General features: G+C 44.7%; 2 protein-coding genes across 3 annotated transcripts in view; both read right to left on the bottom strand.

The window, feature by feature from the left end:
* Positions 1-11870, bottom strand: part of itpr1b (inositol 1,4,5-trisphosphate receptor, type 1b) — a 275465-nt gene extending 263595 nt beyond the window's left edge. For both annotated transcript variants that reach the window (XM_063215285.1, XM_063215286.1), the window contains exons 1-2: positions 11702-11870; positions 8193-8308 (exon numbers count right to left, since the gene is read on the bottom strand). In XM_063215285.1, coding sequence (XP_063071355.1) covers positions 8193-8284 — 92 coding nt within the window. In that variant the 5' untranslated portion in view covers positions 8285-8308; positions 11702-11870. The remainder of the gene's footprint in view (positions 1-8192; positions 8309-11701) is intronic.
* Positions 11871-42748: 30878 nt separating this feature from the next.
* On the bottom strand, positions 42749-45460 carry setmar (SET domain and mariner transposase fusion gene). Its single transcript, XM_063216445.1, has 2 exons — positions 45199-45460; positions 42749-44869 (listed from the first exon to the last, which is right to left on the bottom strand). Exons 1-2 carry the CDS (start codon positions 45325-45327, stop codon positions 44030-44032), a joined length of 969 nt encoding a protein of 322 aa, XP_063072515.1. The 5' UTR covers positions 45328-45460; the 3' UTR covers positions 42749-44029.
* Between the last annotated feature and the right edge of the window lie 26629 nt (positions 45461-72089).

Below are 72089 nucleotides of genomic sequence, written 5' to 3'. Positions count from 1 at the left end.
TTTTCTAGTATGGTCCAATTACAGTAATTTTTGCAGCTAAAAATGGCTATTTTTGGAAATTCAAAATGCCGGACCATGGAGAAGATCCCCCTTTTCATGTATGAAAAGTGCAAATTTTCCAGTCATAATGAATACTTAGAATTTGATGCTGGTGGTAAGTATTCATGAAAAAGGTAACATTAGTGAATGGGCAGCATGAATTCTGGATATAAACAACAAAAAAATTCACACAGTGTCCCTTTAAGTAAGCTTAAACTCTACTGAAGAAGTTCTGAAAACTAGAGAAGTTGCTTGCAGATGTATGATATGTTAAATGTGTATTGGTCATGCACACAAGGGTGACATTGGTTTCCCTCACGGTGAAAAAAGTTGCACACTGTGCGTCCACTATTCACCTTGGTTAACCCCCAGTTGCAGGAGCTGGGCAGTTGCAGATTAGCGATAGCCTAGCCTACATTAAACGCTACTCAAACTCAAGCACTGCCTGTTTGAAAGGTTGAACGTCGTTGGCCATGTTTTTGAGTCAAACAATCTGCTGTAGTGAGCAACATGATGTACATGCACCATGCAACATTGTGCAGTGCATGTCCACACACACGCACGCACGCACACACATCCTGGGAATGGTGGTAGTGGGGACACCATTATGGATGGAAAAGAAAACACACACACACCAAAACACATACACGTACACACGCGCAAACACACACACACACACACGCACACGCACACGCACACGCACACGCACACACACACACACACACACACACACACACACACACACACACACACACACACACACACACACACACACACACACACACACACACACACACACACACACACACACACACACACACACACACACACAGTGGATATACAGTAGAGGTAGTATGACCAACAAGATAGATACAACACACACACAGACATGTACGCGTACAGGATTTTGTCATTTCTTGCATGAGCTTTTTTTGGGGGGGAGGGGTCATATCATAGCATGCTTTACATGAAGCTTCACAACAAGGGCTTCTCCATCAGGATACTTAGATGCCTCTTATACCGGCCATTCACACCCATAAACAGCAACTGAAGCGCGCGCGCACGCACGCACGCACACGCACATGCGCACGCACACGTACGCACACAGCACTGAAGCATGCAGCCACGCACACACGCTCACACACTCACACACGCACACAGGCACGCACAACAGCAACAACTGAAACACAATGGTGCAGTGGGACAAACAACAGTAGCTAGCAGAGTCAAAATAACACCTTTGGACTAGATCTGTGCGGACTGGAGCAGACATAATTGATATCCTGAGGTTTCCTGACAAAACCCAACAAACACAGGGCCCACTGAAGTAGATCAGTGGCACGGGATATATATAGAAAGAGGTGCACGCTGCTCTTTAAGCACATTTAGACAGTGTGTAGGCTCAGGGCCCAGCAGGCTCGCTGAGCGTCAGCAATTTCTAATGTTTTCTAGTACGAGGACAGAGTCTCCCGTGTATTCTCTTGCTGGTACTGTAACGATCGCCTGCGAGGAAAAACCTATAAATTGTATTTATCTTGCACTGGATGCTATGACACATTGGCAACGGCAAATATGTGCAGAGCTGTGTGCAGGGCTGGCTTTGTTTGCTGTACAGAGTAGACCACACGTAGCAATATCCAAAACACACACAATAACATTGTTGCAGAGGCTTTTTTTTTCAGAGTCTGTCTGCCTGTCTGCCTGTCTGTCTGTCTGTCTGTCTGTCTGTCTGTCTGTCTGTCTGTCTGTCTGTCTGTCTGTCTGTCTGTCTGTCTGTCTGTCTGCCTGTCTGCCTGCCTGTCTGCCTGCCTGCCTGCCTGCCTGCCTGCCTGCCTGCCTGGGGTGTATTTTTGTTTATGGGGGGTCGTGATGGTGGCTTTAGATGTGAAGCTTCAATATCCAGAGGCCATATTTGCACCTCTCAGCTGGGTGACCACTGAACTGGGCTGCGTTTCCCAAAAGCCCTTCAGTAGTGCTAAAGCCTAGGTACTAGTACTTAAGTATGATGTCTCCCTTTGGCAATATATAAAGGTATGAAGGTCTGACATCATCACTAAAAGTTTATTTAAACACCATTTTACCTCACACATGCATTTTGTGCAAGCATTTCATTTGTACAATATGTGCAAGAAAATATATTGTATGTAGGCATATAAAAATATTGTATAAACTTTTAGTGATGTGATACCAATGATTGCAAAGAGTCCACCTCTATTTAGGCTTCAGTACTTAAACGTTTTTGGGAAACGCAGTCCTGAACTGCAGTCAGCCAGTCCAGCCCAGTAGAGACTGTGTACTCTGTCTATGCGCAAATGCACTCCAGTGTACCCGTTGCATGTCTTTGCGTACCTTGCGTGTATCTCTTTCAGTGTCTCTTTTGTGTATAATTTATGCATCCCAGCATGAAATTCTTACCATTGTGTGTGTGTGTGTGCGCGTGTGCGTGTGTGTGTGTGTGTGTGTGTGTGTGTGTGTGTGTGTGTGTGTGTGTGTGTGTGTGTGTGTGTGTGTGTGTGTGTGTGTGTGTGTGTGTGCGTGTGTGCGCGTGTGTGCGCGTGTGTGTGCGTGTGTGTGTGTGTGTCTTCAGGACCGTCTGCCAAGCAGGTGGCACATTATGCGTGAGCTCGTCCCTCAGAGGTCAGTGTGTGTTCCAGCGCAGCGCAGCGCAGCACACGTCACACACACAGCCACCAAGTGTTTCCAGAAATAGACGCCTCTTCTTGCCCTAGCGCTACCCGTCCCTGATCACCATCCACCACCGCACCAGGCTCCCCCAAACCATCTAATCAATGGCAACCAGCAGCAGCTCACCATCAGGAGGAGAGGGGAGAGAGGGAAGAGGGGGAAGAGGGAAGAGATGGGAGAGAGGAAAGAGAGGAGAGAGCGAAGAAAGAGGGAAGAGAGAGGAGACAGGGAAGAGAGGGGAGAGAGGGAAAAGGGAGCAGAGGGAAGAGAGAGGGAAGAGAGAGGGGAGAGAGAGGGAAGAGAGAGGGGAGAGAGAGAGGGGAGAGAGGAAAGAGGAAAGGAGAGGGAAGAGAGAGGGAAGAGAGAGGGGAGAGAGAGGGGAGAGAGAGGGGAAAGGGAAGAGAGAGGGGAGAGAGGGAAGACGGGGGAGAGAGGGAAGAGGGAGGGAAGAAAGAGGGAAGAGGGAGATACAGTAGCGAGAGGGGTGACGGAGGTAAGCAAAGGGGAGGCCGAGAGACACGGCGGTAAGGAGGTGGCGATGGGCCTCGAAGGAGAGGAGAGACGGGAAAGGGTGATTACAAGAAAACAGGAGGAGGAAGGAAAGAAGAGAGTGATTTTTTGATGAGAGGAGGGGCAGCGGAGGAAATCAGAGGGGTGACAAAGAGAGAGAGACGGTGGAGGAGGTAGGGAGGAGGGCTGTGACAATATTGAATCAAATTGCAATTAATCGTGATAAGCAGTCACATTATACTGATGCAAGGGCGCAGTATCGTGATGTGTCCTTTCAAAGTTCTGTTACCCAGTCCAGAAAACAATCACATGATATGATGTGATGGTGCTCCCAAGCTTCAAATCATCATCATTATTATTTTGAAACTTTATTATTAGTCTTTTCGCAACCTATTCTACGTATAAACTATGAACGATCACAGTTTTTCTATTTATATGTTATTGTATAATGTTGTTATAATAAGGTGAAAAAAGAAAATTAATGAAGTAAATATCGCAATGCATCGCAATAATACATGTATCGCAATGCATCGTGATAGTATCACATCGTGGCATGTGTACAGTGATGCGCATCGAATCGTGAACCCCTTGCCAATACCCACCCCTAGTAGGGAGAGTGGTACGGGTGTGGTGGTCAGGGGGCGTGGTGGTTGTGGTCAAGGGTGTGTGTAGTGGTGTCAAGTGGTGTAGACAGGCCGTGGTGGATTACTGAAGGGGGAAACAGTGGCAGGCGTTTGGTTTGGCATGACAAATAAACAGTGTCAAGGTGGCGTTCTTCAAAGAGACACGGGCCGGCCCCGTTGCTATGGACGGCTGGTGACATGACGTCGCCACGGATGTAAAGGAGAAACAGACAGTAGGCTGGGGGGGAGAGAGAGAGAGAGAGAGCGAGAGATGGAGGGAGAGGGCCAGAGGAAGGGATATAAGGATGGAGGCAGAAAGGGAAAATGAGGAGAGAGGAGGAGCGATAAGATGAGGAGGAGAGACAGAGAGACAGAGAGAGACAGAGAGAGAGAGAGAGAGAGAGAGAGAGAGAGACAGAGAGAGACAGAGAGAGAGAGAGAGAGAGAGAGGGAGAGAGAGAGACAGAGAGAGAAAGAGAGAGAAAGAGAGAGAGAGAGAAAGAGAGAGAAAGAGAGAGAGAGAGAGAGAGAGAGAGAGAGAGAGAGAGAGAGAGAGAGATGGCGCAGGGTGCCAGCCAGGAAGTGGCAGCGTGTGATTAAGAGTTCTGAGAAAAGAGCAAGAGAAGAGAACAAGGGATGCATGATGGACAAACAGAGAGGCAGATGGATGGATGGATGGATGGATGGATGGATGGATGGATGGATGGATGGATGGATGGATGGATGGATGGATGGATGGAAGGCTATGAAGACAGTGACAGATAAAGAAAAAAGAAAAGAAAAGAAAAGAAAAGAAAAGAAAGGAACAACAAAAGGAAGACACAAAGAAAGGAACAAAGAAAGAAAGAAAGAAAGAAAGAAAGAAAGAAAGAAAGAAAGAAAGAAAGAAAGAAAGAATTAAAGAAAGAATTAAAGAAAGAAAGAAAGAAAATAAAATAAAATAGGAATAACCAAAGAATTCACAGAAATAAGTCATGCACCTCACAGAAAGCATTTGATTGACACAGTGTACAGTTAATATGATTTGGATTATTTTAGCACCAATTTTGGTGACTGGATGACTTGACCAACCCCCCCCACCCCCCATTTAAATTACTAAACCAGCTTGGCAGGAGATGGTTGTGTTGCACTGTTCACATGCTTTTATGCAACCTCTCCAGTGATGGATCCAATCAAAGGCATGGGGAGATAAGAGTCTAATAGCAACACAGGAACACTGTGCCCTCGCTGACACTAGTGATCACCTACTGAGTGCAGAGTGACAGACCAATGATGGCTGATTGCAGGGAGGAATTACAGTTTGAGAGGGAGAGAGAGAGAGAGAGAGAGAGAGAGAGAGAGAGAGAGAGAGAGAGAGAGAGAGAGAGAGAGAGAGAGAAGAGAGAGGGAGCTCTGTGTCAGGGAAACAACAGTGGGTGACTGACAGGCAAACTTAGACACAATCAAGCACACACACACACACATATACTGATACTCATAGTATATCAAGCTCTCTGTAATGTGAGCACAGCTGTGGCTGAGGACAGTACACTACGTGCAAGAGAGCTGTGTGTGTGTGTGTTTACGTGTGCGTGTGTGTGTGTGTATGCGTGTGCGCACACACACACACACACACACACACACACACACACACACACACACACACACACACACACACACACACACACACACACACACACACACACACACACACACACACACACACACACACTTCCCCTTCAGGGGGGCTGCCTGTCAGTGCACTTTGCATGGAGGAACAAGAGAGGGGCCTAGTAGTAGAAGGAGTAGTCCAGCCAGCCTGCAAAAGCATCCAAACGTGACCAACCTGTTTCTCATCCTCTGTCACACCTCCATTGACGCCCACCACACATACTCACACACACACACACCAAACACGCACGCACGCGCGCACATACAACACACACAGCACACACACCAAACATGCACGCACATGCACGTGCACGCACGCGCACAAGAAAGAACCCCCAGTTCTCTTCCCCTTTGCATACGAAACATGAACTCCCCTTCCTCTCAGAACTCGCTCTTTTAAAAAAAAAACTTTATCCTGTTCTCTGTTTTTTTTTTTTCTGGTGCAACTGCTCGCGCTGCATTCCTCTCTCTCTCTCTCTCTCTCTCTCTCTCTCTCTCTCTCTCTCTCTCTCTCTCTCTCTCTCTCTCTCTCTCTCTCTCTCTCTCTCTCTCTCTCTCTCTCTCTCTCTCTCTCTCTCTCCTCTCTCTCTCTCTCTCTCTCTCTCTCTCTCTCTCTCTCTCTCTCTCTCTCTCTCTCTCTCTCTCTCTCTCTCTCTCTCTCTCTCTCTCTCTCTGCAGTGGGGGTGCTCAGTTCCTGTTCTTCATGTGCCATTGACCTATATCAGGGTTCAGCCATCACAAAAACTCTGATGACACTTTGTAACAAAAACATCAACTAGCTTCACTTGATGATGGAATAAAGGGACGGATAGTAATGGATGTTTGGTGAAAGAAAGGTTTTCATGTTGTCATTTTACACTTTAGAGGAAATAACGTGCATGTCAGCAATTCAATTATTTGAAGCATGAGATGCATCTGGTGTAACATTTTGCTGACAGAAAGGGCTCAAGATTGTCACTGTAGAGTAGACCTTAGAGGATATAAAGATCAAGTTATAGAAAGAAAATAAAATAAATCAAGTATTGGAATCATATGCAATATGAACATCTGCCTCAACACAGATACATAATAAGCCGCATTGAAGGCACATAGAAACACTTGCACGCAAGACACTTAGACAGACATTCCCTTAATCCACTTCCATGAATGTTAATCATGCTGTAGCGTTTGTGTGGTAACAGTGGGTGTCTAATAAAGTTTGTTTGTCTCCCAAATCACCATACTACAGTAAACCTGGATCATAGTGTGCCTTTTAGCACGACATCTCTTAAAATGGCACACTGTATACTTATTGGAGAGTCAGCAAAAGTACATTTTCAACACTTCATGGTTAAATATGTAATTTTAAAACGGAGAGGGATGTGTGTGTGTGTGTGTGTGTGTGTGTGTGTGTGTGTGTGTGTGTGTGTGTGTGTGTGTGTGTGTGTGTGTGTGTGTGTGTGTGTGTGTGTGTGTGTGTGTATTGCAGCTGTAGGATAAAGTGGGTTAGTGGGTGTGTTCACCTCTGTCGATGTGCATGTATGGGTGCATGTGCATGTGCATGTGCACGTCCATGTCTGGCAATTGTGCGTGCGTGCGTGCGTGCGTGCGTGCGTGCGCACGTCCATTTCCGGTGTGATGGGTGGTGTCTGGAGTATTTGGTTAGGGTCAATGACCAGGTCATATGGGGACTGGAGGCTTCCCAGCACTACACACTCAGTGTGCTTTGTGCTCTGTGCGTGTGTGTGTGTGCGCGCTGACACGTGTGTGTGTGTGTGTGTGTGTGTGTGTGTGTGTGTGTTCCCACTACTCACCCCAGTGTGCTCTGTGTGAGTGTGTGTGTGTAGTGTGTGTGTGTGTGTGTGTGTAGTGTGTGTTTGTGCGTGTGCTCTGTGTGTGTGCGTGCCTGCGTGCGTGTTCCCCACTACTCACCCCAGTGTGCTCTGTGTGAGTGTGTGTGTGTAGTGTGTGTGTGTGTGTGTGTGTAGTGTGTGTTTGTGCGTGTGCTCTGTGTGTGTGCGTGCCTGCGTGCGTGTTCCCCACTACTCACCCCAGTGTGCTCTGTGTGAGTGTGTGTGTGTAGTGTGTGTGTGTGTGTGTGTAGTGTGTGTGCTCTGTGTGTGTGCTCTGTGTGTGTGCGTGCCTGCGTGCGTGTTCCCCACTACTCACCCCAGTGTGCTCTGTGTGAGTGTGTGTGTGTAGTGTGTGTGTGTGTGTGTGTGTGTAGTGTGTGTGTGTGTGCGTGTGCTCTGTGTGTGTGCGTGCCTGCGTGCGTGTTCCCACTACTCACCCCAGTGTGCTCTGTGTGAGTGTGTGTGTGTGTGTGTGTGTGTGTGTGTGTGTGTGTGTGTGTAGTGTGTGTGTGTGCGCTTGTGTACTGTGTGTGTGTGTGTGTGTGTGTGTTCCCACTACTCACCCCAGTGTGCTCTGTGTGAGTGTGTGTGTGTAGTGTGTGTGTGTGTGTGTGTGTAGTGTGTGTTTGTGCGTGTGCTCTGTGTGTGTGCGTGCCTGCGTGCGTGTTCCCCACTACTCACCCCAGTGTGCTCTGTGTGAGTGTGTGTGTGTAGTGTGTGTGTGTGTGTGTGTAGTGTGTGTGCTCTGTGTGTGTGCTCTGTGTGTGTGCGTGCCTGCGTGCGTGTTCCCCACTACTCACCCCAGTGTGCTCTGTGTGTGTGCGTGCCTGCGTGCGTGTTCCCCACTACTCACCCCAGTGTGCTGATAAATCCATTAGTGGAGCCCTCCGCGTACAGGGAACAGATGTCCCCGATGTGGAGGAAGCTGGACATCTTATCCGACATCTTGCTTTTTTAGTTGGACTGCACCTTTAAAAAAAGTACATCGCACTTGTGATTAAAAGGTGAATACATTAAATAAAATGTAAGCATCTAAACAAAATGTACATCCTCATTGGAAGTTTAACCCATTGGAACCTGGAAAGCATTACAGTAATATAAACTTCAACATCTTCAACATACCCACATTTTCTCAAGAGCCTGAATGCAGCATATGTCGCTCCAGGCGCCAAAGGTCAAACAATGTATACGCAGCATCATCAGGCTAAAATGGGTTGATGGGACAGCTGTGGCCTAAGGGCTAAGGAGATGGTCTATGGATCAGAGGGTTGTAGGTTCAAATCCCAACATTCCACTCCCTATCTCACTCCATGGCTGATGCGGGGACCGCGCGCTATTCTGAAATACCGTTATTCCAACATCCAACTGTACCGACATGCCGAGGGAATATGCATGAAAACAGTGTGTCCACACCAACACGGCTGTTTCCCGACGGCAACTGTGCCGGAGATGGCTTACTGGCACGCAGCTATTTATTTTTGAAATATAATTTAAGCGGATTTTCATGATAGTCGGTGGGAAACATGCCGGTATTTCGATGTACACCTCTACCTAAAACAACTTAAAGTCACTTTGGATAAAATCAGCTAAGTAAAATACAATGTAATGTAATGGGGTTGGCACCATCAGTTTGTGTTTTGCAGAAGTCAGGTTGATTCACAGCTGACAGCCCTATTTTAGTGAGGTACATAATGCCATATGGGTTCATTAAAGTGTTGATGCCATCAGTTAGAATCTACAATGTGCATATAAAGCGACAACATATTGAATGAGAAGGTGTGTCCTCCAGACTTTTGTCCTGTAGTGTAAGTGAACAAACATTTCGCTTCAAAAGCTGAACTCAATCTGCCAGGACAAAAAAACAGTAGGCCTAATATGCATGTAATATGGTACAGTGGCCGTGAGTGTTTAGAAAGGTGCTACCATATAAACTATTACTATTGATGTTGTTGTTGTTGTTGTTGTTGTTGTTGTTGTTGTGTACATGGGGACTTTCTGTACAATACAGACCACAGTCTCAATCTCACAGCCTCAATGCTCGTCAAGTATTGAGACAGAGGTGGCACTAAGTGGCTCAATCAGTAGCATATTAGTTTGAGGTATACAGAGAGAGGGCCACTAACATACTACAACAAGTTGCGGTACCAGGAATGTGTCACATTAAGTCAGAAATTAATACTCATCACACATAGGACATTGAGGACCAGTGATGGGCTTGCCCTATCTGATTACTGACAGGTAAAATCATGCAGTTTGGAATATGTGGTAGCAGTAGATTGTATAGGTTCTAAATTCAGGTTGCTCATCACTGATGAGGACATAAGATGTGCCATCATCATGGCACAGGATATCATGTCGTTTGGTTGTTTCATGAAAATAGTTGTCGTCAGTCGTACACTCAGACCTTAATATAATGTGATTTTATTTGACCAACGTCTTAGCTTACACCTTCATCAGGGTCATTATTCACAGAGAGACAGACAGAGACAGAGAGAATGTTGAATAGACATCACACAAACACAAACACGCATGCACACGCCCACGCATGCACGCACGCACACGCACGCACGCACGCACGCACACGCACACACACACACACACACACACACACACACACACACACACACACACACACACACACACACACACACACACCTGATGTTCCATGAGTTTGGTTCAGAGTTTCATCTTTCTATTCTTCATCAATTTCCCAATAAGCAGATCATAAACAGTCTGTTAGAATACTCTTTAATCTGGGCCATGGCATATGTGCTGTGTTGACAAACTGTCTTGGTCTACTGAGGGGAATGATTTATTGTCTTTGCCTCCCTGTTCCTTAGGGAAAGTAAACAGGACTTAGACAGACATGGATAACAGCATGGTGTTGTGTCAATACCAAGAACAAGTTTTAAACGCTGGATAGAATTTCGGAAGTGTGCAACTGATTGAAAAGTGTGACAGAGAGTAGTCAAAAAGAGTTCTTTGTTTTGCCATCAAGCAGCAGACGGGGGATTAAATAAGATTGTATTTAATACTCATAGAAAAGTAAATTAAGTCATTTTCTGCTTCTAATGCATGGGCGACTTAAAGGCAGTATAATACTTGTGGGTTATATTTTATTGGAGTTATTAACGCAGTAATTAACCAATAAAACCAAATTACCAAATTAAATAAACATAAAGAAGAAATATTCTAGGCCTACCACATATAATTATAAAATAAAATGATAGAAATATAATAAAGTTGGCTGCTAAAATGTTCACTAAGAGACCAACCGTATACAATAATGATGTAATCTAATAAGAATGGTTGATATGCAAAGGTTGCGATAGGAGAGCGAGGTAAGCTACGTTACCAGTACGCAGCCTGTCAGCGCCTGCAAGTTTGACAACACGCTCAAGAGCAGCGCGTCACTTTCAAGCACCGAGATGCTGCGCGACGCGACCACTTCCCTTTCAAACGGCAAAACTGTGTACGTCAGGTGTGTGGGTAGCTTCAGTAGTAGTTTCTGACACGACTGCAACGCTGATTTTACATGGCCATTCAGAACAGCAACGTACACTTGCCTTGCGTGTATTCATGCCCCACTATACCTTAAATATAACAATGATGTACTAAAGATTACATAGCTAATGTTGCATCACGTATATAGGAGGCCTCAAAAGGGGCTTATCGGTTGACTTGCTGACTGACTGAAGCCTATACGAGCGTTTGCGCTCCTGTCGAAGTACCTCGATTAGCTGCTGCCTCCTTGTAAACCCCTTGACTAACAACAGTCAGACATAACTGTCATTACATTACGTCTTGCTGCCATTCACAGAACAAAAACCCCACGACATTTAGATAGTTATCCAAAGAGACAGGAGGAGATTACATCGGAGCGTAACATTCCACCTGATCCCTCTTGCGCCCGGGTGGAACTTGCCGAATGTTTGGCTGAAATTGATTTTACAGTCTAGGCTTGGCTGACAACCGTCTCATAATATCACAGAAATAATGAGTTTACATGTAATCTTGGTAGACCTAGATGTGCTGAGGATCAACTCCAGCTAGGGGGGTAAGTTAGCTTAACTAAATTGTCCTCCTTGCTTGGACGTCTATCCACTTCCAGTGCTCTGTTGTCTTCTTCACTGTCTGTATCGCCCCAAAGCGCAACCTGCCATTTTCATCTCCTGTACATGTCTCAGTCAAGCAAATAGTGCATGGAGCTAAACACGATCTTAGTACACCCCATGGAATTGTAACACTTCATGTCTTAATGAGAGTGTAGAGTTATTGACTAGCCAGGTAAGCTTGAGGAGGAAGATGCTCGCTTTCCATTCAGTCACACCTCAAGACGACTTGAGTTACGGCGAACTTTACCTTCCCAAGATGAAGAGATGGCAACGGGTGACAGCAGAAGAAAGTCGTTCAGCGACGCGAAATGTCCACAAAACAGTCCACGTTTAATTCCATGATATCGAAACTCCAGTCCCTCAGAAGCGGTGTCTCGTTTACAGTTAAATTGCACTTCAGTACTCCTCTCCTTACCGCCTCCACATGAGCTGTATTAGGTCCGCCTACTTTTTCTGCTGCATATAAATCGGTGGTGCTTTGTGGGAAATGTAGGCTTGTGGATCAATTTTAATGTCAAAACGCAAAACCGATAGGTATGCTTAATCTGCTATGCATGAACACAACTTCAATGCTTCTCATCTGTATTTTGTGACACAGCGTCACGTAGCTTTGGCCATCATGCTCAAGCGATTCGTTTCCTTTTACGCACTACGTGAAGCTAAATGAATTTGCGTCAATTGCTCTTGGATAACCTATCAGACTTTGGATACACAATTCAAAGAAAACCGATAGCCTCTGTGTAATGTCAAACGATGCGCAAAGAGCCACTGAGGTATCAGAGTGTGGAGTCTTGGACACATTTGAGAGACGCGCACGCACGCACACACACACACACACACCACACACACACACACACACACACACACACACACACACACACACACAGGGGGGGGGTGTACCAAGGTCTCGACAAGAATAAATTTAGGCCCCATGATCTAATAGCCTATACAATACCTTTTCTTAAAGCTGTCAAAGGCAGAGGGGGTCCAGGTCCACCGTAATTGTATTTGGAGATGAGAGTATTCACCATTATAGCCAGCAGTGATGGCTGCTATGGACCACCCAGCATCACAAATATCAACATGGGTAGCTATACCCCAGGGGTGGGGAACCTATGTCTCGATGGCCATTTACGGCCCTTGAGGCCGTTTTATCCGACCCCCGACATAATATTAATGTTATGCTGCTTCACATGACATATGATATATTTTGTAAAGGAATCTTATTATTATTAAATTATTATTATTGGTATTATTAAAAAGAACACAAAGAGGATTTAAGTGTGCAGACATTTTTCTTTCTATTTTACACAGTTTTTGTTTATGTTTTGGCACCTTTTAATCGAGAGTGCGCTGTGATCCGGTTGAATACGTAAAGGAATCAGGTTATAGGTATTAGGTTATATTCAGGGGAACCTAGAGAAGGTGGGGTCTGTTTTAAAGTTGATTGCCCTCAATGAAGGCCTGAAGTGCAGGTGGAAATCCTGGTGTTCATAATGCGGCCCTCGGAGGACTTTTACAGCCCTTGGAGGAATTTAAAGTGGTCCTTCGAAGGAAAATGGTTCCCCACCCCTGCTATAGCCAAACCCCATTATGACCACACTCACTGGCAGTATGTTACCCACAGATAGGAAGGAGGACATGAAGAACGGATGCCATTCTGAATACGAACAGACCCACCCTTACATGAAAAAATTACCAACCGATCTTGTGGGTTTGTTAATGATGTTACAGTCCATTGATTGGTTCAAAATCCAATCACATAATCCATTTCCTGTGAGCTGACCGTGCCCAGTAATAGTGCAGAGCAGTTTTGAGAAACTTTCAGCACTTAAGGCAATGTACACTTTGACAACAGTATAGATGGGGGATCTGATTCAGACAGAGCTTCAGTATGGATTCTGTAAATCTGTAATGAGAGATATTTTTATCGTCAAGAAATATAAATAATTTGGTAGAATCAGAAGTCAACAGGGGATGGATACGCATGCACACATATATTCCAACTTTGTACAACTTTGACCCATAAACCAACTGGGTGATCTACTTTATTAAGCATTTGGCCCAGTAAAAGCTGTAACTCATGTGGCTTTTCAATCATTAGAAATGGAACACATTCAGTGATGGCTTTGGCGAGAACATGAATAGGAATATGTAGACCATGTTGAGCTCCGACGGCTCCCTGATGGGATGGCCAATCTAGTTTGTGCCCACAGCCACTGCTAGGCCTTAATTGAAACGTTATTCACCTGTTTCCCATGCTCCGCAGGGTCAGCACCGAAGCTGAGATTTGGTTCAGAATTGGGTTGCATTACCTATATGTATTGAGAGGGGGGGGGGCTCTCAGATGATTTTGTCTTGGGCCCAGCCCAAGCTGTCAGCAGCTGTGCATCAGAGAGAGGGAAGGATGCAATGCATCAGACCATAAGGGGTGTCTCTGCCTTTTGACAGTAACTGTTTCCATGCAAAATACAAATGGTGATGTCTGTTTATTCATTTGCATGTAAAATGGGATATGGTTAGGCCTATGTTGTGGAGAATTACAGAATGTGGCCAATGCATGATTTATGGGAAGGCCTACTGTATCATTTGTGAGTTGACAGCAGCAGACATGTAGGCCAGGCACTGTGGTTTTGTTATGAGCCCTCAGCGTCAGCGTACCAGCTGTTGCTGCTTGTTGACTCCTCGGTCGCTTACAAGTGGCTGCACTTGGTGAAACCGTCCGATAAGGTGAGTGGGTAACACTTTATGATAATGTCTGCTTATAAAGTAGTGGTAACACTTATTAAATAATGAACAAATGATGAACAAAACATTAACAAATGTTTGTAAATGACTGAGAAATGTTATGTTAATATTTTATATTTGCCAACATTTACAAATTGTTTGAAAATGTATAAAAAATACTCTGTTAAAAGGTTTGTATAGTTGTGAACATATTATTTGTAGATGTTTTATAAAGCATGAATAAAATGTAGTTAATGATAAAAAAAACATTTGTTAATGTTTTGTTCATCATTAGTTTATTATTTACTACGTTTTTTATAAGCATTATTATTAAGTTTCCGGACATTATTAAGTGTTTCCGGTGAGTGTACTACATGTCACTCCATATGTGCTTTACCCGATGTCCTAATGCACTCAATTCAATTCAATTTAATTTAATTCAATTATTTATTTACCTCAGACACAAGTGCATGGTCAAAGTGTACAAAAGAGTAAGAATAAATAGCAACACAAACTAGGAAAGTAAAAATTAAAAAGGAACTATACCGTGACTGAGAGAATAGGATCAGTTAAATTTACTGTAGGCCTACATTTACAAACACTGTCTCTTCTTATTTGGCTAGTATGGCTATAGTGTATTTATAATAATGATGGAGAACCTCCATTCACCATACATCAGGTAGGCGTGTTTTTTTTTTTTTTTTTTGGAGGGGGGGGTAAATATATTTTTTGGTCTTTTAGACTTCATTATTATGGACAGGACAGTATGAGAGGTGGACAGGAAGCGAATGGGGAGAGAGTCGGGGAGGGGTCGCCAAAGGACCCGGGCCGGAAATCGAACCCCGGGCCAGGCATGTGTTTTTGTATTGTAATTTCTAAATACTTTCATCACCATCAGCCACTCTCCAGTGAGGCGAATCAGCCTTCATTGTTTCAGATGACAAGGCCTGCCCCTCTCCGTGATGGTCCCCTAAATGGATCCTGAGTACATTGTTGTGATGTAAAATACACATATGGTACCCCACCATTCCCCACCACCCTCCCTCTCCATCCTCTCATTCAGGACTGGACTATGTTTGAAAAATAGCCCAGGCATTTTTGGCATGGATCAGCTCCCTGCTTTTCAATGATACTATGATTACCTCAGTCCACTGTTTGTAGTCTTATCGAAGATAAATCAGTGGGCAGCCCCACCTAAATTGAGGGCTGGTCTCAGAAGGAAAAAACAACAACAAGTAAACAAAAAACAACAGCATCTGCACCCGAGGATTGTTGCCCAATGCACCAGGACAATGCCCTGTATGCCTGATGACCGGTTCAGCACTGCGCTCCTCCCATCTGGTTCTCCATTGCAGCTGATTTGCACAAAAGGGCCATGCAGGTGGGTGCTCCACTTTGATCAGCAAGGCATCAGAGGGCTCTGATAAACAGAGGCAACGGCGTTCGCCATCTTGGCAGACCTCCCAGTGTCCAATCCCAACGATGCAATGTGTGTGAGTGCTGCTGGTTTGTTTTTGTGCGGACACATCGTATAATAATGAATTGTCCAGAAGCATTCAACTGGTTTGCACTGCCAATGTAAATGTTAGCTACAGGTTGGATAGAATACGGGCTACAGGTTGAATTGAAAAAAGCTGAGTGGAAACGTAATCCAGCCATGAAATAGTAAAAGACAACAAAAAGGATTTTAAGTGTGTGGACCCTTCACTCCAAAAAACTACAGTCAGCCTTTGTCCTGCTCCTTTTCCTAGGATGTTTACAATCTTCTCCTTCAACTGAATAGAAAATGGCACAATGACGTGAAGATTTGAAACAGAGGAAGTGTGTGTTTTTTTTTGTTTTTTTTAACTTTTGCCTTTATTAGATAGGACAGTTGAGGTGGTGACAGGAAGCACATGACTGAAAGAGATAGGGGTAGGGAAATGACCCAGGCCGCACCTGACTCCCCATGGGTAACCTGCCTTTATGCAGTGGCATGGGCTGGACTGGCCATCTGGCATAGCTTGCATTTCCCGGTGGGCCCCACACCCTTGTGGGCCCCTATTTTCAGAAATCTAAAAAACATTTTAAAACATTTCTGAAAATAGGGGCCCACAAGATTGCAGGGTCCACCGGTGAGTCAGTTCTGCACAGCTAATTATGAGGGCCCCCTTTAAGCCAAAAGTGCCCGGGCCCTATTTCTCCCCCAGCACAGCCCTGGCTATGGCACATTGGTGCCCTGCATCACAGCACCCCAGGAAGTATACACAGCTTTTGTTTTCTGTTTATAAAGAAAGCTACAAAAGGTGTAAAACCCATATATGCATTTTATGTGGAACTTCCGGCTGCCTTACTAGGCTATCGACTATAGAGGCTACATATTATTTTGGGGCATTATTATCACACACTTTTAATCACCAAGCATTTCTAGATGATAATGTCAACATGCACCATATCATATTGTGACAAAAAAGTTAAAAAAAAGTAACTTTCAAAAAGGTGTTCATTTTAGGGCAAAGGGGCAGGTGCTAAAGCATCATTTAGTCCCTATCTGTGCATGCATATGCAGCCTGGCCATCAAAAAATCCCCCAGGCAACTGTGAGAGTATGTGCCCTATACTAGCGAAAGCTCTTAACAACCCCTCCATTGTCACTAGTCCCATGCAGCAGGCGGGATGTACTCTGCTCTGGAAGCCAGCCCACGCTGCCACACTGACTAATGAAGAGCAATCTGCCACAGCAACGGCCACTGCTGCCCATTGTCCAGGGTTGCCAGATGTGGCTGATGATTTCCAGTTTTTAACTGAGGAGTCAGCCCTTGAAACCATTTTTTGTCTTTTATTCCGTGGCAGAACTCTATTTCGGTCATTGAGGTCTTTTTCAGATTCTTTCCTGCACCACCCTAACCTGGGATGTGCACAATCTTCCTTCTCAATGGACAATTGAGACAATGTAAATCTTTATATATTATTTTGGGGGGATTTTATTATTTTTCAGACAGGATATTGGAGAAGAGATAGGAAGCGAGATGGGAGAGAGAGACGGGGAAGGATCGGGAAATGACCCAGACTAGGAATCGAACCCGAGTCGCCCGCACAGCAGTCCAAAGGCCAGAGCCACGCCTGGGCCGCCATATGTAAATTTAAATCTAAATCCAACCCCTATTTGAACAAAACCCCATAGCTTCTATGGTCTGCAAAAAATACCCTACCAATAAGTCATGTTTTACCCACAGAGTATCATCCTAAACAGCCCAATTTGGAGGGAAACCGCCCAATCTGGCAACCATACTGCTTCCACAGAAGGAAGGAATGCACCCTGCCTGTGACCTGCCTGTATGGAACTCCGCCTCACTCAGCACTTTACAGCACAACCACACAGAGGGGTAGTGTACTACTCTACTCCCACACAGAGGGGTAGTGTACTACTCTACTCCCACACAGAGGGGAACTTTAGTATACTACTTTACTCCCACACAGAGGGGAACTTTAGTGTACTACTCTACTCGAGTGCTGGAGCAGTAACGACAGAGTAGGGGGGAGCGAGGGAGTGTCATGTTGGTGGCACTGAGTGCTGGCTTCGGTTTGGATTAGCACAGTGGTTCCCAAACTTCTGCTGGGTCTCCCTTTTGGAACCAAGCATATTTTCTACAAACCCCGCTACTGCCCCTTATTCCGAAAGCCAGACATTTTTTTTGTCCCTTAATATTGCTAATTTCAATGTGAACAGTCATGGGTGAGCGGTTAGGGCGTCGGACTTGTAGCCTAAAGGTTGCCGGTTCGACTCCCGACACGCCAGGTTGGTGGGGGGAGTAGTTAACCAGTGCTCTCCCCATCCTCCTCCATGACTGAGGTACCCTGAGCATGGTACCGTCCCACCGCACTGCTCCCCATGGGGCGCCACTGAGGGCTGCCCCCTTGCACGGGTGAGGCATAAATGCAATTTCGTTGTGTGCAGTGTGCAGTGTTCACTTGTGTGCTGTGGAGTGCTGTGTCACAATGACAATGGGAGTTGGAGTTTCCCAATGGGCTTTCACTTAAATTCTCAGGAAGTCAACACATTTATTAACCGTATAACCACTTAATGGAATGGTTATATTATATGAAAGCATGCGTATCCAAGGTTTTATGCAACCAGCCTCTTCTGTCCTGGACCCACTGCAGTACCTCTGCGACCCCACCCTAGGGGTCTTGGCCCCCAGTTTAGGAGCCACTGGTGTAGCCAATGGACAGTGGTGGTACTGGAGGGTGGGCGAACGCTGGTGGGAAGCTGGAGATAATGGGCTTCTTGTTTGAGTCAGACTCATGTTGGGGCAGCTGTAGTGAGATCTGCTGATGATGCGGCTGATTGTACTCGTGCAGCCTGTTCTTGTTCCTGTCAAACTGAATGCAGAAGGAGTTAGCTACACCTTCACTTACAGTAGTCTGTCTTAGGGACGTACTGTACTCTACCTGCATAGACCAACCACTCACACAGTCCTTGGGTGCGTTTCTCAACAGTATTGTTACTAAGTTAGCAACTTGCTTGGTTGCAATGCAATTTCCCATTGGCAACCTACTAAGTTGGTGGCTAGCTTCGACACTTTCAAGAAACGGGCTCCAGGTCGCTAATGGGAAAAAATACAAACAAACAAACAAGCGCGTAAACAAAAAAAAACCCAACAAAACAACAGAAAAGCACCAGCCCCTGAGGACTGTCCGGTCACTGGGAAAATGCATGCCAGATGACCTGTCCAGACAAAACAATCGTCATCCACTATTTTATGTTATAAGGTCAGTGGGAACAAATGAAGATTAAAAAAAGATTTTTAAAAAATTGGTTGACATAGGTGGAATGTCATTAAAATAATTCTTTCTCTAAAGTTTCTACTTATGAGTCATTGTGCACTGCTTCTACAGCATTGTAGCATTATTAGTCTGAACATGTTTGAGGTGTGTTTAGTTAATTTATGAATTCCATACTGCTTCCTGGTATGGCATTCGGTATGCAAAGCCAGACACCTGCTCCATGCCATGACAAAAACCAGACACCTTCACCATGCCATTACAAAAACCAGCCTTACTGATTTACTGCTGTCTTGAGCATAATTTCCGCAAAGTATTCAGTTTCATTCTGTCCTCAGAAAATGTTCTGTAACATAGTATGACTCTCTCTCTCTCTCTCTCTCTCTCTCTCTCTCTCTCTCTCTCTCTCTCTCTCTCTCTCTCTCTCTCTCTCTGTGGGGGCAGACAGACAGACAGACAGACAGACAGACAGACAGACAGAGTGACAGAGAGAGACAGAGAGAGACAGAGAGAGACAGAGAGAGGGAGAGAGAGAGAGAGAGAGAGAGAGAGAGAGAGACAGAGAGAGACAGAGAGAGACAGAGACTATAGCTTGTGAAAAAAGAACAAAAAAAACAGAGATGCTTCCTGGTGGCTGTTGTCCAACATTGTGTCATTGGCACTGCAGTGGTGTGATATCTCCATAAACCACCTGCTCCTCTTTCCACTGGAGGTAAAGCCATCAACGCTGTCAAGGTAGACCAGTTACTCAATGGCTACATTTACATGACGTTTTTAATTCCGAATTGATCATTCAAAATTAAATAATTATGTTGAGTTTACTTTGATGTTTCCTTTATTTGGGAAGTGTTTACATGACGGTTTCAAAGCGGAATCAAGCTTTATTCAGAATTAAAGTGAGTTGTAGCCAGTGTAGTCTCGTGTGTTGGATAGAAATCAGGGTTTCTACTTTCTACAACCTGAATTGATACGTTTGGTAACATGTGACCTCTGTACACCCTGTTCTTTTTTTTTAGGGGATTTTATGCCTTTATTTGATAGGACAGTCTGAGATGGTGACAGGAAGCGAGTGGGACAGAGAGAGATGGGGTGGGATCGGGAAATGACCCCGGCCGGACTCGAACCGGGGTCCCCGTGGGCATGCAAGCCCAAATGTGGGGGGCTTAGCGCGCTGCGCCACAGCGCCCCCCTGTACACCCTGTTCTGTTGCACATCATGGAACAAAGCCAGGGAGTCTTCCTCCCTCAAACTCACGTCAAGCTCACTTGGTTTCAACCTGTAAGAGAGCGTGTACAGTGAAATACCAAGGAATGGAAAGTCCAGTCTCCCATCCCTCAGAAAATGGGTTCAACCAAGACAGTACATATGAGAAACAGAAAAAAGAAAGTAGTGCAACTCTCAATAAATAAATAAATAAATAAAACATTGACCATAAGACATTGTTATCACCATATGTTAGTGGTTACAGTTTTGACTTTTTTAAAGTGCCGTACAGTACTACACTACTACTACAGTAAACATGTCCCTCAATCTCTTGAACCCTAACCCAAAACTTACTTGGACTCATATTTGAATGGGTGTCCAAACAAATAAAAAATGGAATGGAGATGATTAGCCAAATCCACTACATCACAAAATGTATCCACCCCTCGGAAGAGTTGGAGAGTTTATGAATTCTAAGGACGGTGCAATTGATAGATCCAGTACCCACATTATAAGATAAGATTCTTCTGCTGATATAGGAGCTGTTGCCAATGGCCACATACTTTCAATGCAAGCCTGATCACGTTACTGAGATGTGAGTGTAACGGAGGCCAACTAGCACAGTGTGGCATGGAAAGTTAGTAAACCTCCCTCCCGAAGCCTCAATACAGTGTGGTAGCGATGGGCTACCGGACTGGCCCTTTAGCTCAGTGGTCTCGTACTGTGCCTCCCATTCCCGAACTGATGTAGTTGATGAGGTGGCAGGTTTGCGGCCCCGAGGGGGCGAACTGTGCAGGAACAGCTCCATCACAGTGGTGCCGTGACACAAGATGGGAGTGAGGTTTAGGGGGGAGAGTGTAGCAGAGGCCAACTAGCAGAGTGTGGTGTGGAACGTTGGTAAACTTCCCTCCCGAAGCCTCAATACATTGCGGTAGCGATGGGCTATCGGACTGGCCCTTTAGCTCAGCGGTCTCGTACTGTGTCTCCCATGTCTGAACTGATATAGTTGACGAGGTGGCAGGTTTGCAGCCCGAGGGGGACGAACCGTTCAAAAACACCTCCGTCACATGAGAATCCATGTGAAACATGAAACAGCACATTTTGTGCAGGTGTCAGGGCCCCCACCTCAACCCTCCACCTTGCGCGTGCGTGGGGCAGGGGTGTCAAAAGCCACACTGTCACTGTTGCCCTCCAGTCACGATCACGGGCACTGCCTCTTCTTCCACCCTTTCAGCAAAGAGCTTCTGCCTCTCTAAAAATAAAATACAATTATGTCGTGGCTAATAGGTTTTACTTTCCCCTGTGGAAATGTGCCTATTAGTTCAACAGCTACGTACGCTCTCTCTAATTAGGGCTCTCTTGGTTTGTGGTTTCACTTCCAATGGTGCCCTGATGGTAGTGAAAGCGTCATTACTCTAAGTGCTGTCTTTGTTGGTGGCCAGAGAGCCTGTCCTTGCCCCTGTACTGCCACTGGTGTTGGCAGGCCTGCTGACAGACACAGGTTTGGGGGGTGGGGGCAAACGCAGGGCTGGACTGGAGGAGAAATAGAGCCCGGGCACTTTTGGCTTAAAAGGGCCCATCATAATTAACAGCGCAGAACTGACTCACCGGTGGGCCCCTGCACCGGTGGGCCCCTGCACCGGTGGGCCCCTATTTTCAGAAATGTAACAAAAAAAACAAACAAACAAAAAACAAATATATATATATATATGCGGGGCACACCAGGAAATGCCCAGTATGCCAGATGGCCAGTGCAGTTGTGGGTGAAGGGGTATATTGTCCTGGAACCAGGGAAAGTGGGGTAGGGGTTTTGTATGTATTGAGAGGGGGTCCCTTTCAGATGGTTTTGCCCTGGGCCTGGAAAAAGGCTGCCAGTGGCCCTCTGTGTTGTCATCAGGCCCCTTACATGCATCAGTAAGCAACAGCAGGTGAGACAGACACAGACACAGACACAGACTCATGCAGTTACGGTGACAAAAAAGACATCCAAAAGTATGATAATCAATACTGTTTAAGCGTCGGAGCCATAATAGTATAAAAACTTTCTGTGGGTCAGATGCCGGGCGCAGTATTACTCTGTGTAGGTTTTCTTTATCTGTCTACTGCGTGCACTGGTAACCATGGAAACATGTCTATCGCATTCTCTTGGGCTGTTATCTAGATTAGGGCTTTTTTTCTTCTAAAAGGCAGGGTGGGAAAACTGTTAAAAACCCTAACTCTCTCTCTCTCTCTCTCTCTATCTATCTCAAACACACACACACACACACACACACACACAGACACACACACACAAACACACACACGCATACACGCACGCACACACACACACACACTCACGCACGCACGCACGCGCGCACACGCACACACACACACACACACATGCATGCTTGCACGCACGCACGCACGCACACACACACACACACACACACACACACACACACACACACACACTATGGGCAGCTACAGACAGACAGTGAATCACCTCCTTCTCTTTCAGATTACACTGTGAGAATGGCCCAAAATAAGCCCCATCATTTCCCCCTGTGTTTCTGGAGTCTGGAGTAGGGGAGTGAAGGGCAAGCTGATAGATGGGGTATAAAGTGCACTGAAAAAGCCCATTGTAGTAATTGTACATCAGTTGAAGAGAAAACTTGCCCAACTCAGCGATAACGTGAATAATGTACCAACTATAGGGCATAGATTTGTGGAAATTGCAAAATGACGTAGTTTTCTGTGTGTGTGTGCGCATGCGTGCGTGCGTGTGCGCGTGCTTAATCTGCCTCATGTGTCACACACCCTATTCAGTAAATTAAACCTAATTAATAATACTAGTTAATAATAGTCTATGAGGACTGTGGGTGAAGTCTGTGGGCTATGCCAGTACTATCTTGGAATGGTTACCAAGTATTGCCTGAAGTGTCTTACTGACCAGTAACAGGTCACCAGTGATGTTAACTGGCCCTGCGACACCTTCTGATGCAGGTCGGCTAATCTCTCTGGGCCCAGATAATCTAGTTATGGACAGCCACAGCACACAGAGCAGAGCTAGCCCTGACCTTACGCATTAGCTCAGGTCAAATAGGAACACACGTATTAACAGACACACACATACACACACACAAATACATCACCATAAGCATCGTCAATGCAAAGAGAAACAAGAAACCCATGTATTGACCCTGACTGATGCAAGTTGCGCTCTCCATGTTTGTGTTGTCAGTGGCACAGTTTGGTAATGGGATTGTTGACAGCTTAGCGGTAGCCCAGGGAACTGGCCAGATATTTTAAGAACAGAGGGGGCTGAGAGGGGAAGAGTAGACCTTTCCTCACATTGCTGATGAAAAAAAAATGGCCCATATTCTGCACACTACTGAAAAAAAGATCTGCCTCTATGGAGTTTCAGGTATCTGGTGAGGGATAAAACCGGTATTTCTATCTGGAAGAATAACTGGGTCATGAAACAGATAGTGGAGGCAGTCAGTCAGAGTAGGGGGGCTAGTGATATACAATACAACTTGGCACCTGTGCAAGAGGATATGATCTGGCTTAATCGTCGCCAGCCATCTTTCCCCACATATCACCTGCCCCATCTTGGACTCTGGATTTGACAGGACTTTAATGTTGTTTACTGTAACAGGGGCACAGACAGCATGACTTGGTTTTAAACTCGCAAAAAAGTCAGATATGACATGAGGATGATTCCTCTATTTCGATTGATATAATATACGATCTTTTATCATTCCAAGGAAGTAGCCTGCATGCACAAACTGCATTTTTCATGTCTGGATTGGATAAATGGGTAACATTTTACGGGTGCTTCGTAATACATTCATAGCAGCTGTCAAACTGCACATCAAGCATCCATGACTGTTTCTTGAGACTTTTTTTTGTTTTGTTACAATATAGTAAAGTATTACCGGATAGCGTATAGAATGCCATTGGTGACAAGTTCCAGTTCCCCCTATGTGGTTTCAGCATACTCTGAACAACTTGCTACATTCACATTCACATCACTTACTACGTACGTATACCCAATGCATCAAGCCATGCTGCTTGATCTATGATGCATACATTCATTTGCTCATTGTGATGACATTGTTGGATATTGGCTTTCATTAGCATCAGTGCAAAGCCCCATCTGTCTTTGGTGGTTGTAGCTTTTTAATGTTATTATGTTGGCTGGAGCAGATCCACTGAGATGGGACATTAGTCAAAGGCCCAGTCCGAGAACAAGGGTACTATGTGCTTTTGAAATTGGCTGTGAATGGCGTCACTGCACACCAACGATAGAATGATTTAGATCAATTATTTTCTTGGCAGGCTCTTGTCAGTTTCATAGAGGGGAACTGCCAATATCTCCATGCTGTCAAAACAATATTTTAGGCTTTAGCAGAGAAAAAAAAAAAGTTTGGCATGTGACTTTTCATGGAATAATGAACAAAAAAGTGTGAGCTGAAAGCCCTTGGACAAAGCTGCCAGTCCTTGAAGTAGACTCCTGCATAACGTTGACTAATATGAATATGAAACCCTGCATATTGTATGGCAGAGGCAGACACCCTCTTCTACGGTAAAATGACATGACACTTTGTAGAGAAGGGGGATTTTTTGTGTGAATACAAGTCAGTGACAAAAACTGTGAGAACATTAACAATATCTGATGAAGTTGAAAGGTCACACACATTAGTGGAGGTAACATGACTCTGTCATGTCAGACACTGACTGTTCCCAAAAGGTCAAGTAAGCCATTATAGGCCACATTTCAAACAAGAGCTTACTGGAAACTGTTGATTGAATTACAGGAATTAGAAGAATCTGAAGGGAATCGGGCTGTGTTATTGTATTCATCATTAGTGTGTTTGTTTTTTCGCTTCCTATGAAGGACCCTTCAGAACTGCACTGTTTGTTAGGAATATGAGCCTTGCTCCATCAGTTATCTCTCCTCACTACCACTTCAAGAAGTGCATTGTCTCTCATTACCTGGCTTGCAGAGGGGGTTGGTCCAGGTATTACAATGACCTATAATTTACAATGTTTGTCTGTCAGAGGTGTAATAAAATTGTGGTGTACGTACACCACTTGCACATTATATTACAAAGCTGTTACACCAGTAAATCCATTGTACCTACTGTAGGTGGATAGACTGTGTTGTTAGTGGAAAACGCTAAAAACCCAGCAAGAACCCACCAAAATGTGATCCAACGAATGCAGAGGTGATCAGTTCAGTTCAGTTATGGTTTATTTGAATAGGGACAAATACACATAATGTAGGCTGTACAACAACCTAACAGATAAGTATCATAGCATTTGTAGCCATAGGCTAATTTCCAATGCCCGTACCTCAAGGGGCTTTTAAAGTAAAATATAAAAAACTGTTTTTATTGTTGTTTTAAAATGCAACCTATCCATTCATCCAAGCCATTCAATTAATCTAAGAAGACAGGCAATATACATACACATACCTAATCCTATATTAATGTTCATTCGTCCACTAATTAATCAATTTGATAAAACATGTACAAGACATGTACATGTCACAAGACAAGAACACTGGTTTCTTTTTTATTTACTTTTACGTCTACTTTTCACACCTTTGCTGTCTGTCTGTCTGTCTGTCTGTACTGTTTTGAGTTGCCTGTGGGTGGCGCCAAACAAAAAAAAGAATGTGCATCCAGTACTGGAAAGAGGGCTATGTTGCCATCTTGCTCTTGTTATCTGGCCCCTGCAGGTTCTATTGCAATGACTCTGTCTGTCTGTCTGTCTGTCTGTCTGTCTGTCTGTCTGTCTGTCTGTCTGTCTGTCTGTCTGTCTGTCTGTCTGCCTGCCTGCCTGTCTCCCTGCCTGCCTGTGAGTAGTGCCAAACACATAACATCATGTGCATCTAGCATTGGCAGGGGGGGGTTAGGTTACCATCTCTGATTGGTCTCGTTTGAACTGAGAGACAAAACGCTCCTCCAAATGTACATGTACTGCAGCTACAGTTCAGGGAGGATAGAAAAGGGACTCCAGAAGAGTCTATCATCCATGCTGAAACCTGAGGAGGAAAGGATTTGAGAGACAGTACATCACTTTCACTTTGAAAAAAAAACCTAAGGGGTAGGGGTGGGCGATATGGGCAAAAAAAGTTATCTCAATAATTTTTAGAATTTTCACGATAACGATAATTTGACGATAACATTGTAGGCCTATGTAGCCTAAACTGCATGTTACCAAGAGGTCTGCATAAATGATGGCATGTCTACATCACAAAGCATGGCAGTATACCAAAGCTACACTATTAGACAGGTCATCAGCTGGGAAAATTAGGCCTTTCGTCCTACCGCACTTTTCTCTGTGGATTACTGACCAGAAGGCCCATTGGAAGAAATTAAAACATGGGGCCACGTCAATTTTTGCTCAGAATTCAATATGGCCGCCATTTTCCAAAATGACTTGTTTTCATGCATTATTACATTGTACTATAAGGTGATATTCATGAACGATTAAGTACTTTCAGCACTATTCTGTCCTATTTCCTAACATACATGTTTACGAGGGTTGACTAAACTAAAACAAATGAAAATAAAGTTGTCCCCCTTGCAATATCCAAAGGAAAGTGCTGAAAATAATGATTGAAATGCACATACAGAGTCTATGACTGGGAAAATTAGGCCTATTGTCCTGTCAGGGTTTTCACAGTGGATTACAGACCAGAAGGCCTATTGAAAAAGATTCACCAGCTGGTTGCCATCTCAAATGTGCTCCAAATTCAAAATGTTCTCTGTTTTTCAGAATGGCAGACTTTCACACATTTTTCTCAATACTGTAAGATCATAATTATCAAGAAAGACAACCTATTTTCAGTGAAATTCTGTCCTATCTCCTATCTACAGACGTGAGTACAAAGGTTGGCAACAGAATGATGTAAATACATATCTTGCCCCTTCGAAATATCCTAAGGATTGTTGTCAGAAAATGATTGAACAACACATACACAGTTGACTGCTGAAAAAAGGCTATTGACCTGCCAAACTTTTCACATTAGATTACTGACCAAACTTTTTCAGGCCTACATTTTTTTTGCATAAAGCAAGGGTGATTGTGCGTGCGTGTGTGCCCCCGCTCATCTTTCCCCTGCTCTACAGTGTCTTTTCCCCCACACACTATTCTGCCTCCCCCACCCCCCCCCCCCTCCCCCCCCCCCCCACCACACACGTTTTCTGCCCCCCAACCCCCCTCACTCATCCCCCCCCTATGCTACTCTGCCTACCCCTCACTCACCCCCCACTATTCTGCCCCCCACGCTCACCCCCCCTGACTTATTCTCCCCCCACCCCCCCACAAAATACTCGCCCACCCGCCCCATCCATTGTGAAAAGTTTGCAGGTCGATCCCCCCGACTGAACTTACCCCCCCACACAAACACACACTATATTCTGCCACCTGAACCCCCCACACTATCCCCCCCCACCACCTCACTCATCCCCCCACAAACTATTCTGGCCCACCCACCCCCTAATTCAATCTAACTCATTCCCCCCCACCCCCCACTCTGCCCCCCTACCCCCCGCTCACCCCCTCATTCATCCCCCCACTCCTCCACATCATTCGGTCCCCCCTACCCCTACCCCCCACCTTAAACCCCCCCTCAACACACACACACCCAGTCTACTGTGTCTATGTCAGTGTATGTAAAGAAGCACACTGGCCACACACACTTGAGAAAAGCGCACACACACACACACACACACACACACACACACACACACACACACACACACACACACACACACACACACACACACACACACACACACACACACACACACACACACACACACACACACACACAGTTCTCACACAGAACTTTTCAGCAGTCCACTGTGTTTATGAAATTCAATCATTTGACAACATTCCTTTGGATATTTCAGTGGCAATATATATATATATCTATGCCTTTTCCTAGACAACCTTTATACTCACGTCTGTAAGAAGATAGGGCAATTTAACTGAAAAATAGGTAATCTTTATTGATAATTATGGCCTTACAGTATTGAGAAAAATGTGTGAACGTCTGCCATTCTGGAAAAAACAGACAACATTTTGAGAGGACATAGATGGCCCCAAGTTTTAATCTTTTTCAATAGGCCTTCTGTTCTGCAATCCACTGTGAAAACCCTGACAGGACAATAGGCCTAATTTTCCCAGCCATAGACTCTGTATGTGCATTTCAATCATTATTTTCAGCACTTTCCTTTGGATATTGCAAGGTGGACAACTTTATTTTCATTTGTTTTAGTTTAGTCAACCTTTGTAAACATGTATGTAAGGAAATAGGACAGAATAGTGCTGAAAGTACTTAATCGTTCATGAATATCACCTTATAGTACAATGTAATAATGCATGAAAACAAGTCATTTTGGAAAATGGCGGCCATATTGAATTCTGAGCAAAAATGGACGTGGCCCCATGTTTTAATTTCTTCCAATAGGCCTTCTGGTCAGTTATCCACAGAGAAAAGTGCGGTAGGACGAAAGGCCTAATTTTCCCAGCTGATGACCTGTCTATATGCTGTCTATGATTTGTGCATGATTCCAGACTAATTTCAATTCTGCACTGGAGGTAGTAGTGCTGCATTTGTGTTTTAACTGGGGAGGGACAGAGAGTTGGGAAAAAATGCTGTGCTGAAGAGCTTTCACTTTTTGAATTTAATAATATGCATATGCTGGACTGTAAAGTAATACTTCATCACTTGTCATGAAAACATATCCATGTAAATAAAAAATAGTTTTATGATGTATTGCTAATGATTATGTTAGAGGACAGCCATTTTTGACTGGAAACAGTGCATTTGTAGATAGGAAGCAGAATTTAACTATGGCAGCTGCAAATTGCATGTGTTGGATTTCACACATTGTAATTTAACTCACTGCGCGAGTCTAACTTAACATTACTTGTCCACTTAAGCAGTTATGATATCTATACATGCAGGTGGGTGTTTGAGTAGTGAGTAACAGCCACTCTAGTTGTAGAGAACAACATTGCTTAGCTTAGTTCGCTAACTAGCATGCTAACGCGATTTCTCGGACCAGAGACAAAGCTATTTCTCTTCCTAACTATTTGGCTTTCCATAATCACAAACAGTTGCTGATTAAAGCACATAATTCCAAAACGCCCTCAGCATCATGCAATGGCTGGTTTAATGGTTGAATTTGTCATGTAAATCCACCATTTGGATAACAGCAACTCTCCTCCACTGCCCAGCAGCAGCAGCGCTGCACGAATGACACGACTCATCTCCCTCTCTCTCCGTCTGCCAAAACGCTGCAGCCCGCCCCCCTCAGCACTGTCTGCTCATTGGTTCACAGACTTATTCTCCAGTTCACAACAACATTACTATTGGCTCAAAGGCTTGGCTGTCGTCGCTGTCTGGAGGAGTCCTGTCACAGCGCTTTGTTGAGTTTAGCGACTTCATAAAAATATCTCGATATTGCAAAATTACTCATCGTCAAAACAACATTCACGATAATTTCGCAGACGATACATATCGCCCACCCTTACTAAGGGGTAGTGAGAGAGAGAGAGAGAGAGAGAGAAAAGAAAGACAGAAAGAAAGAAAAAGAAAGACAGAAAGAAAGAAAGAAAGAAAGAAAGAAAGAAAAAGAAAGAAAGAAAGAAAGAACGAAAGAAAGAAAGAAAGAAAGAGAAAGGGACACAGACACAAACACAGACAGAGAGAAAGAAATGTAGAGCAAACTTCTATTTTTACATGGCATACAATATCACAATCTCTCTCCCTCTCTCCCACATTATGCACACATGCAGGAGATAGGAGTAGGTGGGTAGGGCAGTGGAGGAGATGACCCTGGCCAGCTGTGTCCCTGACTTACAGCACAGCGTAGCCACAGGCTGGTCTGGGGTGAAAAAATCAGGCTGGACATTTTTTTTTTCTAAAAAAAGATTTATCTTGGTCTTTTTTACTTTACTGGTGATAGGACAGTAGGAGAGGCAGACAGAAAGTAAATAGGGAGAGAGACAGGGAAAGGGTCGCAAAGGACCCCGACCAGACTCGAAACCGGGTCGCCGGTGTAGCAGCCCAGTGGCCTAGCGTTACGGCCAGTCGGCCACTGTGGGCCAGGCCAGGCATTTTTAGCATCTTTAGCCAAGACCAGAGAGAGAGACAACGCTGGCATTGAGAGACAATGAAGTCTGACAATATTTGTCACCCAACAACCAACATTTACATCTGACTATCTCGGAGAGGCCTGTGGTGGCAGCATGAGGACTGATACCATTGAGGTGGGAGCAGGGGCAGAGCTATAGGGGGGGGGTTGAGCAAGGCAGTTGCCCGGGGCCCCTCCTATGTTGGATGTGGGGGCCCTATTGTGACCTTGGCAGGCCATATGGGGGACCCTATCAGAGTCTTGACCTGGGGCCCTGTATGTAATTGTTCCGCCACTGGGTGGGAGGCCCAGGCCAAACAAAATAATCAATAGTCCTCCATCGCATCGGGCAAATGCCCTGTATACCTTATGGACCATCCAGTCATGTGTAGTGTAGCCCCCACACCTGGTCCATCACGCTCTCTCTCTCTCTCTCTCTCTCTCTCTCTCTCTCTCTCTCTCTCTCTCTCTCTCTCTCTCTCTCTCGCTGTCCTTTCTAATTTCAGACCCTGCGCAACGCTCCCTGGCAGCCGATATTGGGGACTGGGGGAGAAATAGGGCCAGGGCACTTTTGGCTTGAAGGGGCCCCTCATAATTAGCGGCGCAGAATTGATGCACCATTGGGCTCTGCACCCTCATGGGCCCCTATTTTCATAAATGTAAATAATAATAATTTTTATTATTTTAACATTTCTGAATATAGGGGCCCACGAGGGTGCAGGGCCCATCAGGAAAACCCCGCTATGGCAGATGGCCAGTCCTTTCTAATTTCAGCCCCTGTGCTCCCTGGCAGCCGACGTGGCAGCATCTGTTTCCTCATCAGAGGCCTGTTCTTGTTCCATTTCCAGTGGCAGACTCCCATGATCATCAGCTTTTTTCTGTCTCTCTCTCTTTCTCTCTCTCGCAGTCTAGCACATAAACCCCAAAGTGTGAGTGTGTGTGTGTGTGTTTACACCCATGAACATGCCTGTGTGTGTGTGTGTGTGTGTGTGTGTGTGTGTGTGTGTGTGTGTGTGTGTGTGTGTGTGTGTGTGTGTGTGTGTGTGTGTGTGTGTGTGTGTGTGTGTGTGTGTGTGTGTGTGTGTGTGTGTGTGTGTTTAACAGGCAGTTAAAATAGGCATCTCGTCAAAATGATTTCAAAGTGTTGAATATGTTGAGTGTCTTTGACAGACAGAAAACAAGGAGCACACAAAAATAGGCTGTTAGTCTAACTACCCAGAGCACAGCACTATGTTCCACACATCAGCAAGGAATGCATTGCCATGGTTGTTTCACATGAGAGCTGCCTGCCATCATTATTATTATATCACGCCATAACGTCAGCACTCAGTAAACATTCACCAAGAGATGTCACGACGTCTGAGCAACAGTCTCTACTACACTCATGAATGGAGATGGGGTGGGGGGTGGGGTGGGGGGCATAATTGGGTCCTCATTAAATGTAATTTTTTATATTTAATATGATTTTGTATTGGGTGGGGGGCCCTTTCAAATGATTTTGTCCTGTCAGTGACCCTGCTCATGGACAAGCCAACCCGCCCAACCCCCTCAGCCCCACATTCTAATGAGGACCCAATTCTGGGCCCCCTCTCCCTTTGCCCCCCCCCCCCTCCCCTTCTCTGCTGAAGCCTCTGATGAAGCCTCAGTAGAAACATGGCGTAAATGCTATCAGACAGGGCCAGATGTCCTTGGTGGCAAAGCCATTCACACCTCACAGTCCGTCAAGGACAAAAGTAAGTGAGTGACATTCTTTTTTTCTGTCACCTAGGCTATTTTTTTCCCTCTTCCTTCGTCTAAAGTAAGATGATAATCCTCTAGGTGTAGAAGCAACAAAGAAATCCCAGGAAGACTACAATGAATATAGCAGATGAATATCGTTTCATTCTAATGCTCTCATTACATCCAACAGGTCTCTGCACTCCCACTCAGAGAGACAGAGAGAAAGAGAGAGAGAGAGAGAGAGAGAGAGAGAGAGAGAGAGAGAGAGAGAGAGAGAGAGAGAGAGAGAGAGAGAGAGAGAGAGAGAGAGAAAGGCTGCTCAATGAATAAAATTCTGCCCTACTTTCACATCAAGACTGAAAGTCTGGCCTTGGCAACTGGACTCACAGGCCCACACTGATCAATGAGTACAATCCGTGTGTCTTTCTGTCTACACTTCAAACATCTTGATCTACTTTTTGACAGCTTACTCAGCCCTACTGACATCTGATGCCTTTGTGCCAGAAAATGTTATCAATCAGTGAAACAGAACAAGTTCAACAAATGATTAATTCTTTCATGAATAGGCTATTCATTAACTGTCAATTCATAACTGATCTGGAAGCCAGTACAGCGTTCCTCAAGTCAGTACAGATGCCCAAATTTAACCATGGCATGCCAATGAACACAACTGCCACGTGGGATGTTGCTAGGTGACCGTTGGGTGCAACATTTCATATTCCGATCTGGTAACAGTCCAAGTGAAACACTGTTTTCCACCCCACAGTCAATATCACTTGTTCTGTTGCCATGGTGACTTGGACACGAGAGAGAGAGAGAGAGAGAGAGAGAGAGAGAGAGAGAGAGAGAGAGAGAGAGAGAGAGAGAGAGAGAGAGAGAGAGAGAGAGAGAAATGGAGAACAAATTGCATGAGTCATAACTAAGACAAAAACAGTGCTTACTCGACCTCTGTGGCAACCTCAGCATTCGCAGAGTCTCACTGTGTGAAGAAGAAACAATGAAAAGCTGAGGAGAGAAAGGCATGAGATGAGAAGAGAATCAAAGGAATGGACAGTCTTCCACTTCCAGCGCTGTCTCATGCTACACAGAGGCCAACTGACCTGGGTCAATTTGCATAAGCAAAGATATATATTACAGCCTGACCTTGCAAATCAGACGATTAAATTGTCATCAATACATGGGTTCTACATTTTTGTTTTCTCCTGGCTGCGCGACACTAACTGCGCACAACTCATCCTCTGATTGTTGGAAACACCTGTCAGTCAAAAAAATGAGATCACATGGTTGGCTGCCAGTGTTTATGAACACGGTGAACCCATGTATACTTACTTCACACAAAAATACACAAGGGATCAGGAGCAATGTCTTGATGCTATCCATTGTCATTGTGACACAGCATTGCACAGCACACAAGTGAACACTGCACACCCATACTCAGTGAGCATTGCATTTGTGCCTCACCCATGCAAGGGGGCAGCCCACAATGGTGCCCCAAGAGAGTAGTGCGGCGATATGGTACCTTGCTCAGGGTACCTCAGTCATGGAGGAGGGCACTGGTAAATTGCTCCCTCAACCAACCTGTGGGGTCGGGAGTCGAACTGGCAACCTTTGGGCTACAAGTCTGAGTGACGCTCTAACCACTTACACATGACTGTCTACATGCACTGTACTATCATATCTTGTACTTTACATACATGCTGTATACAGGCCTGAATTGATCATCTGGAACAGGGCAGTAGGCTGACAGTCCCAAGGGGTGAATTCTGTTTTTTTCCCCCTTTCTTTTCTAAAAATAATTTTGTCACAGACTGGTTCAAGACGTAGAAGGAGGGTGGGTATGATATATCATGTTTTTATTTCACAAATCTGCAATACATTTTCTGTACATTGGTAAGACTCAGTGGAATGTGCTGTGCGTGCAATGGCATTTGTATATAATATTGGACATCATGGTCTGAAGAACAAATATCGATCACTTACTCTTAGCCCCACCACCCTACAAAAAATTAAGGAATAATAATTTAAAAAATAATGAACAGGCCCTGCCGTGGCCCTACCTGGAAGCCGATAGTCTGTACTTTTCATCCAATGGCGATCCCTGCTCCACCTTTCAAACACCAATTTGCACGTAAGGTCTATCTTTCTACTTCCAATCGCAGGGCCAGCTCTATCTTTCGACAGCGGGCCAATCAGGCCATGGGAGCCGTCCAATCAAATTAATAAATAGGCCTACATGTTTTGCAAACGAATAGCTGTGCGCTTTCTATCTTTCTGCTGAGCGAGCACGCTGAACGTGACGTCACGTGATGTAAACAAGTCCACGTTGGTCGCCTCGCACTGGCAATCCCATGTCGGAGCTGTCAGAAGTTGCTAACGAGACCAGCGAACCTGAGAAAAAGGTGGGTTATGTTTATTGTCATTGAGATGGGTGGCTTAGTTTGAGTTTGAGAGTTTCTGTGAGTATTAATAAATAAAACCATTCGGTGTTATTATCGATGTTTTTCGTCAGAGGGTCAGTGTTGAAGTGTTGGCGGCAGTTTGGTCAAACGAATGTTTTAGCTACTTTTTATCACCACACCTAACATAACTTAATTTCTTTTAAGATTTAAGCGGTAATATCTAATATTTCATGCTTTGTGTGATGCCGGTGATGCCGTGTTTGAGATACGTTGTCTGTCAGTGTTAGCATCCATGCTAGGTGGTGATAAGCATTACGGTAATTCCAATGTTGTTGTTCCCTTGATATGGATAGTGTTTCGAATCACGTAACTTTCTCTAATGTTAAGTGAACGTGAACATCTGTCAAATAAACACGCGACAACTGGGATGTAACCCAATGTTTTCAGGGATGTGTAAACACTTTGATGCCTTGTACTACAAGTTGTAAGTAATAACTTAGCACGGAGACCGTCAGAATTGCTTTTCACGTAATGTCTCAATGTAAAATGAACGTGTATCATCTGTAAAATAAACACGGTAATAACTACACCTGGGGTTTAGGCCAATGCTTTCAGGGATGTGGCGCTTTCATGTGATGATTTCTGTAAACGCTTTGATGCCATTTTGATGCCTTGTAGCTATTATAGCAAGGCACTGCCAGAATAGCTTAGTTCTTGCTTTCATATCTCGTAGTTGGTTTTACGAAGATGTAGCTTGGTCAGCTTTATTTTTCTATGCAGTATGGTTTTCTGTAAGCAGCAATAAGGGTGAAGTTACCTGCTTATTTGCAAAGTGTAGTATGGCATTGGACATTAAGGCCTAAATTATGCTGAGGTTATATTCAATGCATGGATATCATGTTTAATGTGAGAGTCCATGTCCTTTTAAGGCTGTTCATATTCTTAAACTCAAGTGTATGGCTCAGCTTTGCTTTTGACATTAAATATCTATGCTATACATGTATGGTTTATGTTATGTTGATTATTATATTATTGTTGTTTTGATAATTATTATTCTCTTTCATTCTTTATGTCAGCTGGAAAGTATCGTGGCGTGATGGCTAAATCTCACAAAGCCATGAGTGATGGGGAATGGCTGGCACGTCTGCAGAAGTTTGGTGGCTGGCCAGGTATCATCATCCGCCTTGACATCTGGCATTTCATGCGACGCCTGGCTGGAGGGGTCACAACAGATGCCCATCAGCTTTACCCCATCTTTATGGCAAGGCTGTCAGCATGCATTTTTGAATGGGACGCTGAGGACCTTGCTCTCCTGCGAAGGGCCAAGAGGGAGCAGCTGACCAAAGAAGGCCTGCCCACGGCTTCTCTGACAGATGTGATAGTGGACAACTGCATCACCAAGGCAGAGCTGGCACTTCACTGTAGGAGACGGACGCGCGGCACGGACAACACCATCCGCCTCCTGGGGAAGCTGATAGAGGAGCTCAGCGGGCCGAAAGGGAGAGATGCAATGGGAGTAGGTTTGTTTGAGCCGGTACGAATACAGCACTTGTGGAATATCCAGAAGCGCCACGTGGGATGCATCCAGGACCTTCCAGATGTGCCACTCTACACTCAAACGGGAACTCTCAACAAGGGTGGAGTGGCCTTGAAAAACGTACAGATGTGCCAGAGGTTCGACATCCTTGGAGTCCTTCCACTGCCACCTTGCCAGGTTTATTCCAGGTTCGCCATTACATAATATGACACCCTGTCACTAATGCTTATGTTATTGTACAGCACTGTTATGTTTGTCGGTGTCATAAATTAATGTGCTGGCTTCTTTCTGTTTTCACAGGGAACAGCGCCAACAGCCTCAATTTTCCAGATTTATCTTCTGGAAGGCCTGTTCCGTTGGAATAAAGACCGCGCTGCAGCTGCACTTGCTGTTGGGGACGACTCACAGCTTGCGGACCTACTCTGGGGAGCTGGTGATGCTGTCAACACCAACTACACAGCATTATTTGGCGTACCATTGATCCCTGGCTTCTCTCCACCTGCAGCATACACAGGTAAATCATATAATAAGATATTGTTTTGTTAATTATTTATTGCACAGTGCAGACAGAGTGCTAAGGTGAATTGTATTTTCATTGTTGTGGCACTTGTACTTTGTACTAGTATGCACATGACCTGAACTGATCTGACGTGAAAAAATTGAGAATAAATACATATCATGGAAAAAAACTCGGTAACACTTTACTTTACGGATCGCTAATAAGGTGGTAATTTTGTGTTAATTTCATAGTTATTTCATAGTTATTTCAGGATAATAACTGTTTGTTTTTAGTAACAACAGCAAAATTAACCGTACAGTTTCCAGTGCATTGTGTGTGTGTGTGTCTGTGTGTCTCTCTCTGTGTGTGTGTGTGTGTGTGTGTGTGTGTGTGTGTGTGTGTGTGTGTGTGTGTGTGTGTGTGAACAAAGTGTCACCGTGCTGCGAGTCATCAGGGTGTCACCACAATGCACTGGAAACTGTATGGTTATTTTGCTGTTGTTACTAAAAACAAACAGTTATTACCCTGAAATAACATTGAAATTAACATGAAATGACCACCTTATTAGCGATCCGTAAAGTAAAGTGTTACCAAAAACACTTTATTTAAGTTCACAAAAAGAGAAATTGAAGAGTTGTTCTCCGATATAGCCACACAGGACAATCACCTTGTGTGTGTGTGTGTGTTTGTGTTTGTGTGTGTGTGTGTGTGTGTGTGTGTGGTATGTGTGTGTGTGTGTGTGTGTGTGTGTGGTGTGTGTGTGTGTGTAATGGATGCGTGTAATGTCTCGTGTATTCTGTATTTAAGTATGTATGGTACTGGACATCTTAATTTCCCCTCAGGATTAATACATAACACTCTACTGTCTCTACTGTACCTCCAGAGAAACACATTGATTTTCCCTTAATTTTTCTCTTGATATGTTTGCCCAGGTGAGCTGATTGGAGTCCAGTACTTGTTGAGGCAGAGTCGACAGCCCCTGGAGGACATGACACCTGGGTCACCAAGGACCTCAGAATTGCTGGAGGACATCTCTGTAGAACAAGAAGTGGAAGAAGACGAAGGCTTCATTGATACTTTAGGAGAGGAGGCCATTGTGGATGTTCTAGTGGCACCAGATGCTGAGCTTCCTGTCATCCATCGACCCACTCCCCAGGATCCACGTGCCCAGCTGCCTACCGTCCAGGTGCCAACCCCTCCTCAGCTGTCTACCGTCCAGCTGCCAACCCCTCCACAGCTGCCTACCGTCCAGCTGCCAACCCCTCCTCAGCTGCCTGCCGTCCAGCTGCCAACCCCTCCTCAGCTGCCTGCCGTCCAGGTGCCTCCTCAGCTGCCTGCCGTCCAGGTGTCTCCTCAGCTGCCTACCGTCCAGCTGCCTCCTCAGCTGTCTACCGTCCAGGTGCCTCCTCAGCTGCCTACCGTCCAGCTGCCTCCTCAGCTGCCTACCGTCCAGGTGCCTCCTCAGCTGCCAACCCCTCCTCAGCTGTCTACCGTCCAGGTGCCTCCTCAGCTGCCAACCCCTCCTCAGCTGCCTACCGTCCAGGTGCCTCCTCAGCTGCCTGCTGTCCAGGTGCCTCCTCAGCTGCCTACCGTCCAGCTGCCTCCTCAGCTGCTCTCTCTGCCTGCTGTCAAGGGTCCACCCTCTCTGCTGCTGCCCTCCACCACTCAGGGTCCATCACTGCTGCCCTCCACCACTCAGGGTCCATCTCTGCTGCCCACCACCACTCAGGGTCCATCTCTGCTGCCCACCACCACTCAGGGTCCATCTCTGCTGCCCACCACCACTCAGGGTCCATCACTGCTGCCCACCACCACTCAGGGTCCATCTCTGCTGCCCACCACCACTCAGGGTCCATCTCTGCTGCCCACCACCACTCAGGGTCCATCTCTGTTGCCCACCACCACTCAGGGTCCATCACTGCTGCCCTCCACCACTCAGGGTCCATCTCTGCTGCCCACCACCACTCAGGGTCCATCTCTGCTGCCCTCCACCACTCAGGGTCCATCTCTGCTGCCCAACCACCACTCAGGGTCCATTTCTGCTGCCCCGCTGCCCCGACTCCTCCTGCTCCTCCGGTGCGAGCAAGTGGACATGGCATTCCTGGACTGGCTAGAGCTGATGAGTTGGCAGAGTACCTGGTTGAGTTGAGGAGCCAGACCAGCCTGGTAACTCAGTCCACAGCAGGAGGACACAATTGTTGGCTTGTGGCAGAACCTGGACCCATATGATAAAGAGAAGTTGGTATATGCTGCTCGGCACCAGGACAGGCTTCTCACGGGGAAGTTTAGGTCCCCAAAAAAGAGGGCTGACTTTACCCTGGTGTCGACAGCACAAAGAGGTGTGTCCTGGGGCTCCACTGGCTCCCCAGCACAGTGGCCTGACTGCTGCCGTCTTATTGAGCTGATATTCATTAGGCTCTGCAACATTTACCGTACCCCAAAAAAGCAAGGCACAGCCTCATTATCCAGATGGGACTGCATTTTGAGGGACTACCGGAAGATCAGGCAGCTTATCCTGATGAATTCAGGCAAACCACGGCAAAATGCGCGGCAAACCACCCTGCAGCTGGTAGTGGTTAATCAGACAAACACTGATAGCTGGCACAATGACCGTTTGAAGAAGCAAGAGGTTAGTGTGCTCCTTCAAGGACTGGACCTCCCTGTGGCTCGGCCAGTGTCCTCAGACCCATTGCCTCCAGCACAACTGCAGCCTGCTTCACCACCACGGCACAGCCACCCATTACACACATACAACATGCCACCCAACACAGCTGGTCAGGTGAAGACCAAGTTGAGAAAAATTCTACCATCTGCCTCAGCTTCATCTGCTGCCGTGCCTCCAGCCCCAGCCTCCATCAGTCACTCAGCCCCTCGACACATTCTGCCCAAGCCATCTGCAGACTCTCAATTTATCACACCTCGCCCTGTGTCATGTCCTGTGTCTCCTGCACCTTCTCTACCGGCAGAAAAGCGGAAGTACACCCGCACAGTAACATCAAATGCTTGCCGAAAATGTGGACAGTCCCGCAAAGGAGATACTGGACACAGCCAGTACAAAGGCAAAATTTATTGCCCAAATACTGAGAAAATGTCAAAGGAGGAGTGGCTGCAAAAAAAGAGGCGCATGTAGGGTGTGTTTGTGTAGCTCACTGATTCTTGAGAAAGTGGCTAAAACAGGTTGTAATGTTGACAGATTTTTTTTTTTTTTTCAGAAATCAGGCTTTTCTCTGATCACACCTTGTTTTTTGTCAACACCGTCAGACACAATTAAAGTAATTAAAATTGTATTGATTTGGTTGCATTGATTTGGTTGCATATGTATCTGGAGTTTTTAAGTGATAATGTGTATTTTTTGGTTCACACATATGCCTTTAAATGTTGAAAATTCACTTTTGTTCTATTGTAAAACTGTTTCATGTGTTCTAATTTTAAAATATGTACCGTCATACGATGCTTACTTAAAGCCTAAATAGAACAAACAATTTTTTGTAATTTCACAAATATTCCTGTAGGCTTAAATTGGCTATTACTTTGATAATTCAACAACTCCTAAGGAAAATGTTGTAAGCACATTCATTTAAAATGTACAAAACTCCTTCTTACGGTGGTGACTTAAGAACTGACGGTGGTGACAGTAATCTGAGAGTGGTGAAAGTGGCCTAATTTGTACCTGCATTTACCAAAATAAATAGCCCTCTCAAGTCAATGGCATCTTGCATAAACACTTTATGTTTGTGTGTGCACAGTATGTTTGTACATGTGTTTTTTTCTTCATTAGTTAGATTCTCTAGGAAGTAGGCCACTGGTTCTTGAAAATGTGGCAAAAACAGGTTTTAAGTTGTTCAAATCCAAAATATAGAGGTGTATTATCATATATGTTAGGTTCTTGGCTGTGCAGTGAATGTATTACCCAAGCTCCCCAGTTTTACATTTTTCATAAAATGGGCTCTTTCTTGTTTTGTCAACAGCGACAGACAGAATTAGAAGTAAAAACATATGTTACTGTATTAAATGTGAATTACTTTAACAATTCAACATGACTGTAGATACTTATTGTATGCATATTCCTAAAACATGTCAAAAACCTAAAACATGTAAACATGTGTTTTTTGGTGAACTCCATCAGATGCCACCACCATCAGGTTTTCTGACAATAAAAAAAACCTCCAAATGCACCTCAGTGGTGGCTAGAGTATCATTTTGGTCAAAATATACCATGTATCCATTTGTTTTATCATAACAAGGAAAAAAAAACACAATATATTTGATTTTCCGTTGCTTCGAGCGGGATTCGATACGGAGACTTGGTGAACTTCTTCCCTTCTTCTCCCCCTTTCTCCCCCTTTTTTCCCCCTTCTTCCCCTTGTTATACGGACAAATGTTCCCCAGCTTTGGCGCAACCGGTAGGGCACTCGCCTGCCATGTGGCTGACCTGGGTTCAATTCCCCGGCCCGGGTCCCTTGCTGACCCCTCCCCATCTCTCTCCCCATTCCCTTCCTGTCCACCTCTCAAGCTGTCCTGTCATCAATAAAGTTGTAAAAGACAAAACAAATCTTTAAGATAAAAAAATAGCAAACAAGAAATCGAGGAATCTGTCCAAAACCAACCAAGTTGACAAGTGAGATGGCTCTCAGCCCATATGCTCTGCGGTGACATAGATGAGATGTCAACGTGACTGCTCCGTCCCTCTCCTCGGCCCAATTCCTCCAGGACCACACGCGGGCTCCAAACTAATTAACCCAGATGGAGCGTATTAATAACAGGCATGAGAGGGACGGGAGATATATGAAATCAGGTCTAGACTGAATGTGGAGCAGGGTTTTGAGGAGAGGGGCCACGTACGTTATCAGCTGAAAGAGAGAGAGAGAGAGAGAAAGAGAGTGAGGGACGGACGGATGGATGGCGGATAAGGGAAGTGGGTCGTGGCCCAGCCCCTCTCTCTCTCTCTCTCTCTCTCTCTCTCTCTCTCTCTCTCTCTGTGGGGCGTGAGGGACTCGGTCTTATATAGATGCACCCGTCCCACAGGCTCGGCTCAGTTTAATTGCCCAGCTCTCCTGAGGGCCTGAGGAAGGGGGGCCGGGCCCTGTGAAAAAAAAAAAAAACATCCAGTTGCCATCTTAAAGGCACAGTGTGCAAGTTACACGACAACTGACAAGCGAGAAGAGCCTCCAGGTATGATGCAGATACAATGTTACGGTATATAATCAGTGGTGCAGTGCAGTCCACTTTTTTGTGGTAGGTATACTTTAAATTTGAGCATTTTTTGAGGTAGGTATTAGTGGTGTGGATTGGCACTGCCCGCACGATCCGATTCGATCGCGATTCGGGAGGTAGCGATTCGATTCGATTCGATTCCATGTGATCCGATTCAATTCTACAATGCATTGCAAAGCATAGTAAATGTTTAATCAGTCATGATGAGGCAATACAAGTCAGATACTGAGCAACAATTTATTGGCCGTTTTCTGTATCAGTCTGTATCAGTCTTGCAATGTTTTGAAGTGATTTTATTTAATTTAACATTCATTTGCTCCCGAAATATCCATGGAAGGAATTGAAACTTAAAAAAATCGATCATTGTTGACACCTCTAGTAGGTATACTGTATACATTTCTGCTATTCATAATAATGGATCAATCAATTTTAGGTGGGTATACTGAAATCCCTGACATTTTGAGGTGGATATACTGCATATACCTGCGTTCTACATAGACTACAACACTGCATATAATGGAACAATACAGTGTATTAGAAGGGCACCGAGGGGGTACAGTGGCTCAGTGGGCTAAGCTGTGCTGTACCGTTACACCGATGTGGACCCAGACTCAATTGTGGACCACGATCATCTCCCCTCTCCATCTGACTCACTTGTTTCCTGTCATACTCTCTCGTTGTCCTGTCCCAATAAGGGCATTGTGATGGATTGGCCATCACTTGTGTGTGTGTGTATATACTATGACTGCCACAACAAGTCCAGTAGAGTACTCAGATGGTCCGGGTTTGAGTACCCACAGGGCAGCTCTACTCCTCTTCAGTACAAATGGTGTCAGAAATGAGATGACCATCCGTGAGGTCATCAGAGGCACACCCAGCAGTGTTAGCCATTTGAGGAAGGCCAGGATAGATAGCCCTGGTGCAAGAGACCCCAGCATGGATTATGGGGCATCCCGGGATAGGAGAAGTATGTTGGTACATGAAGGACACCAAGAGTGTGTGAAGCGCAGGGGTCTGCTTGCCGGATGACATTGGCCTTGTGACAAGAGACTCAACATCATAGATGACATCTCATTGCAATCCGTCTTCTTTTATTCAATGTATTTTATTAAATATCGTGAACAGTTAAAAATTGACGCTATTTTACACCTCTGTAGTTGGACAGGTGCATAGGATATTATCCCAGTGGGGTTGTCATTCAACTGTAAAGGAATCCCGCACACTGTCCATTCCACCAACAGCCTTTAATACAACATTATTAACAATTCTGTCATCCGACCTTCAGGTAAAAAACAACAACAAAAAAAAACTATTGAGAAAGTTAGTCACTCGTTTGCAACCTGAATGGGGAAAAGACCCCAAAAGAGCTGGGGCTTCAAGTACAAAAATAACATACACACAAAAAAGCTCCGTAAGTAACTTTCCACAAACATTTTCAGATGTGCTAACACTGACTTGGCATGGAAAAAAGCATGTGTACTAAATTTCATGTGAAATCAGACATACCACAAACCTCATAAATTTGAGATTTGCAGGTGCAAATGCATTTTTTTCCTTCAGATTTTCACTTGCGCAAAGATTCAGTAGGAAATCTACAAAGTGTTTGTACATGAGGCCCCAGGAAACTTCACAGTTTCCTAAGGAAGAGGATCCAGAGATGAGGCCAGAAGCATTAGGAAGCGACTGAAGGACACGTGATGCTTCCACGGCCACAGTACTTACAACTGAACCACAGTAGAAGTATAATATACAATTCATGGTAAAGAATGACATTCTGTCCCAGCTGTGGCTCATTAGGCTGGGCACGGCACCACTACACTGGCGACCCGGGTTTGATTCCGGCCCGAGGTCATTTGTCGAACCTTCCCCACTCGTTTGCTGTCGCCTCTCTAACTGTCCTGTCACAAATAAAAGATACAACCCCCTAAAAAAGTAACAAATAAAACAAAGAAAGACATTATGTTTATGCATATACCATACCTCAGCAATGTCATCATACAGTATACTTGAGGTATTTCTAAACTCCCTCTGAACTCTGAAGACAGAATATTGGAATGAATGCACTTTTTGTCCGTTAAACCTCTAATAGGCCTATAGTAGGTCAAGAGAAGTCTCAAGAGAGCAAGTGCCTGTCTGACCTGCTGGAGAGTTCAGAAATGGCAGCAGCAGACCCAGTGTCCATACAATAGAAAATTGAATGTCCACTACACTGATGTGCAAGGCCAGTGATGTAACCCTGTAACCAGGCCAGTGTAACCCTGTAACCCCCTTTTCTAACTAGGCCTGTTTGATGATGAGAAAAATCATTATCACAATTATTTCAGTCAATATTGATATCACGATATTAATACGATATACATCACACAGCCCTATCTCTAACTATGAAGAACTGTGATGTCCAGCGGGAGGTAGCCTGAGCAGTTTGATGCCCCACAGTAGCAGGCCTTCCTCTGGGGGGAACCTGTGCCCTGGTCAGCCACCCGGTTCTCTTCCTTCGAAACCGCCCTAACGGTCCCGGAAGTCCGATTGTTCCACCTGCCAGAATAGTCGAAGGTCAACTCCTCGTCGACTGCGATGTCCCGCGTGGCGAACAGTGCCAGGCGCGGCACCAGTGAGTGTACGCGCACGGGCACCATGAAGAGGTTGGGTTGGCATGAGTGGTTGATGAAGCGACCCACGTTGCCCCTGGTGGCGGGATCCACAAACGTCTCCATGACGACGCTGTTGCCCCGGCCAGCAAACTCCCTGACGGCGATGATGTAGTTCATGTCGTTGGGCCCCTGAGCGAGCTGCCGGCGCCGAGCCTCCTCTTGCCCAATCACCTCGCCCGCGTACTCGCACACGAAGGTGCCACGCCGCACGGCTTCCAGGGTGCGCACGCCCCACCCGCGTTTCGGCGTGAGGAACACACACAGGCGGAGACACACGCCTCTCTGCACCACACGGTTGGAGCAGCTCTCGCCGCAGTCACACAGGGCGTTGCATTCGAACACAGGGCTAGAGTAGCCACAGCTCTCCTCTCCTCCTTCATCACCATCACCATCACCCCTTGGGGCCAGTAACCTCTGTTGGTCGCAGTATGCCGGTCCGTAGCGCTGTAAGCACTGGCAGGTCTTAGTCTCACAGGACTCCACCTGGTGACAATAGCAACCAGGGAGGGTGATCTCAGCAGGGTCACTGCTACAGCCTGGCCCTGGAACATTCTCAGCTGTGTACTGTTGAAGAATAAGGGGGGGAAAGGAAAAAAGAAAAAGACAAACTAATGATTAAATATTGTTTGACAACCACATTCTGGAAAACTACAAAATGCAATCTACAAGACTGAAATGATGAGGATGGACATGTAGTTGTGTGTGCATTGCACTGTCTTGACCTTGACATGAGCTTACTGGCAGATGGCAATCAACACGAGGATTATAGATTTGCTGCCATCTGCTGGCGAAACCGGTTACCCGCCCTTCTAAACACTCGTGACGTCTAGCCTACTGAACACAGATGAGAGATGATATAGGCTAAGCAAGTAGGCTAAGCAAAATTAGTTTACCTTGAAGTTCGGCTTGCCCGTTTTACCAACATCCCCGCTGTCTATTCCAACTGGAACATTTTCAGCTCCACTACTCAGATCTTGGTCACAACAACCGACAGGGTCCCACGTGGTAAGCAACGCCATCATGTAGCAAAACAACTTCCCTCGTTAGTGCACCGAATCTTGCAGTCATTAAAATTTCGATAAGGCGTAAATCCTATTGAATAGGAAACTGTTACTTTATAACCATAACACGACTTCAATCCGGTGAGCCGTGCTGCGATGCTACAATGGGGTAGTTCTACTTCCGGGATACAGGGCCGCCCTCTGTTGACATGGTTTTAAAGGGCCAGTCACAAACCCATACACTCTCCCCATAACAGTCTTCCTCTGTTGGCTTTTAACCTACACACACATCTTCTCTCCTCATAAAGAGATTATTTGAATCAATCACCTCATTACTTTAAAAAAGAAATCTATATTTTTGAAAATGTGATTAGTAGCCTACGCCTATGCCATAGGCCTGTATTTGTTAGTTAATTAACAATCAAGGTTTTCCCCCTTATATTCAGATCTTTAAAATAAATGTGCTCCCAATTCAGCCTATATTATCTCAAGTTCCCAGTGAGCAGTCTAGTCCGCACACATTTAGTCATCTATTTATTGATGGTGTAAACATTATAGGGATAGAACATTTTATAATAAATGGTTAAGACAGATTATACAAATAGCCTACCTAGGCCTACTCCAATGGCTTGTTTGTCTATGTTGATTGGGATAAGATTTGGCATCAATGGCCTGGCCTTAATGAATGCCTACAGTATGTGCTAAATAATAAAGTCAAGGAGGTTTCATTTAAAATAGGGCCTATTACATTTAATTTACCCCACAAACACACTTTTACAAAGATTGAAAATTCATCTGCCAGACAGAGTCTATTTGTCATTTATATTAGGTTGAGGTTGAGCGTGTTGTGAGGTATGGTCTTGTCATGTTTCTTTAAAGGGTTTATGAAACGAAAACAAAGTAAAGGAATTTGACCATTTCCAGGACAGATTCTGAAAGTTCCAAGCCTTGTGAATAAAATGGGATATTGTCTGGGTGATATTTTGTCCTAAAAGTCATGTTAAAACGTTCCCAAAAAGTGTTATGTTTACTTTTTTCGTGACATGCAAATTTTATGCAAATGATATGCGTGACATAGAAGGGGAGAGTTCACCTCATTCCACCTTGTTCAGATCAATGGCGGCTAGTACCAAAACAAAGCGCAGTGTCAAGCAGTGTGTTGCTGGAGGGCCGAACGGTGCCAGCTGCAAAAATGGCTACTTGACAGAAGGAATATCTTTGCACAAGTTCCCTTCTGTGAAGAATGATGGAACTGTGGCCGACAAGGAGAAGGCTAAAACAAGCTAGGGCTCTGTGGATCCAATGCATGGTTTTGAAGCAAGCTTCACCACAAATGTGGAGATCGCGGGCATGGTTGGACTGAAGAGAATGCTATTGCCTCAAGCAGTTCCAACAATTTACATCACCGGCGTGCAGACTGAAACTGCCCCTGTAACTGCTCGGGCACGAAGACAGGTGAGTGCACTGCTTTGCTTTAGGCTACTCGTTTTACCTTGTCCATCTGCTTTGTATGTTGTTTTCAGGAAAGGGTAATGCACATTACATGCCAAACCGATGCGAATGCTCTCGGAATATGCACTTTTTGTTGATTGCCATTCAACTGGTCAATAAATTGGTTTTGGGAGGATATCCGCGCATCAGCGTGGTGCTCTCGGTCGAGGACAGCCAACTCACAGACTGGGCTACTGCTTAGCGAATAAACGGAGATGCACATAGCGTAGGCCTACTTTGAAGCGTTGATTGTTTGTTTTTAGTATTGTGGTGCACGTGTGGCTGACGTTTGGACACACCTCGTCCTCAAAGTCAGGCTGAGGGACACGCGACGCCTGTGACTTTGAGCACAAAAAAAAATAATAATGATAAACGCTAAAAATATGCTGAGGACTCAGGCTATCTAGGGTATTTTTCCAACAGCCTAATACCTCCGTTTTTTCTCTAGTTGATTATATTTTTGCATGTAGCCTACATGCATTTTAATCACACTATATCGCGCAATTGAATCAAAATGCCCCCCATTTGTCAACAAATACACACGCCATGTCATCTTTGGGTCATGGCAAAGCGCCCTTAGCAACCGTAACCATAAACAAAACGAACTGTCAGGCTATGTCAACAATCGTCACTTCGACTGTCAGCCTGTCAGACACTTTCTGCAGATGTATCAGTGCCTCTGAAATAGATTTGTGCTGCTGTTTTTTTTCTCATGAGGTTGGATGTGTGGTTTTTCGACACGCTGATGTTTGTATCAGAATTTTGGTTCCTTTATAAGATGTGGGTCCATCAAATGTGTGTTGTTTTCTCAGATCGCCATACTAGCAAACCAGGGACTCTCCTCTTTGATGTCACAGCCCAGCTCATTAGTCACACCAAATTTCACAGAATTCACACTTTGAGTTGCCATTTCCACAAGTTCCTCCAGGATGATTGGGTTCAAAGTCTCATCGATGCTATCAGAAAAAACAAGGCTTTAATGGGAATGACCGTTTGTTTTCGTTTCATAAACCCTTTAAGTATGAAAGATATTTTACTTCTTTGAAAGAGATGATTTTTGTGAACCGTATGTCTTTATTAGGGGCCAAGCAGCGAAGCTGCCTGGCACCTTATAGTGTTTGTACTGTTTCTTATTATTTTACTTTCCTCTGGGAGTCTATGGCAGCCCATAGAACTGTATGGTCGAAAATGCTGAAAATTGGCACACGCGTTCAGGACCGTGTCAGTATTACCCACAGCGATTTATAGGTCCCCAGCCCCAACCCTCTAGCGCCACCAGCAGGCCAAAGTTGCAGGTACATTTCTGCTTGTAACTTTTGAACCGCTGAGCCAATTTTCAAAAACTTGGTATCCCTGGAATCCTTGGGCCGAGACGAATCCAACGCACCCTATGACGTCATTTTCCGCCAGGATAGTTTTCCCGCCATTTTGAATTTTGTGAAAATCACTAAAAACCCATCTCTTCCTCAATTTTTGACATTTTTTTCTGAAAATCGATATATAGCATCTCTGGACTGAGCCGCACAAAACTTATGCCTTGAATTTTTTATATCTTGTATCGTTTGGCCGTGACAGCCAATCAAAAACGGCCTAAAAGTCGCCAAACAGGAAGTGAAGTCATATCTTGGCAACCCATGGTCACAATCTTCTGCAAATTGTCACAGACATTCTTGTCCATGCCCTGACCCACCAAAACAAATTTCAGGTCGCTAGCTCAAACTCTCTAGCGCCACCAGCTGGTCACATTTTTAGCTAAGTTTCTGTCCGTAACTTTTGAACCGTACGCTCCATTTTAAATCTGGTGGTACCGTTGAAATCCTTGGGCCAAGACGAATCCAACGCATCCTATGACATCATCATCAGCCAATCAAAAACAGCCTAAACGTCGCCAAACAGGAAGTGAAGTCATATCTTGGGAACCCATTGTCACAATGTTCTGCAAATTGTCACAGTCTTTCTTGTAAGTCCCATGACCCACCAAAAAAAAATTCAGGTCGCTAGCTCAAACTCTCTAGCGCCACCAGCTGGTCAAATATTTAGCTACATTTCTGCCTGTAACTTTTGAACCGCTGGGCTAATTTTCAAAAACTTGGTATCCCTGGTATCCTTGGGCTGAGACGGATCCAACGCACGCTATGATGTCATTTTCCACCTAATAGTTTTCCCGCCATTTTGAATTTTGTGAAAATCAATAAAAACCCATCTCCTCCTCAATTTTTGACATTTTTTTCTGAAAATCGGTATATAGCATCTCTGGACTGATCCTCACAAAACTTATGCCTTCAATTTTTTATATCTTTTATCGTTTGGCCGTGACAGCCAATCAAAAACGGCCTAAAAGTCGCCAAACAGGAAGTGAAGTCATATCTTGGCAACCCATGGTCACAATCTTCTGCAAATTGTCACAGACATTCTTGTCCATGCCATGACCCAGCAACACAAAGTTCAGGTCGCTTGCTCAAACTCTCTAGCGCCACCAGCTGGTCAAATTTTTAGCTAAATTTCTGCCCGTAACTTTTGAACCGTACGCTCCATTTTAAATCTGGTTGTACTGTTAAATTCCTTGGGCCAAGACGAATCCAACGCACCCTCTGACATCATATCCGGCAAAATAGAATGCCCGCCATTTTGGATTTGGTGAAAATCAATAAAAGGCTCCTTATCCTTCAAATGTAGTCTAATTTTCACAAAACTTAATACACATGATTTCTAGAGCACTGTGAAGAGATCCCTAAAAGGGTTTTATTACATCTTTTACCGTTTGGCCGTAACAGCCAATCAAAATCCTCCACACAGACGCCAAACAGGAAGTGAGCTCATATCTCAGCAATCCATAGTCAGAATCTTTTGGGAATCGTCACACACATTCGTGTCTCTGATAGTGTTGCCTGCTCAGCTCTTTCGGTTGCCATGGCGACTTAGGCGGACTTGCTGCTTGGCCCCGCATTGCTGCTTGCAGCTATATTTGTGAATCTTTTTATAGTCTCAGGACAAAACACAGGCCTATTCAAATGGGGAGGGAGGAAACCATCTTTTTGCTTTTAAGAACAAATTTTAGGTAACACTTTATAATAAGTACCCCTTTTTAAGCATTAGTTAAGCCTTAGTTAAGCCTTATTTTAACATTAGTTAACCCTTAGTGAATCACAAGTTAGTCATTATGTAACCATTATTTCTCATTTCTTAATCATTAACTACTACCGTTAATAAATTGTTTTTTTGTGTGCTGATGTAACTGTTCGCTAAGCAAAGTTAAGCCTTAGTCAAGCCTTATTTTAACATTAGTTAACGCTTAGTGAATCACAAGTTAGTCATTATGTATTTTTTGGTAATTATTACATACTGTTAATTAATTATTCGTTTATGGTGATTTAACTTTCTGCTAATCATTAGTAAACCATCATTAAAATGTCAGATAACCCTCCTTTATTTCGGAAAAAAACATTATCTCTTTGCTGTCTCCTACCACCTAACCATTAAAGATGGCCTCTCAACGTCATTTGATTAATATTGCTGTGTTCCCCATTGTTATTGAATGTGTTACGCGTTGGTCCTGTTTTAAAAAACGTTCTGGTTGCTTTGTTTCAAGCCGTTTTTGCAAGCCAGCACGGTGGCTTGTGGAGAAACGAGAGGGTGTTCCGTGTTTCTCGTGGAAATGCGTCTCTGATTGGCTCACTCTTCCTGCTCTCGTGGAAATGCGTCTCTGATTGGCTCAGTTCTCCTGTTCTTGGAGAGAATGTAATGGGAAACAGAGTCGCCACTTCCCCGGGTGGTACTGCACTATAGGGGCGCCAACGGAGGCGTGCATGCTCCATTCAGGGCTGTGCTCTTTCGACAGCGACCCCTAGGCGAGCTGCAGGCACGGAGCAACCAGAGTGGGCTTGCTGTATGGATGAGGCTTTGTGCTGTGTGTGTACCTGAGAGTAGCAACCAGCTGATAGCTAAGCTAAGCTAGATTTCGGGCCACCAAACGTTGCTTGTATTGAAAACAGGCTGAAAAAAATTACTCAACATGTTTTTAGAAAAATGGGTCGACATAAACCTTTGTGGGCAACGCCTTCTTTCGATGTGACGAAACACAGAAAGGCTTTCGTGATTCGCTCGTTTCTCTGCATTATTTATGTCAATTGGGAAACACCGGGAAGCAGCCAGGCGAGGTGACGCACCGCTATGAGAGCCTTGCAAGTGAGTTTAACTTGGGGTGACCGTCCGATCTTCAAAAGGAGTGAGTAAAACTGTGTTTTATCGGAAGTTGGCCTTTAACAAGTACTATTAGGCATGTATGGTAATGGTTTGTAAACTCTTGCTTTAGCATCAGTGAAATCTTAATTAACCCTTTTGTGATGGTTAGTGTGTGATGACTGGTAACATGGCAAACAGTAAGTTGAGGCTCATGTGACTGCCCCTCATGGATGTTTCTGGACATTAACAAATGACTTGATAATAAAGTGTTGTAACTCCTTGATAATCCATAAGCAATGCTTAACAAGTCATCTGTTAATGTGTTGTAAAGCCTTAACAGGTTTTCACTTTAGAACAGTTCCCCAGATATACTTAAGTAATGGGTTATAAATCCTTGATAATGCTTAAGCAATGCTTAACAAGCCATTTGTTAATGTGTTGTAAAGCCTTAACAGGTTTTCACTTTAGAACAGTTCCCCAGATATGCTTAAGTAATGGTAAATGGACTATGTGTATGTGTATGCCTCATATTCACCCTCACATTCACACAGCGGTGACCGTGGCTGCCACGCAGGGTACCACCCTGCCACCAGGAGAAACTTGGAGTTAAGTGTCTTGCTCAAGGACACAACGATGGAGACAGGCCGAGCGGGGCTCGAACCTGAAATCTTTGGGTTGCTGAACGGCTCCTCTACCATCTGAGCTACCACCGCCTCAAGCAATGAGTTGTAACTCCTTTATAAAACATAAGCAATGCTTAACAAGTCATTTGTTAATGTGTTGTAAAACCTTAACAGGTTTTCACTTTAGAACAGTTCCCCAGATATACTTAAGTAATGAGTTATAAATCCTTGATAATGCTTAAGCAATGCTTAACAAGCCATTTGTTAATGTCCAGAAATATCCATGAGGTGCAGTCACATGAGCCTCAACTTACTGTTTGCCATGTTACCAGTCATCACACACTAACCATCACAAAAGAGTTAATTAAGATTTCACTGATGCTAAAGCAAGAGTTTACAAACCATTACCATACATGCCTAATAGTACTTGTTAATTGTTAGGTGGTAGGAGACAACAAAGAGATAATGTTTTTTCAGAAATAAAGGAGGGTTATCTGACATTTTAATGACGGTTTACTAATGATTAACAGAAAGTTCAATCACCATAAACGAATCATTAATTAACAGTATGCAATAATTACCAAGAAATACATAATGACTAACTTGTGATTCACTAAGGGTTAACTAATGTTAAAATAAGGCTTGACTAAGGCTTAACTTTACTTAGCGAACAGTTACATCAGCACACACAAACCATCTACTAACGGTAGTAGTTAATGATTAAGAAATGAGAAATAATACTTACATAATGACTAACTCGTGATTCACTAAGGGTTAACTAATGTTAAAATAAGGCTTAACTAAGGCTTAACTTATGCTTAAAAAGGGGTACTTATTATAAAGTGTTACCTTTTATTTTAATTCTTTAGAAGGACTGGACAGCCGAAAAGCCCAAAGGACAATTGTTTCAAACTTCAATGTCAATTTATAATTTCTTTTGGTAGGCCTATTTTTTTGTATTGTCATTATTGTAAATATGAAACAGCTATAATGAGACAGGGAAAATCTACTACACACACACTGCTATTTATGTTTTTAAATGTACTCTTTAATTTGATTTATTAATGTATTTACTTGTTATTTCTGTGTACCCTCATAAAATATGGTGAAAGTGGGCAATAATGTGTAAAATAATAATGTATCCATACCTCACAGCTAGCCTTATTATTCGAATGCCTATGTTTAAGGACTAGGCTACACATGCTGTTCGAATTACATGTACTGGAAGAGGAATCAAAAATAGTTTAGATGTCATTAAGGTAACAAAAGCCAGTTGGAGCTGTATCCTTTGTGATGTGTTCCATAACCATTTAGGGCCGTCATGGGTAAGCGTTAAGGGCATCAAACTTGTAGCCCAAAGGTTGCCGGTTTGACTCCCGACCCACCAGGTCGGTGGGAGGAGTAATCAACCAGTGCTCTCCCCCATCCTCCTCCATGACTGAGGTACCCTGAGCATGGTACTGTCCCGCTGCACTGCTCCCTAGGGGTGCCATTGAGAGCTGCCCCTTTGCACAGGTGAGGCATAAATACAATTTCGTTGTGTGCAGTGTTCACTCGTGTGCTGTGTCACAATGGGAGTTGGAGTTTCCCAATGGGCTTTCACCAGTGCTGTACATGTTTAAAGTGATAATTTGTTGTAGGGTCCTCTGACACCTTCAATGCCCTGTGGGCCGTCGCTTTGGATTACAATCTTCATTTGCGTGTGTGGGTGTGTGTTCATGTATGTCAGTGCTTGTGTGTATGTGTGTGTGTGTGTGTGTGTGTGTGTGTGTGTGTGTGTGTGTGTGTGTGTGTGTGTGTGTGTGTGTGTGTGTGTTTGTTTGTGTTTGTGTGTGTGTGTGTCTATGTGTGTGTTGCTTGAGGCCTCGATCTGAGCCTGCTGTATTACATTTTCCTTTTTTTAATGCTATATCAAAACCTCTGTCCCCTTTGTATGTGACTGATTGGCTATATGAGACTTCAGAGACTTTTGAAATAGTCTAAAGGCCCGAACTATTATCTCTAATAAGAAGCCAGATAAAGAAGTGTCACACTGTGCTGTTGGCTTTGTACCCTCTGCACACTGCGCTTCACAACTGCACGCTGCAGCTCCCCATGTTCTACAATCCTGCTGACTTGGGACACTGGCTCCACATACAGTAGCCTACCTTTTATTTATCTGCACCCAGGGTCTGCTGCTGCAATGACAGAAGGAGCCTATAAATAGAACATAATACCATCTAGAAATTAGTTATGTTATTAAATGCCGTTATATAGCTGTCACATATCTTCCTTTGTTAGGAGTAACAAATGCACACCAGTCATTTTACAAGGTGCTGTTCGTGGATGGCTAGGCTACTTAGATAATTAGAAGGAGACTGCACTCTTTTTATCAGAGGTCAAAAAGTTTTACAAGAGAGTGCAAACTACTGCAGTTGTTTCGAGTTCTCATTCCGAGTTCCGGGTATCCAGTTCCAAACACAAAAGTGCAAACCACTGCAGTTGTTCTGAGTTCTCAGGTTCCGAGTTTCGGGCTTCCAGTTCCAAACACAAAAGCCTGCTAAGCCAGACTATAACGTAAAAATCAATAGGCTGGAATTGCACCAATGACGAAACTGACGGTAGTGCATGGAAACAGATATTGGCGTTAAAGGTAATAACTGTACATTATTGGGAAAAAGAACTTGATAAACAGATAGAGCTTTGTAGTTAGAGAACAGATTTCATGGCACAGCTAATTTTTTTCCTTTGATGCAATGCTAGACCAATTAATCTGATATGTATTATTATTATCATCATCATCATCACCATTCTTCTTCTTCTTCTTCTTCTTCTTCTTCTTCTTCTTCTTCTTCTTCTTCTTCTTCTTCTTCTTCTTCTTCTTCTTTTTTTTTTGTAAGGGTTGATCTAGTTTACTAGGGTCAAATATAGTTTTCTGTTTAAATAAACTGATTTATTGTATGCTAGTCTAATCCAAACAGTAAAACGTGATGAAGAAAAAGTGTTGCAACCGTCCCTACAGTCCCCTCTACGCCCCCAAATCCTGGAACGGCAGTCATTTCTGAACTGAATACACTGAAAGCCGCATGGTAATTTTAGTCCTTGCCTTAAATATAACCACCATGATTCAGAAACTGCATGATGCATGCCAGCACCTTCTCCAGTCCATCTGTCACAGCAAGAGAAAGCTGTAGCTGACTCCTATATGAAACTGCTACTTTGACTTGGCCCTAGGCCCAAAATCCAGCATTGCACTTGAAAGAGACATCTAGTTCTAGTGCTTGAATAATGTGTGAATGCAGCATCAGTTCAACTGAGGTTGACATGGCATGTTAGTGAGAGAGAATCGTTCACAAGAGAGAATGAGTCCTGTACAATCTGGTCACCATAATATAGGCCTACTTAATACAATAAATTAGAAAAAAAAAATGTCAATAGAAAGAAATAGAGAAACAGATGTTTAAAATATGGTCATAGGAATACATCAATTGCTTTTCCTCACACAGACATAATGAGCCAGATTTTAAATGACTTGTTGAGCATCTTTCCACCCCTTGGTGGCAGTATTACACCAGGCAAAACGGAGCTTGCTGAACACAAGTACAGGCAGGGAACACTGTAAGGTGATCCCCAATACACACAAACTACAATACATCTTCATGTTTCATGCAGGAATTATTCATTTAAAACACAAATGACAACTTAAAGTGGTGCTAATCACTTCATCATTGTATGGATAACTCCTCAGTTATCCAAATTCCAGTCTATAGCATGAATGTTGGTTACTATACCTGTCTGAGAGAGCTATAGTGGATTTGGCAGCCACTAGATGTCTGTTTAGGTTTAAGGGTGCATCCCAGGTTTCACCCAGTCATCCGACTGGCACAGGAATCACCCTCTGTATCGATTCAGGGTCAGTGCATCCACACAGTCGCACGCACACATAGAAAAACGCATGCATGCACACATGCATCTATGCACTGAGTGTGCGTGGGCACACATACACACACAGACACACAAGTGTGTGTGTGTGTGTGTGTGTGTGTGTGTGTGTGTGTGTGTGTGTGTGTGTGTGTGTGTGTGTGTGTGTGTGTGTGTGTGTGTGTGTGTGTGTACAGGCCTGTGGAGAGAGCCCATGCAGCAAGATCCTGAGGGTGACATCATGTATCTTGTGCTGCCGGTTGTTGTTCTGCTGCCATCTGAGCCCATCTGTTTGTGTCACCCATGGGGAGCCGAGAGGAGAGAAGGGGAGAGGAGAGGAGAGGAGAGGGGGAGGAGAGGTGAGGAGAGGAGAGGAGAGGATAGAGGAGAGGTGAGGAGAGGAGAGGAGAGAAGCAGCGAGGAGAGTAGAGGACAGACCCAAGAGGAGACAGGGGGGCCAGTGACCAGAAATGGCATTAGTGACCACACCGCCATCCCAACCACCCACCTCAGTCAACAAACTCCAACCCAACCCATTACTTAAGTTTTTGTTCTGTCCAAATGACTTTGTCAAGATGAGCTGAAATAGGCTGTCAACATAGCCCAAATCTAAACCATAAGGCTGTGCCACACAGTTGTGCGTTATAATGGCTTGGTAGCTCATCTTGACGGGTAGTTCATATGGACACCATACACACCGTCCCTCTCTCTTCTGTCCACCCGGATGTTTTCTTTCACAGCAGGTGACAAAGGCCACGGCAGGCAGAGACGCAACACACTCTTAGAGTGCGCGGGTCAAGCGAGACTATAGCGTGCGATGACCTTTTCCATGCTGCAGGTGGTCGTAAAGGATGCTGCCGTTTGTCACCGGCTTAAATCCAAACTTTGTGGTGCCACTGGCCGCCGTGGCATTTTTATTTCCTCCAACCGCAGTCAAGTGCCACACACACACACACACAAACACACCGCTTCTCTCTCTCTCTTTCTCCCTCTCCTCGCTCACTTTCTCTGTCTAACCAATACAGTAGTATTGTTAAACACTCAGGGAAAGTAGACTTGGAAGTACATACGCACACGCACACGCACACACACACACACACACACACACACACACACACACACACACACACACACACACACACACACACACACACACACAGAGAGTCAAGGGTTTCTCTCTCTCTCTCCCTCCCTCTCTCTCTCTCTCTGACCGACTTGTTCATGCCCATTGTACTCTGTTTAAGCATCTTTCCCTCCTGCTGTACCTCTATTACAAGGGCATGTGGTCCTTGGGAGCCCAGGCAAGCACAGCAAGCCAAGAGGTTGCTCTCTCTAATGGTAACTGCTACACCCTGCAGTCTTACGGTTCCCCATTTTTTAAATCATCTTTTATTATTTACTCATCTTATCCTTCATTTTTGTCAGCCACTATACAGCACTTCTCGTTTTTCACTGTGTGTAGCCTAGCCTTGTGGATCGTCACAGTGATCTGACTCACAGTTTGCCGGGAAAAAAACCCTACATCATAACAACATTGCTATGACATTAGCAAGAAGCTTAGACAACAGGTGAAGAGATTGTCATTACCATTTTGGTGACAGCAAGCTAATAATAGAGACTCTGCATGAAAGAGTTTAATATGCTTTGTTGTTATCAAAGACGATAGAGAGAAGACAATTCACTCACGTCATAAGAGTCTTTATAGCATGGTCATAAGTGGAGCCACTTTCTTCTTCTACAATTTTTATCCATCATGGCGTCGCACCCACTGCCCATGCACACCGTGTCCTCAGTCTACGCCCCCCCCGTACTACACCATGGCCAATGCATTTTCCAGCCAGCAATAGTTCTTCAATCTACTTTCTTTGGTTGTTATGGTTAAGGTGCAAATAATTAAGAGTACTCTCTTAACAGAACCATGGTTTTTGGCTTCTCCAGTTCCACCAGAAATTTGCAGGCATTTTCTCATATCCTTGTGAAGCGGAAGCACTTGAATGAACATTGCAGCATCCCGCCAGCATGGGCATGCACACACACACACACACAAACACAAACACATACACTCACTCACTCACTCACTCACTCACCCACCCAAACACACACACACACACACACACACACACACACACACACACACACACACACACACACACACACACACACACACACACACACACACACACACACACACACAGAGCCATGATTGTGAGCCCCCTGCCTCCCTAAACAACAAAGTCAGTACTCCACTGTGGTAATACGATGTGAAGCAGCACCATATTTCAGAGCTCCCAAACAAAACCAGCATAATCAGCACCACCATGTCATTACTCACTGCCAATGGCCAATACAGTAGCATTGTTACACACTCAGGGATAGTTGACTTGAGGTACTAACACACACACATGCACGCACGCACGCACGCACGCATGCACGCGCACTCACACACACACATGCACACACACATACACAGAGGACTTGTAGTACACACACGCCACCTCATCTTCTTTACACCAGCGCCCTCTGCTTCTCTTGAGTTTCAGTTAGCCACTTGTGCTTTGCTGTGGCAGTGTGGCGTGGGGATATGCTGTTGGTGTGGGCGTGGAGAGGTGCAGGTTGGTGTTGGGTTTATTTTTGTGTTGTCATGGAAAATTGATGGATGGATGGATAGATGTGCGCACGTGTGTGTGTGTGTGTGTGTGTGTGTGTGTGTGTGTGTGTGTGTGTGTGTGTGTGTGTGTGTGTGTGTGTGTGTGTGCACGCACGCATATGTGTGTGTGTGTGTGTGTGTGTGTGTGTGTGTGTGTGTGTGTGTGTGTATGTATGTGTGTGCGTGCGGGGGTGGGGGTGCAGGCAGATGCTGAGAGGTCACACTGCTGGCTGGCATTTGCGCTGAATGGGAGAGCAGGGGAGTGGAGCGGACCGAATTCTTATCAGTTTTCCCAGGGTGCCAGAGCTCTTTCACATCTCCTTTTCCCAGGGTGCCAGAGCTCCTTCACATCTCCTTTTCACTTCTCCAATCCTAACACGCCATCACCACCCTGCCGCCCTGACCCGTTTTCCCGAAATGCTATTTCACCTTCATCCGCCAACGTTTCCCATTGACTTTTCATGGGGCAGATGCGATATGCGGTCCGCAATATGGGGCAGATGCGATTTTGTGGGTCCGTTTGGTCCGTCGGTTCCCTTGCCTCGGCCAAAATATTTAGAAATGTTCACAGTCTTCGTGCGCAAGGTCTTGATGTTATGACATTAGGCTATGTCATGCATGCCTTGTATGATACAGTGCTATACAAATACAATTATTATTATTATTATTATTATTATTATTATTATTATTATTATTATTATGTTACAGTAGCTTCCAGCGTAATCTTTTTTAGGACTATTAACTATTACTGTCTTTGTGTGTCTGCGCGTGTGTAGGCTACATGTGTTTGCACTTTCTCACGTGAACCCTGCACAATCGGTGCCGTACGGTATGGCAGCCTTCAACCAGCCTTCAGCTGGTGTGTGAAAGTGTGTTTGTATGTGTGTTTGTATGTGTGTGTGTGTGTGTGTGTGTGTGTGTGTGTGTGTGTGTGTGTGTTTGTATGTGTGTTTGTATGTGTGTGTGTGTGTGTATTTTAAACCGTTTTGAGTCAACTTCATAGCTGTGATTCTGTGCTATTTAAACACCTCTTGTATTGTATTGTATTGTATTGTCTTTACAGGTAGTGATGCCTGCACCAGCCAATCCTATCAGGGGCGCCGATAGGGGGGGAAAGGTGGTACTGATTCTAACGGCCTGGCCCAACGCAAAACGGCCCTTGGCCCGCGGATGGGATAATAAAATATTAATAATGTATTCTTGCTTTTTAAAAAAAGAAAAAATAGAAATGTATAATTACAAAGAAATAGTAATTGGAAATATGCTTATTAAACACACAACTGTCGATTCCCATAATGTCAGTTCTTTATTATATTGTCATTTACCCTTCCCCCTGAGCTCTTGCGAAATGGTGCGGTCCAATCTGGCGCGCGAGGCGTTGAATCGGACAGCATCCGAAAAATGCTGGCAGCAGGTGTACAGAGCGACTGAGGTCTTAGGCGTGGGCTAACCCATAGAATGTTAGTAATATACAATCTATGTGTTAATCACATGATGGTGAGCTGGTGGTGACAGTGAAGGCAGGTTGGCAAAAAACTTACGGAAAGACGGGAGAAAGAGGAGAGGGCCAGAAGAGGCAGGCAACTGGTCAATCACATTTTCTCCAAGAAAGAAGGTATGCTCACTCAATGACATTGCGTTTTCAAACGCTATCAAATGGTAAGAATCCTTGGATTAGCCTCCAAGAAAGCACGTTAGCACATTTCCTAGGCCTATTTAAAAACCTTTATTGTCACCGCACACAAATGGAAAAAGTGGATGAACGGCCGTGATAAACTATGAGCCTCGTGGGGATTAAGTGAAATCTTAACCACAGAGTGGTGGGCAAATGTGAAAGCAACCGACAGCATCAGTTGAAACTAATGTGCGGGAAATTAACACAGATTTGACAAACAACATGTAGGCTAGCCTACGTTGGGGATGCTGCCATCCATCATCCATTGAAGGATCATGTTTGCGCAGGAGAGCGGTGCTTTTTACAAGCGGTACCTATTTTAAAACTTATCCCTCACACAACAATGCAGCAACACGAAGAAGCCTAATGGCGAGGACAAGAAATTGTTTTGTTCTCATAATATCACTAAGAGTTTTACCCTTGGCACGAAATGAATGCTTATCGCTTATCCCAGAATTATAATCTTTCATAGGGCCCAAAATTCCTGGCAGCGCCCCTGATGACATTGAAACATGGTGCTCCAACTACAAGTAGACAAATGCACCATTTGACATATAGCGTGTTAGTGTTACTGATGTTCTCGGACATAGGCCTATTGCAAGGGAGGTTCATTGATTCGTTTTCTGCTGATGGCCCTGTGGACCGCACATGTGCTTTCCGTTGCGCTCAGAGAGATTGCTTTACAGTCGTTTACATTTGGTAAACTCTGGCACTCTTTCAATGCCAGCCGTCAAAGCACTCAGCTTCATTGTATCATAGCACATGATTCACCCAAATGGTTTTCTTTAGCGTATTTATTATTTGTCAAAGTTTTCATTTTTTCTCACATGGACATGACGCTGAAATGGCGTGATAGGCCTACTAAAGGCTGAAAAATAGGTAGGCTACTAACGCTATCTTAGCTAAGCCCTTCAAAATTATAATGATTTTGGTCAGCATAAATATAAAAGGCTAAATAAATATGGTTTATTCAATTATTTATTTGCAGCCTTCCCTATTCAGAGTCAATACAGAACCTAGTAAAACCCAGGGGAGCTCCCAACGTGATGTCATAATCGCATTCTATCTAAGAACTTTGGTCAATCTGCAACCCCACCTTTAAATTCAGGAATAAAAGAGAATGGATATTTTCTCCCATCTTGGAGGTTCCCACATCAAACGGAGCAGAAAATAACACCCTGGACTGTAGTTTGTACTGTAGTCTGAATTGATGTAATCCAGAGTGGCCGAGAGGAAAGATGTTTTTCTATAGGCTACGTTTCAGTCCAAACATCAGTTGTAACAGCACACCCATATTTCCCAATGGTCTCAATATGTCATCTAGGCCTACGACAGCTCTCCTAAATTTGAGTGCCCTTTCTTCAACATGGCGTGACACAGTGGTTGGATGGGGCAATATGTCTCGCACGTCAAATTTGCCTATGCTGGCTGCTGTGTCAACTAAGTGTTGCGCTAACTGAACTAGTCCACGACCAGCGATGCTGTCATATGGACGGAAGTCCGCGGCAACGAAATCAACGGATTTCTCCACCTTCTTTTCCTTCAAAGCCTCTGACACTTTTGCTTTGTTCCCTCTAGAACAGGGGCGTATCCAGGACATTTTTACTAGGGTGGCCAAGATGACACACAAATATAGTCTGAGGTGGCCATGGAATCATGGAATTATATACACATACGGGGGTCCTCCCACACAAAAAAGGTTGCATTTATTATATGCTATTTCCTGCATTTTAAAGAAAAGCACCACTGAACTTCAAATACAATATTTTGTAGTAGTATAAAATATATATATATATATAGTATTGAAATGTTCTATGTTTAGGTCTTTGTTTTCTATGTACGTATTCACAGAAATTAAAGATAAATGCACACACATATCCTCATTAAGTTATTTTAATGTGCCAGGCTTTTAATTGAAAGTGCAGTGTAATCTGGTTAAATGCTATGCATTCACATATAAATATGCATAATTGGCCATTTTTAAATAACTGAAGTATGAGAGAGTAGACACCAACTTCATGAATGACATCTGAACCTGACATACCATGCTCAGTAGGTGGAGATCCAGACAACACAGATTCACAGTCCGTCTCCTCCTCCTCCAAATGTGGCTGGTCAACTGTGGTAATACAAGGATAGTTTAAAATGACAGACAGACAGACAGACAGACAGGTCCATGCACATATACATATAATACAAATCTTTAGTTCATCATCTTCTGTCTCAACATTTGTCAGCTGTTAAACCCTTTAATGCATGGCGTTATACCTTTGTCGTTACCAGAGTTACCATAGTGTATTACTAAAGACCCTGTGTTATGTAGTGTGGCACTATGACAGAACCTTTTTGATGACAATAACAGTGTTCCACTGGTTGAACGGCGTGCATGAAAGGGCTACATGTAACTAATTCAAACTTTCCATGCACAACCTACCATCTTGTATTGGGGTAGTGGACTGCTCATCAACACTATCCCTAGGCTGCTGGCTTGTGTGAGCATCTGCACTGGTGCTGGTACTGGCTGTAGCTGACTCTGACTCTTTTTTTTTCTTGATAAAGAAGCTCTCAATATCGTTTCTTCTCTTCATCTTAATGTCACTCACTGGAGGAAATGTAATCAAATCAATGCAACCAATTAATCATTCAATCAACTCACTTTTAAGCATAGTAACTGGCTACAATATCAGAGGGATTATTGTCGAATTGGCAGAGTAGGCTACACATGTTGTGTTCATGAGTTTTGTGTTCGTGGTTGTGGTTCCCCTTAGAGTAACAACTTTGACTTCATTCAACAATGTCAGAATACAAAAAAACCCTATATTATTGATGTTGACAGTGTCAGATGTCAAAGCAGTGGCATATGGTTTTAACAAAGAAATTACTGTAGTATCTTAACTACATTAACTGACACGCACAACATGGGTCTGTTTGGTTCTTTTATCTTCAGAGAACTTCAGGGCAACTTACACAGCCATCGTGTGGTTACATTGAACTGGCGTAGGCAAGCCTGTTACAGACTACAAAAGTCTATGGTAATCCTACTGTGCCCCCTAGGGGACTTCTAGTAAACCTACGGGATTACTACACTCCCCCACTGTTAAGATAGAAATACATGTCAGAGTAAAATGCAAAAAATACGTAACATACCCACCTTACTGTAACAAATCATAGATTTTAACGAGACCAAGATTTAGATGTAACAAGATCATGAATTAAACTAGTTCATGAAAACACTATCTTGACAGTATATAAACATCATTTTTTTTTTTATCTAGGAAGTACAGGGTAGACTGCCTGTCTTCCGTGAGATCATAAGGCGCATTCTTGCCTTTTCTTCAACATGATCTCACTGCTAGCTAACATAGTCTTTCAAGTATCGAGGTGACACCCGATCCCTGGTGGATCGGCGCAGCTCAGCTGAAGGGGCTGCAGGCGAGTCTGGTCGTTCGGGCGTGGAACCCTGCAGATTCATCTGGTCAGGAGGTGGCGGCGCTGTCTCTGGCTGGCATGAAGATGTTTCAGGCTCGCCGTCTGGTGAGCGAGCCTCTGGAAGTTCTGGTGTCCTTTCCACGGTCAGCGACGACTCAGGATGACGAGCCCTCACCTGGTCAACATGTCTCCTCATGCGTTGGCCATTACCCAGGATGACAGTGTAGGACACAGGGCCCGTTGGTGACTCTACAGTAGCAGGTATCCATTTTGGTCCCAGGCCATAATTCCTGGCGTACACAGCATCCCCAGGCCCAAATCTTCTCAGCCGAGCAGTTTTGTCATGGTTCTCCTTTTGTTTCATTTGTTTGTGCTCGATCTTGGACTTAATGTCTGGTTTTAACAGGTCAAAGGCAGACCTCAGCCTCCTGTTCATCAGCATTTCGGCTGGTGATAGCCCAGTAGTGGTCTGTGGTGTAATGCGATAGCTAAATAAGAATTTGGAAACCCGTGCCTCAATGCTGCCCCCTTCCATTTTCTTCATTCCCTCCTTGAAAGTCTGCTCTGCCCGTTCGGCCAGCCCGTTTGAGGAGGGATGGAATGGGGCCGATGTTATATGTTGAATGCCATTTTGAGCCATGAAATGGCAGAATTCTGAGCTTGTAAAGTATCTGTGGAAGGCCTTGAGCTGCAAAGCACTGGCGTAAATGGGTGCAGTGGTGCATTTGGTGGTGCTTTTCTATTCTCTTGGCATTTTTGGCACTTACTCACTTTTTTCTCTATTTCCTGGTCCATCTGCGGCCACCACATGTAAGACCTGGCCAGCGCCTTCATGCGACACATGCCTGGATGCGACTGGTGGAGCGCTTTCAAGAGTGCTGTCCGTCCTGGTGGAGGAATCACAGTTCGCGCTCCCCAGAGGATACACCCATCTTGCGCATTAAGCTCCATTCGCCTGCTGTAGTATGGCATGAGCTCTGAATCTTGTACCAGTGGCCACCCACTCAGAATGTAACTATAGACTCGGGACAGTATGACATCTTTGGACGTCCACTTTCTGACCTGGGCCACATTGATGGGTATATCATCCACCTGATCCAACATCAGCACCCGCTCAGGTGTCTCCTCCTCTTTCTGCTTGGATGGAACCGGCAGTCTGCTGAGCCCATCAGCATTGCTGTGGAATTTCCCAGGCTTGTAGATGATCTTGTATTCGTAGGCTCTGAGAAGAACCGACCATCTCTGGATTCTGGGTGAAAGCATGTGGGGTACAGGTTTCATTTCATGGAAGAGTGTAATCAAAGGCTTATGATCGGTTGTGATCGTAAACTTCCGCCCATATAGGTACTTATGGAATCTTTGAATGCCGAAAATAACAGCCAATCCCTCTTTGTCTAACTGAGAGTACCGTTTCTCTGCGGAGCTGAGGGTTCTTGACATAAACCCAAGCGGCCTCTCTGCCCCATCAGGCATCCTGTGTGATAAGACAGCACCCACCCCGTAAGGAGATGCATCACATGCCAAAATTAGCTCCTTGTCTGCAGAGTAATGAACTAGCACATCAGCTGACTGAAGGAGTTCCTTGGACTTACGGAACGCTTCGTCTTGCTCAGTTTTCCACACCCATTTTTCATCTTTCCTAAGCAGCTGGTGCATCGGGGCAAGTCAAGTCAAGTCAAGTAGGTTTTATTGTCAATTTCTCTACATGCACTGGTCATACAAAGAATTTGAAATTACATTTCTTGCTTTCCCATACAGACATAGACTAATCTAGGTAAGGACATAGACAGTATAGACATAGACAGTACTTATACATGGACTTAAGACAGTATGGACATAGACAGTGCTCATACAGACATTTAAAGTGCAAGACTGGACAACAGAAGACTTGTAGAGGACATACATTAAGAGGTATTTGTTGTGCTTTTGTGCTTTTCCTAAAAAAAAAAAGTCCTTTATAGCGTTCTGACATGGTAATAGTAGCATTTTGAAGAAAAATAAATATTAAAAAGGTCTGTCAAGTACACCAGCAGCAGTGTGTGTGTGTGTGTGTGTGTGTGTGTGTGTGTGTGTGTGTGTGTGTGTGTGTGTGTGTGTGTGTGTGTGTGTGTGTGTGTATGTGTGTGTATGTGTTTAGTGCAGGTAGAAGGTGCGGTGTGCGTCTTGTGTGTGTGTTCGTGTGTCTGTGTGTGTGTGTGTGTGTGTGTGTGTGTGTGTGTGTGTCAGTGTGTGTATGTTTGGGTTTAGTGCAGGTTGAAAGTTCAGTCACAAGTATAGTAGTGCAGGTGGAATGTTCAGTCGCAGATATGGTGATGGGGGATGGGGGGGGGGTTGTCAGTGGCTTTGCTGGCTAGAGGCTGACAGTGGAGGGAGAGTGGGTTGAGTGTTCAGCATCTTGATCGCTTGGTGCATTGTGCTGCTCGCCAGCCTGGTGGTACGGGAACGGAGGCGCCTGTACCTCTTTCCAGAGGGCAGGAGGCTGAACAGTTTGTGTGCAGGGTGGCTTGTGTCTTTGATGATCATCAGTGCTTTCCGGGTGAGGCGTGTGGTGTAAATGTCCTGCAGGGAGGGGAGTGGTACTCCAATGATCTTCTTCGCTGTGTTCACAACACGCTGGAGTGTGTTCCTGTTTTTCTCCGTGCAGCTTCCTCCCCACACTGTGATGCAGTTGGACACGACGCTCTCTATGGTTCCTCTGTAGAATGTTGTCATGATGGAGGGTGTAGCACTTGCCTTCTTTAGTTTGCGCAGGAAGTAGAGACGCTGATGGGCCTTCTTCGCCAGTGATGTAGTGTTGGTGGTCCAAGAGAGGTCGTCGCTGATGTGCACTCCAAGGAACTTGGTGCTGCTCACTCTCTCCACAGCATCGCCGTCGATGGTCAGTGGTGGCAGTTGTTTTTGGACCCTTTGGAAGTTGACAACAATCTCCTTGGTCTTGTTGACATTCAGCAGGAGGTTGTTGTCTTTGCACCATCTGGCCAGCAGGTCTACTTCTTCTCTGTAGTGAGTCTCATCGCCCTTGGTGATGAGGCCCACCAGTGTTGTATCATCCGCAAACTTCACTAGATGGTTAGTGCTGTGGGTCGTTGTGCAGTCGTGTGTCAGCAGCGTGAACAGCAGGGGGCTGAGAACACAACCTTGCGGAGCCCCCGTGCTCAGGGTCAGGGTGCTCGAGGTGTTGTTCCCTACCCGTACTGCTTGTGGTCTTTGCATCAGGAAGTCCAGCAGCCAGTTGCAGAGGGAGGTGCTGAAACCTAGTTTGTCCAGTTTTCTGATGAGTTGTTGTGGTATTATGGTATTGAATGCTGAACTGAAGTCAATGAACAGCATTCTCACATATGAGTCTTTATTGTCCAAGTGGGTGAGGGCTGGATGGAGGGCAGAGCAAATTGCATCCTCCGTGGATCGCTTGGCTCGGTATGCGAACTGGTAGGGGTCTAGGGTGGGGGGTAGGGTGGCTTTGATGTGTGACAGGACTAGCCGTTCGAAGCACTTCATGATTATGGGCGTCAGTGCTACAGGACGGTAGTCATTGAAGCATGATGGTGATGATTTCTTCGGCACAGGTATGATGGTAGCAGCTTTGAAAAGTGATGGGATGACTGCTTGCTCCAGAGAGATGTTAAAGATGTCTGTGAAGACATCCTTCAGCTCTTCTGCACAATCCTTCAACACTCGGCCTGGTATGTTGTCTGGGCCAGCTGCTTTGCGTGGGTTGATGGTGGCCAGTGTCCTCTTAACACTGGCAGAGGACAGGTAAAGGGGTTGATCATGGGGGGGAGGGGGAGTTTTCTGTGGGTGAGTGTCATTTTGTGCTTCAAAGCGGGCAAAGAAACTGTTCAGGTCGTTTAGCAGAGAGGTGTTGTTGGCAAGCAGTGTGGACAGATTTGGGAGAAATCGATTGTAATAATTTAGCAGGCCTAGGTAAGCTTTGAGCTCTGAGACATTGGATGGTGCCGGGGCCTCACTGATTGCTTTGACTTTGGACTTCATTGGGTGCAAACCCTGTGCATTTACCTTGTGTCCTAAGTAACACACTTCGTCTTTCAGGAGCTCACATTTTGACCTCTTCAGACGCAACCCTGCCTCCTCCAAGCGTCCCAACACTTCATTCAAGTTCTTGAGATGGTCTTGAGCATTTAGACCCGTGACAAGAATGTCATCCAAATACACAGCCACCATTGGTATGCCCTGCAGTAAGCCCTCCATCGTTCTTTGGAAAATGGCCGGAGCGGAGGAAACGCCGAAAGGGAGGCGGTTGTATGCGAAAAGACCCTTGTGCGTGTTCACTGTGAGGTATTTCTTAGAATCCTCATCCATCAGAATCTGGGCGTACGCATGGCTCATATCTAATTTTGAAAACTGCTGGCCTCCCGCCAAGGCTGTGAACAGGTCTTCAATTTTCGGGATTGGGTACTGTTCTAGAAGGGACACTCGATTTACGGTGAGTTTGTAATCACCGCACAGCCTAATTGACCCATCTTGCTTTAATATGGGTACAACAGGACACGCCCAGTCTGAGTGTTTGACAGGTGTGATTATCTCGTCCTTTAAGAGGCGGCTTATTTCGGCCTCCACTTTGGGGCGCATGGCGAAAGGGATCTGCCTGGGCCTGAAGTATCTTGGTACAGCACCTGGCACAATGTTAATGGTTGCTTTGACACCCTTTAACGTCCCCAACTCATCTTTGAATACATCTTCGTGATGTGCCAGCACCTGCTCCACGGTCAGCCTTTCTCCCCCAGCTACTTTCATGTTGTGAATTTCTGCCCAGTTCAACTTCAACTGTTCTAGCCAGCTTCGGCCCAGCAGACTGGGTCCAGTGCCACTCACTATGTAGAGAGGCAAGTTGTTCCGTTGGTTTTGATAATTCACCTTGACATCGGCTACTCCCAGCACCTTTATGTCTTCCCCTGTATATGTTTTTAATTTCAGACTGGTTTCCCCCATCTTGGGCTTTTTCCCATTTTTCCATTTTGCATTGAATTCTGACTCGTTCATTAGTGTAATGCTACATCCAGTGTTAACTTCAAATTTCACATTTTCTCCATGAACCTCCATGTCCACTGTAATTGGTTTTACTTTTGAATGTCTGTCCTTTATACTGTACATTGAAAAAGCTTGCTCTGCATCTGCTGTTTCATCTTCATCTGAATCGACACTGACATGGTGTGAGTGACTACTCCCCCTGGGTGCCCTATTACTGCTGCTGCGGCCCCTTTCCTTTTTATTTGCTTTCTGATCACTTTGCTTTCTTGCATTGCGACATGCCCGCCCAATGTGGCCTATTTTTCCACATGAATGGCATTTTTCTTGCCTGAAACGGCAGGTTGAGGGATCGTGACTGCCATTGCATCTGTAACACGTTTTTCCTTCCCTACCTGTTTTCTTTTCCCCTGGCCTGAATGCAACGTTGGGATTCCCCCCTTCTCGTATGCTATTGCACGCTGTCTTTCCTTGTAGATCTTGCGTGTGTTTGTGTGCAGATTCCTGGGCTAGGGCGGATTTTAATGCACTTTCAAACGTGAGGCCAGTTTCGGAAAGTAAACGTCTTTGTATGTGTTCATCGTTTATCCCACACACTAGTCGGTCCCGCAGCATTTGTGACAATGACACCCCATAATTACAGTCCTGTGCCAGCTTCCTAAGTTGAGCAACAAACTCGGACACAGACTCATCTGGTTGCCTCACACGGGAGTTGAATCGGAAACGCTGCACAATCTCGCTGGGTCGTGGGTTATAATGGTCTTTCATCAACTTCACCAGCTCATCAAATGAGCGGTCTCCCGGTTTATCTGGGCTTACTAAATTTCGCATCAGACTGTATGTTTCAGCGCCTACCGCGCTAATGAGAACAGACTTCTGTTTGTTTGCATCATTAATGCCGTTTGCCGCAAAGAAATGCTGTATGATTTCTATGTATTCCTCCCAACTTTGCGAGTTGTGGTCGAAAGCCACCAGTGTTCCAATGGTCGCTGCCATAGTTAGTTATTAGCCCAGCTTGCTAGTTAGCTCTTCCCTCCCTCGTAACTTCAGGGAACAAAATTGACGATTATCTCTCACCAAGTTGTCCGGAATTTGCACTTTGCATGGAGTCCTCGTCGCCAATATGTAGTATCTTAACTACATTAACTGACACGCACAACATGGGTCTGTTTGGTTCTTTTATCTTCAGAGAACTTCAGGGCGACTTACACAGCCATCGTGTGGTTACATTGAACTGGCGTAGGCAAGCCTGTTACAGACTACAAAAGTCCATGGTAATCCTACGGTGCCCCCTAGGGGACTTCTAGTAAACCTACGGGATTACTACAAATACAGTGGTGCTCATATGTTTACATACCCCAGCAGAATATACGCTTTCTTGGCAATTTCTCACAAAGTATGAAGGATTACACAAAACCTTTTTTTTGACTCGTTGCTAGTGACTGGCTTAAGATATTTATTAGCAATTTTTTGTGTTTACTTTTTCAAAAGCATGATCACAACCCAAACTACCCAAATGACCCTGTTCAAAAGTTTACATACCCTAGTTTCTGATGCTGATAATGGCCCTGTTTAACATCAAGGACCGCTCAAATTTTTTTGTGGTAGTTATGGATAAGGCTCTTAATGTTCTCAGATGACAAAACAGCACATTCTTCCTGGCAGAATGGTTGTTTCCTATAAAATTATTGGGTGTCTTGCTGGAACCTCACATTTGAGGTTTCCCCTGAATGGCTCAATGATGTTGAGATCAGGAGAGTAAGCCGGTCACTCAAAAACATCATTTTATTCTTTCTGAAGCTAATGACGGGTTGATTTGGCTTTCTGTGTTGAAATATTGTCATGTGCAGTTTCAAGGCTGATGAGTGTCAAGTTTCCTCCAGTATTTTCCACAGGGCAATGTATTCATCATTCTGCGAGTATGGACCAAAAGTAATAGTGCATTTGTAACTCAGATGTCCCCATGACATCAGTGGTCCATGACCATGTTTCACAGAAAGGGCATGGTGTAACTTTCATAGGCTCCGTTGACTGTTCTCCAAATGGTACTGTTAATAGTGACTGAAAAAAGTTCCATATTGATCTAATTTTCCCAAATGACTTTGTCACAGGCATTCTGATGTTTCTCACTATGCTATTTGGTGTATCATGTGCAAAATAACATGTTTGCATTTTTGTAGTAATGGCTTTCTCCTGGAAACCCCCAACAGCCCATCTTTCCTCAAGTGCCTCTTTGCTGTACAGTTTAAAACATTTTTTCATCTTGTCCTATATTTCACCTGAAGTTATTTTTGCTTGTCCTATGCCTCCTGAACAATTTCAATGATCATTGCAATGCAATGATTCCCTTGCCCAATGGCTTGATTCCAACCAAACCCCCTCATATTGCATTTCTGAATTGAAATTCCAACAGTGCCAACATGACAATATTTCGACACAGAAAGCCAAATCAACCCATCATTAGCTTCAGATAGAATAAAATGAAGGTTTTTGAGCGACCATCTCACTCTCCTGATCTCAACATCATTGAGCCACTCAGGGGAAACCTCAAATGTGAGGTTCCAGCAAGACACCCAAAGATATTATAGGAAATAACCATTCTGCCAGGAAGAATGTGCTGTTTTGTCATCTGAGAACATTAAGAGCCTTATCCACAACTACCACAAACAATTTAGAGCAATCCCTGATGTTAAACAGGGCCATATTCAGCATCAGAAACTAGGGTATGTAAACTTTTGAACAGGGTCATTTGGGTAGTTTGGGTTGTGATCATGCTTTTGAAAAAGTAAACACAAAAAATTGCTAATAAATATCTTAAGCCAGTCACTAGCAACGAGTCAAAAAAAAGGTTTTGTGTAATCCTTCATATTTTGTGAGAAATCGCAGAGAAAGCGTTTATTCTGCTGGGGTATGTAAACATATGAGCACCACTGTACATGACGTGAATTTCAAGTCTGAGGCGCCGTCGGCCTGCAAGGCAATTATAGCTGTGAGCAGTGGCTGATTCTAAAGCCGTGGCTGCAGGGTTTTAGCAAAGAAATTACATGACGTGAATTTCGTTGGTGAACAAACTCACATCTGTACCATGATTTTTGTGTGCGTGACGATTTATTTTCGCTACGTTTGAACAAAAGGATTACGATATATTGACACATTTGAGGTCAAATATGTACCGCAAATGTAGCTATTGGGGGGGGAGTCATACTCTGAAGTGGACTAGCGCTGTGGGTTTAGGCAACACATCTGTGACTGATGTGAACTTGCTTACTCTAAAGAGGCAGAGGTGCTCTTTACTATGACTTACTCCGACTTTATTTAAGTTTGATTTAAACTCCAAGAAAAGTCAAGACAATCGAAGAAGCAAAGGAGAAGCTTCTCACTGAGAGAAGGCATCACAACAATCATAGTCCAGCTTAGTATTAGTTCATTTCACATGCTAGGTTTCGAGCTAGGTACTGACGTCTGCCTACCGATCCTGACTGTAGATAACAACCGACTACCCTTTCCAATGCGTGGCCAATGGGCCAATGCTATCCATGCCATGTCCCTATCCAAACGGTTTCATATTAACTATCCTGTTATCAACAAAAAAATAAACTGACGTGCACGTTAGGATTGTGCTGTGCTACTAACTTGGTTCTGCCACAACTTGCTCTCATTTAGTCATGTTGTTGTTTCGTGTAGCTATCTCGTATTTTGGCTCTTCCTGGCTGCTAATACTTGCATAAAGTTTTCAAAATTAGGTTTTCCAACACATTCAGACAATCAACAAATCATTAAATTGCCATACCTTATTGTCCAAATTAGACTGTCCAGGCAGTTAGTGGATGCGGTCTCTCGTGAAGGAACT

The sequence above is a fragment of the Engraulis encrasicolus genome, chromosome 14 (assembly GCF_034702125.1).
Source record: "Engraulis encrasicolus isolate BLACKSEA-1 chromosome 14, IST_EnEncr_1.0, whole genome shotgun sequence".
Lineage (NCBI taxonomy): Eukaryota > Metazoa > Chordata > Actinopteri > Clupeiformes > Engraulidae > Engraulis > Engraulis encrasicolus.
This window is presented reverse-complemented; position numbering and strand designations above follow the sequence as displayed.

What these genes read in the sequence shown, in the direction of transcription:
- setmar (XM_063216445.1), bottom strand. Translation starts at nt 45,327, where the DNA reads ATGATGGCGTTGCTTACCACGTGGGACCCTGTCGGTTGTTGTGACCAA. An exon ending in CGGGCAAGCCGAACTTCAAG is followed by an intron (nt 44,870 to 45,198) that starts GTAAACTAATTT and finishes ATTCTTCAACAG; the next exon opens with TACACAGCTGAGAATGTTCC.